The 72,089-nt window shown below is 40.7% G+C and overlaps 1 long non-coding RNA gene across 2 annotated transcripts; it reads right to left on the bottom strand.

Annotated features, from left to right (window-relative positions):
* Nucleotides 1-45,282: 45,282 nt before the first annotated feature.
* Nucleotides 45,283-49,724, bottom strand: LOC144327380 (uncharacterized). 2 transcript variants are annotated; one of them, XR_013392464.1, is made up of 3 exons: nucleotides 49,653-49,724; nucleotides 47,575-47,706; nucleotides 45,283-46,750 (listed from the first exon to the last, which is right to left on the bottom strand). It is a non-coding gene; the product is annotated as an uncharacterized LOC144327380 (long non-coding RNA). The 2 variants fall into 2 exon arrangements; XR_013392465.1 differs by lacking the exon at nucleotides 49,653-49,724 and adding an exon at nucleotides 49,164-49,344.
* Nucleotides 49,725-72,089: the final 22,365 nt, after the last annotated feature.

Here is a 72,089-nt window from a genome sequence, read left to right as displayed (position 1 = left end):
CATAAGAACAAATCTCATTGCGTGCTGAGGTCCCCCAAAACACCCTTACCCCAATAACTCACACATCACACATGAATTTTTGTTTTTGGCCACAACTTTATTAACATACAAATTGTGAGTGATTGCTTAGGCATTGGTTCTGACTATCTGCCCCCCCCCCCGCCTTGGATTCCAGCGAAAGTCAGTGTGGAGGAACAAGATCGGGGATAACTGGAGCTGCGGCACAGACCCTCAGCTTCTCCCCGCATGCTCCTAGAGGCTTACACGGCCCAATTCCAGGGGTTTGGACGAAAGGATGGTAAGCCCCTGAATTCCTTTAACGGAATTCCCGTGCAGCAGCAGCATTGGAGGGGCAGGCACAGCCAATCCATACTCCTCCACCAACCAATTTAAACCAATGCCTAACCGCCAACCTTACAAGTTGTGACGATTTGCTACGCAGTAGGCAAAACCCAAAAGGCACACACTAATCAGCCAAATGGAAAAATTCCTACCAGGCCCCCGCACCAATGCGGACGACCCCATGACAGGCATAGCAAGGTCAAAGCACAAGCCCAACAAGGGAGGGCGGGCGGGAGATCCGATGTCCACAGCGAAAGAGAAAGTAGCCTGCTGTGGACCCTGCTTAAATAACTTCTGATCCCACCCCTAAATTGGCAACATCGAATTTGCCCCAGCAACACCATCCACCAACCATGATCAGGCCCCTTAATACCAACTTGCCTATTTACCCCAGGGTGCTTTGTCTGGCCCCATCCGCAACATGTGCTCTCCTTTAGTGAGAACACGCTTTGTCAATCTGTTATTGTAGCACACCTGAATTTTCCATTTTAATATCAAAGATAATCAAAAATATGTGTTATTTTGTTAAAAAGTGGCATGTATCAATCATGAAGTAAAAAATATATGAAAGAAACAACTGTAATACATTATGGGAAAGTACCAGCAGTGGGGGTGGGGGTGGGGATTTCTTTTCACCAACACAAAGAGCTAGGCAGTGCAACTCTCTTAAACAAGTATCTATAAAAAGCTGTTGAAAGAATAAATTTCCGCTGTCCTCTGGGAGCCTGCTTTACAGTTTTTCATTGTATTGTAGTGCTGTATTAACACAATACCTAGGATAGGTCATCTTTTGGACAGGTAAATCATAAAATACATGCAATTTGCCAACAGGAGCTGAAGCAAACAGCAAGCAATAATATACTAAAAACCAATTAGAAGCAATACATCTTCCAGGGAAGAGGGAGGGGAAGAAGGGCTTCCCTCTGAGATCCTCGACAGCACTGCCTTCTCGAAATTGGCTTCCAGAAATTGGCGACAGTGACACTCTCTGCAGAGTTTTACCATGACACTTTTTTTTTAATAGCAAACCACAACAACAGCAACAAAATCAAATTTGAATTCTGCACCTAGATCGCACTTTCAAGTCAGAACCATGTGCTTTATGTGGCATTGTTTGAAGTTCCTCTGTCTCTTTTCTGATTTGCTGCTTCCCTTTATCACTCTCTGTTACATCAGATAGGCTGCCAACGGTTTTGCAGGAGAGGTGAGCAGAATGCTGACAATCTGCATTTGTAGTTATGTAGAAAGTGGCTGGAACTGCTGACTTTTAAAAATAGCAACAGCTAATTCCCCTGTGAGCTGCCGGAAGCTGCTAAAGAAGATGTAGGGTTTTAAATCTTTGATGTTAGCATGGTTAAGTAATTAGGAGGCTTGGGGACTTGAACCCGCCCCCCCTGAGGTTTATCTATATTTTATATAGCACCATTTATTCCAATAATTTTAATATAATTCATAGTCCAATGTTCATGTACTAGGTATCCATTATTGCAGAATGTGGCAAAAAGGGGTGTTACCTTCCATTAGGTAGAGTGAGATGAATTATTTTAACAACAATGATAGTTATTCAGCATAATAATAATTTACTAAAGTGCGTCACGTGGTTGTTATGTACCTTAATAGGTACCTTAAGAATGGAGCTTTCATATTTAGAGGCACCAATTGCAAGATGTAATTGAAGATATCAGATGAGTTTCCCAGGTTGAGGCCAAGGGCTGAAATGAGGATTGGCTAAACTGACGGCCTGAGAAATCCTCATGAAGTGAGGGAGTGAATTAAGGCATCTGATCGGGAGGGTGGTGTATTACTGCATTGGGGAGGGAGTCTATGGACACGGGGCTATGTGTGTTATCTAAGATAACAGGGGAACTTACTCAATTCTTTTTAAAAGCTTAATTTTGCTGGTAATGCATGCAACAATTGCAGCAAAAGCTCTGCTGTCTGTTTTGACAACCCAGCCACCATATTTGAAATCTTAAATTGGCCAAGCCATCCTGTCATTTTGAGGGATTTGGACTGGGGATGGAGAATGGAATCTGCTACACACTTACAGCACATCACAGTAATCCAGTCTCGAAGTAACAGGTACACGAACTACAGTGGTACCTCTGGTTACATACTTGATTCGTTCTGGAGGTCCGTTCTTAACCTGAAACTGTTCTTAACCTGAAGCACCACTTTAGCTAATGGGGCCTCCCGCTGCTGCCGCGCCACTGGAGCACGATTTCTGTTCTCATCCTGAAGCAAAGTTCTTAACCCAAGGTACTATTTCTGGGTTAACGGGGTCTGTAACCTGAAGCGTATGTAACATGAAGCGTATGTAACCCAAGGTACCACTGTATTGGAGCCTAGCTCTCAGTTGAGGAATGGCTGATTACCCATAAAAATGAATGGGGAACAGAGAGCTGTTTCATTCAGAGCAACTTAAAATCTGAACCACAGATAAAAGGTGGCAGAACACAAAATGATTCAGAAACAGAACATACTTGCTTAAAACAAATCACATGTACAAGGTGAATCTTGGGGCCTATGCACATATCTATCATATACAGGAAGTGCAAGTCTCATTGGTTTTCTGCATTACATGTATGGTTAAAAGTGAGTCACTATCTGTGATTTAAGCATTGCTGCATGCTTTCAAAACATGCAGGAGAGATATAGTGCTAAATTTACAAATCTGACTGCATTTCTTTAGCTTTGAATAAGGGCTGTAGATGCTCTCTCACTACCGAAAGTAATTGACTCCCATTTTCTTATGTGTTGTATTTGTACTTAGTATTCATATCTGATGTTCCATAAAATGTATAGGTTGTATTCATGTTTAACACTCCACTTGTCGGGATAATGGTTTTTGTTGCTGTTTTCCTTGCCTGGTGTTTTTCTTTTTTTAGTTCTCCCTTCCACTAATATGTGGATACAGATAAATAAATATCGTTATATCCACCACCCTTCTCAGTCATATCCCTGGATCTGATAAAGCATGCTGTGACCTACATAAGCTCAGGCCGTAATAAACCAATTAATCCTTGTGTTGCAACAACATTTTTTATCTTTTGTTGCTCCAGGCTGTTATTTTCTGGAATCTTCTGGAATTTGAGGGACAAAGACAAACTCCTCAGCTGGTATCGGAGCTGAATTAACACCTGTGAAACCAAGGAAGAAATACCAATATTATACCAGCTGAGGATGTAGCCCATATGTATATCCACTTGATCACAGAGAACAGAATCAAATCCTTTGAGATTTGTTACAATGAAGGCAGGAAATGCTTCATTGCATGAAGTAAGGCAGCAGCAGCACCTAACAAGCCAGCTATTCATGCTCATTACTGCTAATTTCACGGCTGTTTCTCATAATACGAATGACCCAGTGTGCGGAGACACCACTGCTTGCTCTATATTACATTGGATAATTTATGTATTATATTCATTCCCCTTCTACTTTTGATCTGGCATATCAGAAGGTGGGAGTACTTAAAATGACATTAAACAAGACTTGCCATTGCTGATAGCTGATGGAAAAGAAAATCAAAAGGTCTCTGTTCAAGAGTAGGCATGTGCTTCTTTAGGGGTTGTTGAACATTTCAGGTGCTTGTGAAGTGTTTGGCTAGGAAATCCAGATAAAGCTGCAAGTGCTACGTACAAGTGGGACTCATTTTATAAAAGTGGACACCTAAGCAGAGCGAAGGGGACGACATCATCTGACTGTTTGGACTGCTGTAATAATGATAACCTGGTTCACTTAATATTGTCTTATAGGCATTTTGTGCATTCTTTTTCTCTGTATGACTATATTCTCTCTCTCTCTCTCTCTCTCTCTCTCTCTCTCTCTCTCTCTCTCTCTCTCTTGTGTGTGTGTGTGTGTGAGAGAGAGAGAGAGAGGGAGACATTGTGAGCATAAGAAAATAAAACTAACCCTGTTAAATCAGACCAAGGCCCAGCCCAGCATTCTGTTCTCAATGACCAACAAGATGCCTATGGCACAACATGAGTGTAACACTAAATACTCTCCTGCTGGCTAGCCCCAACAACATTCAGAGGCATACTGTGTGTGCATCTTTGGTACTATAAATAATCACAAACAAATGGCAGCGCCAAAGGGACTGGAAATCAGTTCTTTATCATAAATGAGCCCAGCACTTGTAAAAGTTCCCAGAACTAATGTAAGTCAAATTGTCTTTGATTTGATTCCAAAATATGCTACTGAGGTAGATGGAGCTCTGTTTCATTGAGTTTATGTGTGTGCACACACACAGTCTCAAAATAATGATTGAAGTGAAAATAATGATTGAAGTGATATTGTTGATTCTCCTCATTAGCTTTCAATAACATAGACCATGGCCTTCACCTGGAACAGCTGAGTTGGGCGTGGGCAAGTCTGCCTTGCAGTAGTTCCACTCTTACCTGGATATTCATGTCAAGAAGGTGATACTGAGGAATTGTTGCTTGTTATTGTCACTTCTTCACATTGAGGTTCCACAGAGATCCTTCCTGTTCCTTATGTATCTACATGAAACTGCTGAGCAGGATAATGGGTGGAGAGGGGGTTGGAGTGTATTGTCAATATGCATGTCAGAAATGTGCCTCCCCCCCCCCCCCCCCCGAGCGCAGGAGATGAGTTAGACTCAGAGATTGAACTAAGTGAACGAGGGACCGACTGCAGATGAGAACTGGCTGACAGAATCAAGAAAGGGCGACCCCCCTTCCCAGTGAAGACTCTTATTAGCTCTCAAGAAGAGGAAGAGTTGGAAGGCAGCCAGAGCATTGCTAGGCAATCAGCAGATAAGCAGAGATCTGAGTGTGTCGAGTCAAAGTGGGGAAGAAGGGGAATATCAGTATCTCAGTCCCTGTTCTAGGCATTTGGATAAAATCAGAAGGCAATTGAAGGGCAAGAGGGGAACAGTGGGAGTCTGGCATCCTTCATGCTGTGGGTGGGGCGAAACCTCAGACTGACCAACAAATGTAAATGTGAGCACGCAAGAAGTCAGTCTCTGGATGTGTCTTTTTGTAAATAAACATACATAAAATTGACGGAGAGTCATTACTTCCTATAGGGGCTTTCTTGCCTGCCAGAGAAAATTACAATGCAGTTCTCTTTCTCTCTCTTTGGAGCCAGGTGAGGATGTGGGTGCCAGACCGGTGCCTGGCTACAATTGCTTGAAACTTAACAGGTGCTCAGTTCAAGTAAATCAGTGACATTATGTAAATAAATATACATTTTAGGATATTGTTTTACTTTATCCTATTTCTTTAGAAATGCATATCTCAAATGTGTATTTGACATAAAATACACATTTAAATACATATTTAAAAATGAATTTTAATTCAGGTCTTTTAAATCAAAAGAAGTTTTTACAGAGAGAAAATTATGGAAATGCAAAGCTTTATATATTTGAATGCTATCATTTTGGTTCTTATACATTAGGATATATTTAAAAATACAGTTGAATTGGAGTGAACCGTATTTGGAAGACATTAATCAAGGTCTATTTCTCATACCTATCTATCTGTCCTAATAAGGAGAGAAAGACTATGAAGTTACATCTCATTCTGACAGATGTATTTCAGATTGCCTCATTTTAAGGAATAAGTTCATCCACTCCATATTGACCCTGAATTACTTCATGTTAGCCCAACCTTGCTCTTAATATTTCCCATTTAATTTGTTATTTTATTCAACACTGCAGCAACAGAAGAGAAATTTGACCTCTAGTACTGGCGTCTCAAGAGAAGGATTAAGTCACAATGGTGAGGTAGTGGTAGATGTTTCAGTACAGCTGCCAAGGTTGTATACGGGCCTAGATAAAAAAAAGAGAGGAAATCATGGCTACGAGCCCAGGATATTCACCAGCAAGATAAAGATAAGATTTATCATTCATTCAACCTTCTCTTTTAAATTCCCCAGTGACATTCCCTTCTACTTTCTAAAAGGGGACATTAGAAAGATAGAACTAAGATAATTTCCAATGCACTTGGGCCTAAACCAGTTTCTTAGAGGGAAAAAACTACAGTTATCAAAGTAAGAGCTCTGAGTGTGTACACATGATGGTAGAGGAAACGCAAGCAGTGAAATTTCACTGAGCTCAAGGCAAATTAGCTGTTCCACACAATCAGATATAAATGCTATTGATTAATTTAATATTTATTTTCCAGCATTAAACCAATCAGCTTAACACTAGCCTTATTCATGTATTCCGTTTACTTGTGTTACTGTCCTTGTGCAAGTGTGTATGGGGAGTAACACATTGCACTCAATTAGTTGGCAATGCAGTTCAGTCCATCAAGTCCTTTAATACAGTATAGGAACTTCTTTCACTGATCCCAGAGAGAGACTCCATTATGCTGGAAGCTTCTTCTCCCAACAAGCAGAACTGGCGATCGCTCTGCTGGCTTCACACAACACAGAGAGGCTGAGCTTCTCAGGTTTCAACTTCCTGTTGATGGCGGAACCTGCTCAGGTTTCCACCTATGAGTCACCAGGTATTGCATACCCTCTGAATTGAAAAACACCAGCCTTCTACTTTCACCTAGAGCGGAACCTCTCCCTGAATGCAAATTTATTTGCTTTGCAAATGCAAAGCTTTACATAAGATTTAACTTCAATGCATACATACATTGCATCTTATGCACATTAAAGCTTAAACTTGACTGTTGAAGTACAGTGGTACCTTGGTTTGCATACATCTTGGTTTGCAGATGTTTTGGATTACAAACACGTCAAACCCGGAAGTGTTTGCAACCATTTTTTTGGATTACAACCCCCCCTTTTATTTTCTTTTTGGATTACGGACAATTTTGGGGGGGGGGAGGCCCCATTGGCGAAAGTGCGCCTTGGGTTACAACCTGTTTTGGTTTACAAATGAACCTCTGGAACGGATTATGGTTGTAAACCAAGGTACCACTGTAGTCTAACATGTTGTAAATGTATGTTGTGTATGTGCATCCCCCAAAGTCTTCCGCCTCCTCTTCCGTTAGGCTTCTGTATTTCTTTTTACTGCTGACCCTACACATTTCCTGCTTCTGTTCTCCACTGAACCTTTTCTCAGCCTGCCTACTTTGTCTTTGAAGAGACTGCTTGTCAAGATCCAATGCTGCTTGTTCTATTCTCTCTGACACATGCTATGTACACATTACTGGCTTGAAACACAGCGATGCTGTTTCCCCCTACTGCTTTTCAAGTCACATTCATACATTGTTGTACATACCAGAGAAAGGGCAGGGTGTCTTCACGCAATGCCCATTATGTGATTTGCTTCCACACACCAAACTCCAATTCATCTGCGTGTGTGCAACAGCTGCCTGGACTGTCTACACCTCATCTTAACTGCAGCTTTTGTTTTCTAATCAGGTGGAAGCTGGTTTGAGGGAAAGTGTAGCAGATGCTACAGGATACCTATGGATTGTGGCTAATGTTATGTAATGGTGAGAACACTGTGGAAATATAATAAGTGGTCATCATGTGTACTCGGTCTCAGAGTGTTCCTTAGATTTCCAAGACATCACATCAGTTCAGAGGCTTCATTGCTGTCACGACCTCTGTTGTTTCAAATAAGGGCTCCACTTTCCTCTTCATATAAAAAGGTCCATCAATACTATTTTTGTCAATGCATAGTTTGGTCCTTTTCACAACAACAACAAAAATTAAACAAATTGGAAATGGTTTTGCCTGCAGAAGTGTGTAGTGTAAATCATGGCAACTGTTTTATCAGAGCTGCAAAGCTCTCTCTCTATATATATAGCTTCCCTTTCAATAAGAATTGAGACTCTACATCCCAAGAAAAGTTCCTCATGATTCATTTGATTCATTTGTCATTCTTCATGGTGCAAAACTCAACTTCTGATGGCAGCATCACCAAAGAACAGGCAGTGGGGAAAACGTGTGACAGCATGCTCAAAGAAGCAGGATTAAAATGAGAGTTCTGCCTGATGTCTGGTATCATTCTCCCAGTAAGGGTCCTGTTCATGCCGAGCAGGATGTAGAACTGACTGCCACTGTCAGGTCTTACCATGTTTTTAATCCTTGTACGGTACTTAGATACTACAGTGATAAGTAGCATACAAGTGCCATACAGATGAATGATTGATAGATGCCAGAATTTGAGCCAAAGGATTCACACTGTATAAAAGAATAATACTCCCTTTTGAAATGTCAGTCCTGCAAATGTATCATTAGAGGTAAGGGGAGTGCCTGTCACCAATAGCGTCTGTATATAATAGTATGTGTGTGATTTATAGAACATCCTTGTTCAACGATGGAAGATCTTTTCAGTTTGGTCTCATTCCTGCAAACTGATGAAGACTTCAAAGAATCTTAAGATCCTTTATCCATCTTTACATCATTGGCCGCTCCCCGTGTTGGCAAGGATCACTTGTTAACAACAAGAAAGTGAGCCTTTCTTCTCATCGACCCAGTCTTGTGGAATACTCTTCCAACAGAGATTCAGCGTGCACCATCTCTTTTAACTTTAAAATGTCTGCTGAAAACTTACCTATTCCACCAGGCCTATGTAGGCAATTAAGAGTAAATCTTGCCACAATGGTTGGTCTCCGTTTTCAAGGGTTTTTTTGTTTTGTTTGTTTTTACTGTATGGTAAAAACATATTTTTATTGTAAGTCACTTTGATTTTTTGTGTGAAATAGCTGTCTATAATTTTTTAATGAATAAATAGATGCACAGTTAAATGTAATCCTCCACAGTCCTTATAGTATTTAAATAGCCTCTGCAATAATAAAAGGAGGGTGCCAGCAATTATTATTATGAGGCACAACTTATTCGGAATTAGAGCTTTTAGAATTTCTGCTCTACAGAATATATAGCACTGTTGGGATTTTCCACTTGATGCACCTCTTTCAATCCTCAGTTCAAATGGGGGCAGACATCTTGAATATGTGAGTGCTGCAGGAATTGGTTTCCAAGAAGCAGTGGGATTGGTAAAGCTCCCTGGACTTGATCTCATTTCTGCAGGGAGTTCTTGATGTAAGTTTTGATTACGGGTAGTAAAACACGAAATAAAGACTCCCATGCCTAGTGCAATGTACCTAAGAGATGGGAGACGTAAGTTACCATTGTGGGAGGTAAGGATATAGAGAAAAGATAAGCAGTGCTCCTGCTTGCCATTAAATAAGAGGCATTCCCCCCTCAGGAAACAGCAAAGTTTTGCATTTTTGCTCCAATGAAAACGAATTATATAAATAGTAAAGAGAACCATCTGTTTCCCCCCATCATTTTCCATGCTTCATTCGTGAAGTGGTTGTGTGTTGTTGTTGTTTTTACTGAAAATGCCAAAACTTATAAATAAAATATTTTCTGTTAAACAGAACATCCTTTCACACCTTATTTATATTCAGAATGCTTTCAGAACTGCCCTTTTTATGTACACATGAAAAGTTTTGAGCATATTGTTTGTATTCCAAAATAATCAAATCTATGGTCATTATCTGTAGGGTAATGAATAGAGAAGAATGGATTACCATGTTCTTAATCAATTGAGGGACCCAGATGATATCATTAACCGCAGGAGCCAAGCTCTAGCAGTTCTGTAATAACATCTGAACCTCGGTATATTGATCTGCAATGTGACAATCTATCTGTTGTTTTGTTCTTTATGATTTATCGCAAGTGTGTGTGTGGTGGGGGTGGGAGGAAGAAGGGTTATTTTTAGGGAAGTTGCAAAGATCAAAATGTGCTTTAAACAACACAAAGCTTCTGAATGCTGCACCACTAATAAAACTTGACTGGAACAGAGTAGCGGAGTTACTCTGTGCGGATGTTAGTATATTGACTTCCCTTCAGTATGATGTAGGGGTGTCATTTTAGATCATTGATTATCAGGTTATAGTTTTATAAATTCTGCTGGCTTGATGGATCTTGTTGATTATATGGAGAACACAGAAAGCAATATGTTCAGGGAATCCAGACTAAGCCAGGTTCCAAAGCAATTTTTCCCTGAGTGCTCAGAGAAAGGGGTGGGTAGGAGGGGTGGGTGGGTGGGTGGAGGAGACAACCGTCTAGAAAGTACTCATCCAGTCCATTGAGAGGTGAGTTGTGAGAAGGCACATGTGGAAATCTCAGGCCTCTCTGCCTGGCCCTTGACATTCTCTCCAAGAACCTCACACCTCCTCTGTCACACCCATCACAGCCCTTGCATTGCACTCTCCTTGTTTGGCTAGGATGTGTTTCTGGCTTGCCTGGATGGAGGGCACAAAAAGAGAATGAGGAAATTAACATTTGTTGCCCCACCCACTATTGGTTCTAGCCCCACCACCACTGATATGTCCCCCTTTCTGAAGGTTGTTTAGAAGGGAATGTGGCTCTCTGACTGAAAAGGATCCCTCACTCTTGCCCTGCAGTTTTCCAGCACTGCCAAAATGCTGGTGATCATATGCACATTGCCCAGAGGGAGGGATAGAGCCTATATTGCACTGAATGGTACTTCTTTCTGAGTCAACATCCTTGGGATTTTGCTGCTAAGGCTGCACTTCTGCCTCTCCTGTAGCAATGAGCATTGCAGAATATATTAGGTAGTGTATAGAACCACAATTATAATGGCACTTCCGGCTGATTATGAAAGAGCAATGCTTCAGTAGTTCCAATGTTTCCTCATGTGGAAATACCCAAAAGAAAGGTAGACCACAACCGTGATATATAATCAGAGGCATGTAGCAATAATCTGAAAAATCTTATCTGAAATCTGTAAGTTTCATTGCTCATTCATTATCCAAGTGCCAACTTCGATGAAGGACCATAGCTCAGCCATAGAACATAAGCTCAATCCTTGGAAGGCCTGGGAATGTCTCCCATCTGAAATCTTGGAGAGCTGCTACCAGACAGAGTAGACAACACTTGCAGCAGTGGCTTTAAATGAGAAGGTAGTTATTAAATTGCAAGGGAAATACCCAACTATAAGAACAGTTTAGGACTGAAAAAACGTCATGCTGAAAATAGATGGTACCTTTAAAATTTAGACCTGTGTTCAAACTGAACATACTTTTTGCCCGTCAAGCAGAATAGCCATGTTGGCTTACTCTGCTGGTGATACTCTAACACTATGAGAAGGTAAGTGCAAAAAATGCATGACAATTGTTAGAATTCACAACATGAGACCTGCAAAGAGCACACCAGTGGAGAATCCAGAGTTGTAACATTCATTAACACAAATTACCTCCTGATATATCACAAGTCCCTGTAGCAGCATGCTATATAATAATTGTATAGAATGTATTGCCAGAAATTCTGCAGTCATCCCACAGTGTTCCTCCAGCTGCACAGTGGGGAATCCACAATTTTGTGTGACAGCAATTTAGCATGTCCTATTAGCAGAGAAGATTCTTCAGAGTACCTTAAACAGTTGGGTATAACAATGTTCCGTATTAACCATTCTACAAAATCAGTTCCCTTTCCTACTTCTGCCTCCAAGATGTCCAGGACATTCAGACCGCAGAAACAGAGCAACATGGAACCCATTTAAGTTCCGACCAACTTTTCTGCCATCACGGTCAATGATCATTTTAGGGTTTGTGATTTCCATGTTCTTAGAGAATTTGGTTGATTTAGTTTAACAATTTTATATACATTATTATTTTACTGCCTCTGGAATACTTGGCTGCAGATGCATAAGAGAGAAATAATAATAATAATAATAATAATAATAATAATAATAATAATAATAATAATAATAATTTATACCCCGCCCACCTGGCTGGGTTTCCTCAGCCACTCTGGGTGGTTTCCAACAAAATATTAAAATACAATAGTCCTTCAGATAGTAAAAGCTTCCCTAAACAGGGCTGCCTTCAGATGTCTTCTAAAAGTCTGGTACTTGTTTTTTCCATTGACATCTGGAGGGAGGGCATTTCACAGGGTGGGCACCAGTACCGAGAACTCTACCTGGTTCCCTGTAACTTCAGTTCTCACAGTGAAGGAACTGCCAGAAGGCCCTCAACGCTGGACCTCAGTGTTCGGGCAGAACAATGGAGGTGGAGATGCTCCTTTAGGTATACTGGCCCAAGGCCATTTAGGGCTTTCAAGGTCAGCACCAACACATTGAATAACTAGAGCATGCACCACTCTGGCGAGACAGTCTACAGGCAGATAGGTCTCAGCATGCATACCAGATGGAGCTGGTAAACAGCTGCCCTGGACACACAATTGACCTGCACCTCCATGGACAGCTGCAAGTCCAAAATGACTCCCAGGCTGCGCACCTGGTCCTTCAGGGGCACAGTTACCCCATTCAGGACCAAGGAGTCCTCCACACCTGCCCGCCTTCTGTCCCCCCAAAGCAGTACTTAAGTCTTATCAGGATTCAACCTCAATCTATTAGCCGCCATCCATCCTCCAACCACCTCCAGACACTCACACAGGACCTTCACCGCCTTCACTGGTTCTGATTTGAAAGAGATGTAGAGCTGGTATCATCCGCATACTGATGAACAGCCAGCCCAAACCCCTGATGATCTCTCCCAGCAGCTTCATGTAGATGTTGAAAAGCATGGGGGAGAGGACGGAACCCTGAGGCACCCCACGTGAGAGCCCAGGGGTCTGAACACTTATCCCCAACACCACTTTCTGAACACGGCCCAGGAGGAAGGAGCGGAACCACTGTATAACAGTGCCCCTAGCTCCCAGCCCCTCTAGACGGTCCAGATGGATGTTATGGTTGATGGTATCAGAAGCCGCTGAGAGATCCAGCAGAACTAGGAAACAGCTCTCACCTTTTCCCCTTTTTCATTGACCAGCCTGAATCCCGACTGGAAGGGATCCAAATGGTCTGCATCTTCCAGGTGTGCCTGAAGTTGTCCAGCAACCACCCACTCAATCACCTTTCCCAAGAATTGAAGATTTGAGACTGGCCAGGTCTAAAGAATTTTTTAAAGAAGCGGTTTGATAACCACCTCACAGAGAGCAGCATTCACCACCCTGCAGAGCACATCACCCAGCCCTTCCCGGCTAGCTTTTATGAACCAGGATTGGCAAGCATCAAGCATCAAGCAGCCTGTCCACATCCTTGGAGGTAACAGATTGGAATTGATCCCACACAACTTGACAGGAATCTAGCACTCTCCCACCCCAGCCCTGCTCCTACGGTGGAGTCTACCTCTTTCCGAATCTGAGCGACTTTATCTGCGAAAAAACCTTTGCAAAATCATTGCAGGAGATCATGTGGCCCATACCGGGCCCCGATGGAGCAGGTGGTTCCGTTAAATTGCAAACCACCTGAAAGAGTCTCTTGCTGCTTTTTTCTGCAGATGCAATAGAGGTGGTGAAGAAGGTCTTCTTTGCCGTCACTATCACCACTTGGTAGGCTCTAACCCATGTCCGGTGTAATCTTTCCCAGGTACTCCTACAGTGTACAGTTTTAGTGCTATGGAGTATTATGCCTCAAAGGAAGTGAAACGCTGGTTCAGACCATAGCCAACAGTTAAAAATTATGCAATGAGACAAGACATTGTTGTCATGGGAAGAGAGAACCTTGAGAAGAAAATCTGCTGGAAAGTTCAGCTAAGTTTTACATAACCCTGAATGGTGGGCTAGATTTTATACATGGAAAGTGGTTGATTGACAGCACAATTTTATATATGTCTACTTAGAGAGTTTGACAGACCCATTAAAGTCCAGCCCACCCCAGTCCTGCAGGGGATGGAACTAAATCCATGCCGTCTCATTTTCAGAAATGCAAAGTTGGTTTGTAAAGGACTTTTGAGGTTTCCCGAGGGTCCACATGCACTTCCTATTGCAAATGCACCTGTATTTATTTATTTCTTGTATTTTTTACAGTCTTTCAAATTATATAAAGACAGAATAAGATAAGAGAGATTATCAGTTTCTATCAAAGTAATGCAGTATTCTCCCATGTCCGCATGCCCCACTAATTCTGAAAATGAAAAATAAAAAAAAATCCAATATTTTAAGATAGAGTTCTATGAACAGTAAACTTGAATGTTCAGAAGAAATCCATTTTGATTACAATACCAGTAAAGAAAGTTATGTGACTATGAGACATGAGAGCAGAGTTTTCCCTCTGAGGCATTTTTCAGCAAATAAAAGGTAAGCAGGAAGGAAGATGTGCTACAATTAATTTCCACTATGTTAGGATTTGACCACATGCCCTGTGAAGCCAACGGTATGCTGACTTTATTGCGTACAAGTCCACATATCTGGAAATCCAATACAGAAGAAGAAGGAACTGCTTACTGGGTGAACAACAACAGCAGCTATAACAAGAAGAAAAACTATTTTTGGAATCCAACTTCGTGCTAAATTAACTTTCTATCAGCCCAAGTATTTCTGCTAGTGCAATGGAGTGTTCTCCACCTCTCAACACGCTGCCCCCCAAAAAACAGTTCTAGGGGGTTCCCCCAAACCTTCTGGAGCAGATTTGTGGAAGGTGTGGGGCAGAAGGAGGAAGGAAGTCTTGCTGATCAAGTCCTTCCTCTGTTGAAATGGTTAGTTGAATAGAGCGGAACCCTGGTTCTCAAACCTAATCCATTCTGGGAGTCCGTTTGACTCCCGAAACCATTCAAAAACCAAGGCACAGCTTCTGATTGGCTGCAGGAGCTTCCTGCACTCAAGCGGAAGCCACACTGGATGTTCGGCTTCCGAAAAACATTCAAAAACCAGAACACTTACTTCCAGGTTTTTGGTGTTCAGGAGCCAAAGTGTACGAGTACCAAGGAGTTCGAGAACTATATTATTGCCACTCATAGACCATCCAGCAACCAAAGTCAGTACTAAACAGCCTAGTAGCCATGTTCTGTACCAGCTGTGGTTTCCAAGTTGACTTCAAAGGCAGCTGTAGTTAGAGCATGGTACTGTAATTCTATTTGGGTGCTTCCAGAGTATGGGTTATCCACAATGGCTGTAGACAGTAACTTGGTGCATGGGAATAGCCAGGATTTATGTTAGGGGGCCCGGCCTTATGTTAGGGGGGCAGAACCTCAGTCAGTTAAGTATTTTTTTATTTTATTGATTGGGGGGCAACTGCTCCCCTGCCCCCCTTGGCTATGCCCATGACTTGGTGACATGTGGATCTAGAAGTACCCCAAAGCTGGACAATGGGGGAGTGCAACCACATGTAAAAGTAGTCTGTGTGCCTATTTCCTATACCTAAAATGACCTTCAAGAATTAACAGGCTCCCCTTCCCCCTTTCTCTCTTCTGCAAAACGTCACCTGCCACAGCAACAAAGGCCATCTCAGGACCAAACCACTCCTGAAACCAGGAGTGAGTTTAGATCATGTATATCCCAAGAATGTTTGAAACTATCTGGATGTTTGAAAGTCCCCAATATGCCAATAAGCAGGGAAGAAGAATCCTACAAACCAGTGCCTATATCCTTGAGATACAAGCCTTCTGCGTAGGTTTTCCCTATCAGCCTGCCATCATTAGTGGCCTTCCAGATAAGCTGCAGAAGCACAAAAAGATAAACTAGCAATTCTTGGTTTGGAGTCAGTTTAAAGATCCAATTCATTTGCATTGTGATCGCACAACAGCCTGGCCATTTTAAGCTTTTCATGATATTGTCACTCTTGAATTACCCTGCACCACTGGAGATAATGGTGACAAATGATGAGATGGATCATAGAATGAGGTGTTAACCAGCCATCTGAGTGAGCCAACATGAATCACCCAACCTAGTAGTCTGGCACAAACTACTGATCGTTTTCATGTATCTGAGCTTCTGGAATTCATGTCCCCTAAAAACTCATGAAACAGTTCTTATTTGTTATGAACATGATATCTGTTAATGAATTTTCTTTTCCTAATATTAGTTGGACAGATATTACAATTTTTCACACATACATTATTGATGACCATGTAATGCAATTATTGGTCATAAAATCCATCACTTTTGCAGATTGAAGATGAGTGTTTTTATTTTTATTTTCTGGACATTGGACTTAGATTTGTTTCCAGATGTTTGCAGGCAACCTTGAGTTGACTGACCGCATGCACACACAGTCTCTTCAAATTTAATTTTAAAAATTCAATTATTTCCCAGTAGTTCCTCATTTGTGGACTAAGCTTTTAAAAAGAAACCACCCCAGATATTGGCAATAGTGCTACACTGCAGATCAAAGTTTCATTCTCAGCCCAAAGGAGACAGACTAACAGTCTGAAGATTATCACAGCAAACTGAACAAATAAATATGAGAGCCTATGAAAATGATTAACCAGTCCATTCATGTCTCTGGAGTTACTGACTTTGATCCATCACAGATGCATGGAATAGCGGATTGTTTATGAGAATCTATTCCTTTCAGGAAGAATACCTGATTGTGTATCATGAATTTATATGATAGGTGTTTTCCTTTGAGATCTGTTGGGAGTAGAATAACAGAATGTAGGCTGGATGAGAAATCAGATATTCAGCAAAGGGCCATCTTATTGCTCACTGAAGCATGATGCTGTATGTGAGCTAGTCTGGATCAGGGCTAATCTCTTCAGGGACTGGATACAGGTGGTGGTGGATATCACCATTATACTCATCTGCATGCATGGGAGGGAAACTATTTACAAATTGCCTTTAGGGTTGCCAGGTTTTTGCAAGCTAGAGACCACCCATTTATCTTTAAACAGGTGTGCGTTTACCCACCCAATTCCCTCTAAATCTTGTCACCCACAACTGGTTGGGTTGGCTCTTCTGGAATGCTGCTTATTACAGCTGGTGGGAGAGAAATTTGGCTAATTGGATTGGGTTGCCATACTAATGCAGCAAGAGATTGAAAGGGAAATGAAGAATCTTGCTTTGTAAATGGGCTAAATGGCCCACATGAATCAGGGCAAAATTCTGCAAAGTTCCACTACACTATTAAGTCATAAGATTTGAAGCGTAGTCAGGACCTATTGCTATCAGTCACATGTGCCACATTTAACCATATTATTTGTACATTTAAATGCGTAGCTTTCAGAAATAATATTTATTGATTAGCATAATTTTTATTTTTCCTGTGATTTATGCTATAGAATATTTTGAAAAATTGCACGCTAGGCTTTTCCACTTCAGTTTAAAAGAAGGGTGCGGGAGAGAACTTATGCTGAATCCCTCTAATTTGCTTTCATTTGCTACTCAACTCATTCAAAACCAATTCTACTTGTAGCTAAATCTTTTAGCACTCAACTGATGGGAAAACAATGCCATTTAGGAAAAAAGAAAAGCCCAAGAAGGACGAGGATTTCTCCAAGCATTTGAACTAATGAATAGCTCAAACAGTAAGCTCTAAGAACACTGCAGTACCTCTTATGTGTTCCATAGTTGTTTTTATCCTGGGTAATGCCGGGGATTTTCATACCGATAAAAAATAATAATGAAAAAAGAGAACTCATTCACCAACAACTACACTTGACATTAATGCTGAAAGAAATTTGTGAAAACAAATCCTTTTCATGGGAGTACTGATTAGCTGATTGAGGGAAAGACAATCAGGGTGGTTTCTCTGCTTCCCTCAATTTCCCAGATAGGACAACCATCTCCTGTAAAAAAATACATGGCAGCACATTTAATATGAATGCAACAAAGGAAGCAGTTAACTAGAACAGTCAGTGTTATAGAACAGTGAGATAACAGTCATCACAACAAAGGATATTTGAATAACAGAAGAAATGGGAAATTCAATACCCCCTTTAAAAAATAATAATAGTGATGGGCTTCAGGTATTTGTGGAAATTAATCCCCCCCACATGCACGCATTAGCTGTATTGACATTGTAAACAACATTCCCTTTGAAATTTCACGCATGCACACATGGGCAGAAGGAAGTCATTCGTGGTCTGCAGCAGATCAATTATGACCAAAACCCAGATTTCTCCTCTTCCTGAACCTGAGTTGAATTCCACCCCCACACTGTGGTGGGTAAGAAATGGTGAAGAGATCTAACAGATGAGAAACTCATAATAATTGTTCTTTATGGATGCACATTATCAAGAGTTCAAGGGCACTTTCAGCCAGGCAAAAACAGTTAAGGAAGGGCTACTGAGGGGTGTGGCTGAGGAGGAGGTGTGGCCTGGAGAGAGTCCAGGGGTGGATCTACACTGACCTGCTTTACCTTATTAGAACAATAATAGATACATCGTTCTAATACATCACAGGGCCTACTTGTAAAATAAAGCGTTTCTTACCTTTCTTTTTTTCGTCACAACTACTTCTGGTTGCTGGTTGCTCTGGAGTGCCCTCTGGTTTCACAGTTTAATAACACATTGTGAACATTAAAAGTAGAACATTGTGTGTGCATAGGGTTATCAAAACCATTCACCAACCCTTCTTTGACATTAAAAGCTGTGAGTGCCCCAGGAGTGAGACGGAGAGCCCTGGAGGGCCATATTTGACCCCCAGGCCTGAAGTCCCCCAACCCCTGATGTACAGAATTGCAGTGTAAACATTTCTAGCTCCTGGCTGCACCCTATATGTAAGGCAGTATTATGCCACTTTAAGCGGTCATGGCTTCCCCCAAAGAATCCAGGGAACTGTAGTTTGTTAAGGGTGTTAAGGCTTTTAAGGAACTCCCTATTCCCTTCACAGAGTTCCAGTTCCAGAGTTCTCTGGGAAAAGGAAGTAGACATTAAACCACTCTGGGAACTGTAGCTCTGTGAAGGGAATAGGGGTCTCCTATTAGCACCCTTAACAAACTACACTTCCCAGGATTCTTTGGGTGAATGCATGATGTCTTAAAGTGGTATGCTTCGTCTTGGTGACAGTTGATTTCCTTGAGCCTCCTGTTTTTGTTTCCCTTCATTTGCTTGAGCCCCACCTTGAAATTTGGTACCAAGCATGGAAGGATGGCATATCTCCTTATCATTCCTGGCACTCTGGCAAGAGGCCGTTTTTCAGATAAGGGGCTTCATTTTGTCGCAGTGCTATCGCTTTGCCTTCGTTTCATAGACTTCTGCTAATCCTTGCTGTCTATTTATCTGCCTGCTTCTTCTGACAGACCTAATGAATGTCATATCCTGTAGCCTGTTGGCTGGGAGAAATATTTTAAAAACAAGGGTGAGATTGACTGGGGTCAGTAAAATAAATAGCTTATCTGAACTCGACATCTCCTTTTACCTCATACGTTCGCCTTGTCAAAGATATCAGTAATGTTCCATTTTCTGAGTCACCATTTAGAATGGCTAAGGATTTAAATGTCATACTTCATTACTATTTGATGTGATAAGGGTTTCATAGTAAAGACCATCAGCCTCGATAACTGTTTATGCAATTCTTTCCTAGAAATGTATTAATTTTGTTCCTTAAAATTCTTTTCTATCACAAGGCCTTTTCTTCTCAGGCATATACAGCTTACCTGCATTAAAGTTCATCTAGAAACAGATTTTTTATTTGGTATTTTTGTTATACAACTCACATTTGAATTCTATTTAAATCCCAGTAGGCTCAATAACCTTTTTTTCCATTACAGGGGTAAGAATTATAAGATGTGCAGCTCGATACTATGAGCTTCTAAGCCAGTATAAGGGAGCTTGCTATGTAGGTGTGATCCAACAAAAATTGTCCCCTTTTGATTTTACACAAGACTTTCAATGGGAGTGTCAAACCCCCACATCAACACTTGCATCCAACAGTTCTTAACGGTGCATGGATTTTGCATGTGAAATTATAAGTGACATATTCTATTGTTCTGTATTCTCTGTTGTTCAAAGATTTATCTCCCATAGTTCAGTACAATTGCACAAATAAAAAATTAAACCAGTAACAACAACAATTTATTTGTACCCTGCTCATTTGACTGGGTTGCCCCAGCCACTCTGGGAGGCTTCCAGCATATATAAAAACATAGTAAAACATTAAACCTTAAAAAGCTTCCCTATACAGGGCTGCCTATACAGTGTTCATCTTAAGCTATAACCAGACCTAAATTTCAGGTTGATGAGTTTCTGTGTGTGTGTGTGTGTGTGTGTGTGTGTGTGTGTAAATTTTTGATAATGTAGAATCCTCTGTGCAACAGATATGTAAATTGAACAATTTCTAAACTAAGTCCAAGTCTTACATTTATGATTACAGCCAAGGCAACATTCTCATTTAACCTTTTGGCAATACTGTAATTTGCTACCTTATCATTGCCTGCCTTTCATTATCTATTTCCCTAATTTCTTTGATTTCTCATTAATATATAAAGACATTTTACAATCAAGTAAATTCCAGTTCATGTTAAATTGTCCATCCTATTAGGCGCCTTTTGTAGATAGGAGATCAGAGATAGTCAATCTCCTACTGAGGCCCTTGCCGGAATTCTCTGCTTTGTTTTTTTGATGGCTTATCAGCAGCATTATTAGCCTTATGCAATGGCCCGTTCCTGCACTGCTATTTCTATTAAAATTTCATAATTAGGTGTGTGTAATTAAGTTTTTCATTATGTTCTCTAAATTCCCCCTGTCCCAATAAAAATGACAGACAAATGCCTTGAGACGTCTTAATGCCTTAATTGTTTCCCCAGAGTTAGATTACAGTTAAGGCCTGATCTAGAGAACTGCACTATGCACCATTTCTCTGAGCTACTTCTCCTACCCCCTCCCCCATTAAAAAAGACCCACTTTATTGAGAAAGTTAAATCTTCAGAGGAAAATACAAATACCTCGGATCTGCATAAAACCATTGGAGTGAAATTCTGCTTTTTCATGATTACAGGAACTTTGCTAACCTCTTTGGAAACAGAAGTTGGTATCTTCCCGATATTCTGCTTATGGGAAACTGAGCAAGAACAATAACAACAGAAAAAAAAACAGACTAGGCCCTGTCATATATCATTCACATGATGGGAGCCTCGTGCAACGACCACTCCTGCCCTTCTTCATCCCGTGTATCTGGTGCCCTAACTGCATGGAACATGTCAAGTGAGGCCATTGGCCCATCTGTCTCAGTATTGTCTAGACCAGGCATAGCCAAACTTGGTCCTCCAGCTGTTTTGGGACTACAACTCCCATCATCCCTGACCACTGGTCCTGTTAGTTAGGGATGATGGAAGTTGTAGTCCCAAAACAGCTGGAGGGTCAAGTTTGGCCATGCCTGGTATAGACTGACTGGCAGCAGCTTTTCATGGTTTCAGATAAGAGGGATTCCCAGCTTTATCTGATGACGTAAGGGACTCGACCAGGGACCCTTTGCATGCAAAGCAGAGCACCAATTTACAATCAGCCCCCTATGCACGACTTGCTTCTGCTTCCTTGCAGATTATCATGCTAATCTGTGGACATCTGTGGGCAAGGCCAGACAGCACGCTCAATGCCAATGAAGAATCCAGGAGTGCATCTCCATAGCAGCTACATGATGCCCCCTTTGTGAGGCTAACACCTGAAAGGGGCTAATATTGTAACTGATTAGCGGGGTGAGAATATGCAATGGTTCAGGAACATATAGCTTCTTCTACTGTCATCTTCCCAGACATATCTTAATTTGGAAGACAAGGATGGAATGCTTCTCACAGCACTGAAAAAGAGGGATAGTTGGGGGACAGAGGACAAACAAAAGTGGGAATAAAGAATCATTAAAGGAATGGGTTCAGCTGTTTGGGAGTGGAGGAAGAAGCAGAAGTGGATTGGGGAAAGAGAGCTTGTACAGCAGGAGGGACAAATTGGATGTGAGAGAATAGCTGGAGACCTCCCTTCACTCCCAACCATTCTCCACCAAGCACATTTACAGGGTCACTCTACAGTTGTTGTTGTATATAGGCAAAATTACTAGTTGCCAACATTCCTTTGTCTCCCCCCGCCCACTATAGCATGAAATTAGGTGTCCCATGTATCTGATATCTCTTTTAAACTGGGTTGCCTCTTTTGCATATGCACAGCTAATACACTGGTGAGCCATGGATCAGGTTGATCCTGTGCTGGCATGCCACTGCCATGGCATATGAAACCTACTTGATGCAGACAAGGGAACCGGAGCCCCCTTTGAGCATTGCTCAAAATATGTAGAAAGCAACAATGGGATTCACCATTTGGCTGTAGCCCCGCCAACCACATGTTAGCATGAACCTCTGAAGTTGGGAATCCTTCACACACAGATATTTATGCATGTAGGATTTGCATGCAGGTGCTGGGGGGTGTTTGGATGATTAGCAGATTTCCTGCCCACCCCAAAATCAGGAGCTGGGCCTCTTAGTTCTCATTGTGGTGACAAATTTATGTCTGACTGCACCACTAGACTGAGTACTCCTGTAAACAAAACCTTCATTTTACATATAAAACTAGATTTCTAGCAATGACTGCCCAGAAAAATCACTGCCAGTGGGCTGGATGTGGGAAAGGGGAAGATCAAGCTGGCTCCAAGTCATGCTCTAGGAAAAGGCACCACTGGCTAGGTACAGACACCACAGCAAAACCGGCTGCCATGCAACCTTGCATAATTTATATTTACCACCACCACATAAACACTTTATGGCGTTCAGGAGTGCTGAGGGGCCAGGAAAGGCAATTAGAGAAAGGAACAGCAGAAACATTATGGGATCTAATAGGAGAGGGCAATAGGGAAAGTCTGGAGAGGGTTAAGAAAAAGTCAGAAGGTTGGATGGAGAATGGGGGCAGGATTGAGGGAGGCAAAAGAGAAGGGGAATCGCAGGGCTGAAGTACAGTGGTGCCTCGCAAGACGAAATTAATTCGTTCCGCGAGTTTTGTCATCTTGCGATTTTTTCGTCTTGCGAAGCACGGTGTCGGGAAAGTTTTGGAAAAGCTTCAAAAATCACCCAAGTCTTTAAAAACCTCAAAAAAGGCTACCACACCGCGTGCTATGAGTTGCTCCTCGAAGTCAAGTCGCAACTGTATTAACGGTGTTAAGAAAAAGGAAACAAACTTGCAAGACGTTTCCGTCTTGTGAAGCAATCCCATAGGGAAAATTGTCTTGCGAAGCAGCTCAAAAAACAAAAAACCCTTTCGTCTAGCGAGTTTTTTTGTCTTGCAAGGCATTCGTCTTGCGAGGTACCACTGTAGGTACAAGCAAAATCGACCTGCCTTGCAACATATTTTACAGATTATTGCAAGAATCTCTCCTTTTGCATCCCCCCCCAAAGGTTCCTTACACAGAGGGAAAGTGTTCATTCAGCCCGTAATGGGACGTCCTAGTTGGATGCTGCCTATTGCCTTTATTCTGCATTGCTTTATGGCAAAACCTCACGAAGCCAATTCAGAGTGAGGTAAGGAAGCACTGTCCTCATTCTGATGGCATGAAAACTATGTGACCCTCGACTGGTTACACTTTCAGACATTTCGTGAAGAATTCAGATTAAAACATAATGTTGCTGGCAAGTAGCTAGTGAGAGCGACAGTGAACAGATGTTAACAAAGGTAAATATTGGGAGGCTTTTAGAGAACACTCAGGGCCTCCATGAATCTCCCTTTTATGCCAAACAATGCTCCCCAAGGAAATAAGCTAACAAGCTTTCCTTTGCAAAGTGGAAGAATAGAAAACATAAGCACCCCCTACTCATCTGCAATCTGAAGTGGTACAGTCTGAGAAGGACAATACCACACACTTCATTCGCACATGTAGATTAGCTTTTAGCTGCAGCTGCATTTGCTTTTGGAAGTGCAGATAAAGCAGAATAGGATCCGGCTGCCTGTTCCATCAGTAAATTAAATCTGTTCTTGCTACTCCTGATCTAGCATCTTAATACAATAAAGACTATCTATGCCAAAACAAAATAAAGTGAATGAGAGGAAAACTAGCCCGAACACCTTCAGTCTGCTTGACACATCAGTTTTGCTTTCTGCCCTGGGGCTCTTGGAATACTTTGATGTCACTTTTCAGAGTAGGTTCTTTGTGCTGGTCTTGGGTTATAAATTTTAGTGTCCTTGGGGGTGGGGGCTTTTTTTGGAGTGGGGGTTGCTGATGTTTTTCTTCTTGTCTCCAAGATATATCTACCTCTTTTTAAAATATTTCTTTTTTTCCAATCTGAGAAACCTGAAAGATGCTAAAGGAGAAATAATTTCCGCTATATTTGCCCTATACAACTCTCTCTCTCTGCCTCCCCTACTACCATTTATGTGTAGTGCATCGGATATCGGATATTCATTCTATTCCACTTGGCTTTTTAAAAAAATCTCTGGTGGCTTTCTGTCCTTTCTCTTCCAACATTCCAAAATATAAAATATGTGTTTTTATCTTTTAAGAACTAAGGCTGGGGCCTGTTTCACTGGGACTAATTATGAGAAGGGATATTTAGGACTGAGGGGGGCCTTTCCTTCAAGTTGCATTGAGGAGAAAAAACTTTTAAATATAGAACTAATAGTACAATCTTAAATCTATTTACGGTACTCAGAAGTAAGCCCAACTGAGTTCAGTAGGAATTGCTTCCAGATAAGTGGATATTAGGACGCGGGTGGCGCTGTGGGTAAAACCTCAGTGACTAGGACTTGCCGATCGCATGGTCGGCGGTTTGAATCCCCGCGGCGGGGTGCGCTCCCGTTGCTCGGTCCCAGTGCCTGCCAACATAGCAGTTCGAAAGCACCCCTGGGTGCAAGTAGATAAATAGGGACCGCTTACTAGCGGAAAGGTAAACGGCGTTTCCGTGTGCTGCGCTGGCTCGCCAGATGCAGCTTGTCACGCTGGCCACGTGACCCGGAAGTGTCTCCGGACAGCGCTGGCTCCCGGCCTCTAGAGTGAGATGAGCGCACAACCCTAGAGTCTGTCAAGACTGGCCCGTACCGGCAGGGGTACCTTTACCTTTACCTTTAAGTGGATATTGCCTAAGCTCTGTTTTGCACCCAGAAGTTTCCAGGTTCAGCCCCCAGCTTCTGCAAATAGGGCAGGCAAAGACCCCTGTCTGAAATCCTGGAGAGCTGCTGATCAGTATAGACAACACTCCACTCAATAGCCCATTGGTCTGACTCAGTATGTCAGCATCCTAAGATTTCAGCAAAAACAGACTCTGAAGATGCTCATGGGTGATAATTACAAAGTAGTGGCATCTTAAAGAAGAGGCAACAGGTTAGGGTGGCCAGCAAGTATATCCTTGCTCTCCCCCTAGCATTATTTTTTAATAGTGGGGTGGACTGAAAACCTGAAACAGTACTTTCAATCCTGTTTCAATCCCAGGGCTGCTGCAGCAGTAGGCTTCCTCATTATCACATTCTTCGCTAAATAAATAAAATGTGTTTATTTAAGGGGTCACATGTGGTTTAGTGTAATAGAGGAATTTTAAAACACACACACACAAAAACGAGCCCTAGGAAAACTAGCAACTGCTTGGTAGACTCGATTATGAAAATGTACTTTTACCATTATCTTTCGGTTGCTGGTGTTGTAACACCCCAGACTGGACATTGTAGTCCCATTCATTACGCAGTTTACTTCAAGTTCAGTTCATTTCACAAGTACTAAAGTAGTTTGCCTCTTAAGTTCTTGGGTATAGTTTGGGAAAGACGTAAAACTCGTAAGAGGGAGAATGCATAAATCACTGTCCCTATATGATATACCCATACCCCGTGTTTCTCAAAAACAATTGGATATAAGGAATTCCTTTTTTTAAAAAAAAAAATGCACATAATTAATGTTTGAGTGTATGTATGGAGGATGGGTTGACCTATCGTATTCATATTGGCATCTAAGGAAAACATAACAAAAACGCTTTCATCATTCCTGTCTCATGATTCAAACTTAGTCCATATGAAGCTCTATGCTGAAGTGGGGAAGAAATGGTATTACTTGGTTATGTAACTGAGCAATGAATCAATAAGGTGGTATTTGGAGCCCCTTTCTTATTAATTTGCATGATCACATTTGCTTTGATTATGTAATTACTTTCTGAAGACAATTTTTGCCACATGCAAATATGCATTAAAAAAAACCATTCCCATAGACTTCTTATCTGTCTATGCATGTGATATACACTCAACTATTTCATAGCTTTTGTTGACAATCATGATTCTTCCTCCCACATAACTTCTGCCCTATTACAAGTGCGGAAAACAGGAAAGGAAACGATTACCTGGCGACAAACTCAAGTACGTATAACTATGAGGAGAGCAGTTCCATTGAAATCTTTGACAATAATTAGCCTACTTCTTAAACTCTGGCAATTATCTCTTTCCCTTACCCTTCTGAGTAAGTGCACACCTCTTGTCTCAGACATGATAGCTGCTCAAAATACTTCAAAATGGCCATCTAACTAATTTGCTTTAGAACATTTCATTGTTACTTACTCTTCAAAATATGGTGTTAATTTCCAATTTGTGTGGCATTCTCTTTTTTGCTTTCTCCTTCATTATCTACAAGGAAGAGCTGAACAGTCTTCAGATGACATTGCAGTACAAAGGCTTTATTATTTCATGTAGGATCTTCTCAGAAACTTCACATGATCATGTTTCAGCAGTTTCTCTTTGTAATAATTAAACTTAAGGGTTCTCAAACATTCCCTTTACCTGGTGGACTAGATACTGAACTTACCGAAGACATGGGGCCTCATAGATGGTCCTCCTTTTTCGTTCCTCTAGGTAGTCTAGATTGATTGAGCTGACCCATATTCCTTAGAATATGTTTTAAGATACTAATTACTCTTAACATTGCAATTAATGGAATGTGTGCAAGTTCACAGCTTTCTGGTACAGCTTGTTGTCTTCTATGGGCTTTTAGGAAAAAGGATGGAAGAACTTAATTCTTCATACCACTTGCATTGAGAATATGTCTTCTCCTATTATATCTGATGCACGTTTGTTTCTTAAAGTGGGATCAAATGGCTCTTTGACATTGTTACAAAAATTAATTATGCAAAGGAACCCAGAGCATGAGATGGGAACATTTTTTATGTGAAAGAGATAAATAAAAAGCTACAGGCCACTTTCTGTCATACTGGATAATTAAGTTTTACACAAATTATCCAACATTTAATGTCTTGTCAAAATAGGATTCCAGTATTTTACTTTCAAGGCACTTGCCAAAATAAACTCTGGCTCTAAAGAAACTTTAGACCAGGATTCTGTTACAGTGAATAACACCTGCATCATCATCATAAATAAATAAATGCCAACAGTTAAGCTCATCTGTAATATTTACCAATTTTAGATGGACTAGCTAATACTTCCACCTTGGCTTTCTTGCTTGCTTGAACTGTTATCCACCTGCCCCTGTTAAAACTTTTTCAGGTGTTTAATATTTTTCCTGTTGTTTGTTAAGCATACTATTTGGCCCCAACCCAAATATGCAGTTGGCAACATCCATGGTTGCCTGTGTGACCCTCTTCAAAAATCAGTAAACAGATGCTTGGCAGGAAGGTACTAAATAGAGTCCTCACCCCCCACTGTTGATAGGCAGGATATTGATTTGCGTTAGAGTGGATAACAGCAAGATCAGGGAGATAACAGGGATAGGTGGATAACAGCAAGATCAGGGAGAGAACCACTACATGCAGAAACCACTTGCACACATTGCTCCTCATCCAGCTGTGGAAATCTAGCCAGAATGGGCTTGCACATTATAAACAAAAACATAGTCATTTCTGTATGACACCTTTTTGTTTGCTCATAGAAAATTCAAGGAAGTTCAAAGTTCCATCACAACAAAAGAGGTAATAATGCACTGGCTGAGTTAGTTAGACCTACCTTTTCATCCACAACTCACCTAAATAAATCTATATGCAGATATCTTGCATAGTTTGTTGTCTGCCATTCTCTGGCACCTCTTGTTTGAATGAAAGATACAAATTGTGTGTGGCAAATTAAGGTAACCCTGATGTTGATCAACAACACCATTTAGATCATCTATGATTCAGAACTCCTACTAAGAAACCCTGAAGAAGCAAATACGGTGCATTTTATTTCCAAATCCACATTCCTTCTTCTTTTCCAATAGTCCAACTGATCTAAACTTGGTCATTCTTTTGTAATGTAAGTTCAGATCCAGGGGCACTGACTCCCCCCCCCCCCCATATTGAGGAGGCCCGGTGTCACGTGACACTGGTTTCCAGTTAGCATAAATACGTGAGGCATCCCTTCAGTTGCCCTGGCTCTGTAGCTACTCAGCGATGACTTACCATTTTCTTCCAAGGAATGTTGTGAAAAGCAAGATTGAAGCAGGTACAAGAAAAACAGTAAAATTAAACTGACTGCTTATATGTAATTTACAGTTTGCGGATATAGGAGTGCTTAAATTTCAGAAGGCAAGTGTCAACTTTCCTAAATGCCTCAGCTGTTCACCATGAAACAGGCTGAAATGGTTTGGACTAATTTGGGGCAGTGGAGAATAAATAAACCAAGAATAAATAATGAAGCATTTTGCAAATACCTATTGAGTCACTGGACCAAACACCAAAAAGAGATAATGGAGAAATTAATTTTAGTATTGACATATTAATGCACACTTGTCACTCCTAATTGTTAACATTTGATGGCAAGTATGAATGGGGCTCTGATAACAGTTAGCAAATTGTTGTGTTTATAGAAGATGGGGCGATCAGAAACAACAGATGGTGCTATCATCTTCACATTCCACTCGTATAGGCATTTTTAGGAGAAAAAAAGAGAGTTTTATCTATGTTATCTGTCTCTAGATGTGCCTGTCACAACTCCTCAATGAATGCTAAGTGCATCACTTTTTATTTTCATGTAAGCCCCCGCAAACTTAAAGTCCTACCATGTGCTCTGGTTATAGCATTGTTTGATACTATCCACTTGAAATATTGTCATGAGGATGGGCTATAAATATCAAGTATAAATGTGATACTTTGGTTGGATGCAATGAGCACACTACAGCTGAGTGTAGATATTCTCAGCTGGATAGAGATTCATCTGAACAAATGGATCTTGCATGCATGCAGTGGCGGAGCTTCATGCTCTGACATCGGAGGGGTGGAGAGCAGGCGGGGTGGGGCTGCCACACATCCCAGGGGCGTGGTGCACATTCTGGGGGCATGGCGCATCGCCTGCAGGGGCGTGTCGCACCGCCCACAGGGGCAGGGCATGTTGGGGTACTGCCAGGGAGTCAGAGGCATCAGGTAGCCTCATCAGGTAGGCCTCCACCTTTGCTTTCCTGGACGATCTCCAGACTCCCATCGGAACAGCATCAGGCAATTAGCCAGCCAGAAACAAAAGCTATATACAAACCGGAAACATCCTGTGAGCAGGAAGTACCCAGGCTTGTGACACACAACAGCCTGCTCCCTTTTTAAGGTAGAACGGAAATATCCTAACAGGGCGCAAGTTCTGGGGGTGGGGTGCACTGCGTGTGCGGGCAGGGTGCCCGCCACGGGGGGGGGGGCAGCCGCGATGGCACCCTGGGGATCGTGCTGCCGGGGGCAGTGTGCTCTCCCTGTACTCCTCTTCCTCCACCAGTGCATGCATGATTCCTCTTTGTCATTCAGGAGTTGTGAGTGTAGAGCACTTTCTGTCTTGCAGATAGCTAAAGAGTGGAGACACCACACCCTCTGGTATGGACAAAATGTACCACAACCTGGAGGTATATTGATCCAAACACCTCAGTACCATAACGCAACATGTAACACAGTACAAAACGAACATTGAAAACTTGGACAGAAGTTCTAGCATTATAACCAGGAAAACTAATGCAACAATCCCCACACCTGAATGCAGTCTCCTCTCTCCCCTGCCTCCCAGCAAAATGATCAAAATGGAGTATACATTTATTTATTTATATCAATACCAAATGGAGATTTTTTCATTCTTCTGGCTTCTTTTAAATCTGTCTCTGCTATTATGGGAGGATTTAAGTGGACAGTACATACATTCTCTGGGTCTCCCTGAATACACTGGCTCTCTAACACTAACTGTACCTGAAAGATGTGTGGCAAGACTGAGAAACATCTGGGCAATCATATTTTTATGTACCAGATTGCTTCTGAAATGAGAACATATTCCTAATGTTTCCAGGGGAAAAGCTTCACCATGTTTTTTCTTCACTCTTTTCTTTACTCTTTAAGAATTTCTGTAGGCACATTTTTACTTTTACAACTGAAGTTCATGTCATTTTTCAAAGAGGAATGCTTGTTGATTGGTTTGTCAATGCAAATAAAGAGTAGGCTTAGCAGAATTGTGTTGACATCACATGACCTTGCATTGTACCAGACACAAAGATTGTCACCAGTATTATTCTTGTTGCATATCAAATATTTCCTCTAAAGCCATTGGTTTATGGAAAATAGGCTCACTGTGTAGTCTGAGAATTCTCATAAAGGAGAGATTTAGAAGCTACATTTCAAATACAACATTTCTTTGCCTACTTCAGAATTATTGCTGTAAATTAGAATGGCCATGTCCCATTAGAGCAGAATGTAAATAAATAAATTAGATTTTCTTTTTTTTCCATATTGCAGCATTTGTTTCTTCTCTAAGAATTTCCTTGGATAGGAGCCACATCAGCTTTCAGTAGTTTAATTTTCTGAGGATTTTGCCTCTTTTTCTGAAAAGGGCTGTATTTATTCATATAACATGACATGTCACAATATTATAATGATTATCCTGTTGCTTTATCCATGGTCCATAATACCATCTGGTTCAAAGCTAGCCTTCTCATTGCATGTGCACCATCTGGAACACCATCCATCTACATTCTAATTATTGTACAGATGAGATTTTTGTTTCTACAGAAACACCATATTGGCTGTATCCTTCACTGATTGCTTAATTTGGGGAAAAAATACAATGCAAATAGCATACAGCAGAAGCAAATTCTTGGCATCTTTAATTATTTTTAGATGTTGCATTTGTCATCGCCCCCTTTCCCCAAAGCCATTTCATACAAAAGTACAGTATCAAAAAGCTGCAAAGAAATAATCATCAAACATTTTTACAATGTCTTGTCTATTACACTATTATTCCCGTATAGCCTCTGGGAGAAAAGCTGCTTTTGTTCATACCTGATCTTCTGGAATAAAACCAAACCAAACAAAACCTAAAGATTTAGCAGTAGAATAAAACACCATGTCCCACATTTAGACCTTTTAAATGTATCAACAAGTATGTGGATTGTTTAGATACTGTTAGATCTTTTTGGAGGAAGCAGAATTGGTGAACCAGTAGCCCTGAAAATATTGTTGGACTCCATCTTCCATCAGCCCCAGTCCCCATGTCAGTGGTCGGGGATGATGGGAGATGTAGTCCAATGTCATCTTGAAGTTCACAGGTTCCTCACTCCTGCTCTAGGTTTTGTAACTGATTGGATGGTAAGGGAAAGGATCAGCTGGTTTGGGGCAACCCATCATTACCAGGGAAGGGAAGTATAGTTTCCTCACCATTCTCCAATTTCAGTTGCTATTTTTTAGCATTCATTTATTGAACACATATGCATACTCAGCACTGGGAAAGCATAGACAAGTGTGGATATTTGGATATGTATGAATCTACTTATGCTATCTTTGAACAGGTCATACAAGTCTACATATGTATTCGAGCCATACAACTTGCCCCTGTCATTACATTCTGGACCTTCTTCAGTGGTGAGGATCCTGGTTGGCTGCCTCACGCCAATGACAGTGACAAATATGGCTGTAGCGGCATAGTGGTGAGGGGGATACGAGAAGAGTAGCTACATTATCTGGTAGGCTGACCGAACTGACTCAGCTTGCTCCCCTGCACTTGCCACCCACTAGTCAAGCCCTTCCAGTGTGGAAGATGGACTGAAATGGCTACCCGGACAGTATTGTATTCTTGCAATGAACTAGCACAGGTATAGCAGCAGCACTGGAGCCTGGTCTCCAGCAGAATATGTTGGGAAGAAATGGGAAGAACCCTGAAGTGACAGAACAGACTGTCATACTATAGACAGCAGGTGACTGCTCTTGGCATAACAAGCTTCTCAAGACCAGCTGGGCCATATTGTAACTTTTTAGACCCATTTTTATGCAGATTCCCCCCACCTCCCTGTAGCAGTCTCAAAACATCATGCCTTGCCTATAGTCTGAAACAGTATAATCATCTACCTTCAGAGTCTACCATTTCATTCTGCCTTATGAGTATTTTCAATCCATACAAGCAGAATGTCTTTTTCTAATAAAATGGGTATCAGTCTACAGTCATTACTACAGAAAATCTGTCTTAACACTTGTGTTTTAATAGAATGTGCATAATTATATACTTGCAACAGTCCATACTTCAATCTACACATACAATTTTGGATATAAATTTCTTTTCTTTTTTATTAATTCTAATAACAGCCCAAGTTTAGCATCTTGGGCATTCTTTTTGAGAAGTGATTGAAGATATGAATAAAATAGTTTTTCTAAGGTCCTTAAATTAATAAAGGAGATAATGATTAATTAGGCATGCTGTTCAATTTGTGTTTTTCTTAGTAATCTAAAATTCAGGTAGAATGAGTGCTAGGATAAAAGGTTAATAAATAAAACATTATTAAAGTTTATAAAACTCTCTCTTTAAATCAGAAGCTTCAGCAAGCTGCAGTGCCCCCAGTGTAATGCGGCTTTTTTGTAAATTGCTCCCCTTTGGCAAAAAATCAATAAAATACAAAATTCTCTAATTAGCTGGAAACTCAGACTAAGTGCCCTTTCTTTTCAAATTTCAAATCATTAGAAAGGTGGGGGAAAGCCTGGAGAAATGAACTCAGCAGAAAAAAGCAATATGTAGATCATAAGATTTTTTAAAAATATAAAAAACTATTAATTAATTGACTGCCTCTTGGAATCAGTAATCTTCCCTAGCACAAAGATTGTTCATCAAAGCACTCTGCTATGGTCAGCCTTCCTGAGAAAGATTTCTCTGAGGATTGGGTTGCCGGTTTGCTTCAGAGGATGCTCAAAGCATATACTTCTGTTGAATATGCCCACATTATTCTTGCTTCAGTGGTGGCTGTTCATCCACAAACCAGCAAGCAGCATCTGGATTAAAGATTACTGCCATCCTGTTGCTCCACAAAGCCTTGTTGCTGGCTGGATCAACTTAAGGCAGTCAGGCTCATCTGAGTGCTTTGAACAGACAATCCTACCTTTAGATGTCCATCTGCTCAGGCACATGAAGGTCAACACAATGGGTGAATGCCTGGAACTAATTCAAGGAACCTCGATTATTCTGTTAAACGTGTTAGATGTTCATCAAATAACCCAGAACTGTATGTGATAATAGATTGGTTCCTACTGCAGCACACAACTTAAGCCCTACTTCATGTCTACCTCCCTTTCCCCAACCTACATGCTTGCATTCGGCACTGTGTTGTGCCTATATGATTCTGCAGTGGTGGACTTTGGGCTTTCAGTTTTCAGCAGCATCCTGTGTGATGCTAAAATTTGGTGCTCCCACCTCTCATGCTCTCTTCTACAGCATTGTTGTGGTGCCCCCTGCAGTGCGGGGCCCAAAATGGTTATGCTACCCTAAAACTGCCTCTGGACCTTGGAACATCATAGATGGCCAGAGACTGAGGTTTCCTACACGGGCGATGGAGGTATTGTAGATTGGTTGTGGATTTGGCAGAACCCAAAGGCATTTGGCTCTTGATATTTTAAGTGAAGTTATTATACCTGTGCTAGCTCTTTGCAAGGATTTGCTAGGCTTGACTGGTGTTCCTCCTCAAGGTTTGATGGAGCCTATGGCCTTGCTGATTCCACAGTGGGCTGAAGAAAGCTAGGTAAACTGTGGTTAGAGCTGGAAGGATCTGTCAATTTTAGTTTTCTCAGTTTCTCATACTGCCAGTTTAAAATTCAGTTCTGCATATTGTATTTCTGTAGCAATTCACATTTTAAAAAATCCTCATGAAAATGATTCAGCATTTTAGTGCAAATTGCTCCTAATAAATACATTTTTGTGCACATCATAGCAAACAATTTCTCCTGGTATGATGCATTTTTGTATCTTATTTTTAGTACTACATCAATTTTTATGCATGTCATCCCCTAATGTGTACATTTTTATAAACATTGTTTGGTTGGAGAACTGCATCGCAAAATTCAGAGTAGTACAATTTTTGAAGGATGCTTGCGTTTCAGTTCCCATATTGTTTCATAAATTGCAAAACTGAAAAATGTGGCTTTAAATGCAAAGTGAATAAAATTTCACCTCTTTCCCTAATTGCGATTAAAACAGGATCAACCCATTACTAATAGAGTTGGCTTTACATTTTAAAAGAAACTAATTCTAGTATAGCATAAAAACTGAGAATTTATATTTGTAGCAGGGGAGGGGGAATACAACTTTTCCACAAATCTTGTGTTTTATGGTCAGAATGTACAACTTGGAGCTGAAATTCTGTTGTGTAACATAGTTATGGAGTAGAGGATCTATATGTTAATTGTTCAAGAATATCTTCTTTTGATGGTTGTTGTAAGCTGATGTATTTGTTTTGCATCTCACCGTAGGGTTTTGGCACAGCTGGAGTAAACAGAAGTCAGTATCCAATGTGGAGCTTGAGGCCACAATATTCCTAGTTCATTTTGTAAACAGTTTAGCACATAATGCCTTAAATTAGCTAGTTGTCTTTTTCTCCACATTTTTCCTCTCAGATTTCGTTTTGAAGGCATAATTTTTATTTTATGTTAACACTCTCTATTTCTCAGTAACATAACAAGATATTCCAATACTGTGCAGAAAGTTATTTTACACCACTTGGAATGTACCTTCATTGGGGGGGGGGGGAGAGTAACAGTTCCTGTGTATATAGGCAAATGCTGACAATGATACATTTCTTTAAAAAGGCCAGTGTTGTGTACTGATTTGAGTGTCAGACTAGGACCTGGGAGACCAGGATTCAAATTCCCAACTCAGCCATGAAGCTCACAGGGTGACCCTGGGACAGGCAGACCTCTTAGTGTAACCTACCTCACACAGTTGTTGTGGCACTTTAATAAGGAAGGGGAAGACCATGTGCATTACCTTGGGCTCCTTGGATTTAAAAAGTGGGATACAAATGCAATAAACTAAATACATGTACTCAAGAATGTTTCTCATAAAAAAAACTACTGGCTGACAATGGCTTCATGAACTGGCCTATCTCTTTGTCTGTTCTTTACTGTATAATATGGGAGACAGCCCCCCCCCCACCAGGCAGGGAGGCAATAGTGTATTGAAGCCTCACCTCTCAGCTTCTATCGGATTCATAATCTAATGATGGATTGATGCCATAGCAAAGTAACAGCTCAGCAAAGATTCCCTATTCTGCCTTTTGTTATTACTTTAGGAATTCTCCATTCATGTCTGTATATTAGTTGTTCCCATCTAGAAAAAGGGTATCAGTGTGGTTTGGCCTCAGCAGCTGCCTGGTCTAAAGAAGGATTTTGAAACACTTTGAACATGGAAATTGCTATCTATATGGTAAGTAATGGCAAGAGCCACCACAACACCACTCTCGCCCCTGAAATCCAATATATTTGCCATTATTTTAAAGTGCCCTTTTTACACACAACAACAGCAAGAACAAGTTTATTGTCAGTGTGCCATGCAGTATATATTTTAAAAGTTTCCAGAGAATTATGTTATAGTTTAAAGGAAGGAGCAAATAGGGCAGCTGGCAAGCAGCGCATATCTTGTGTGCTGCAATTCTCAATGAGATGATAGTTATTCACCGCCAGCTGTTCGCAGTGCAGCAGTGACTGTGGACCAATTGACCAGGGATTATTGCTTCTTCCCTACTTAAGGTGAAGTGTTTTCATATTCTATCACTATCGCTGATGAAGGGCCATGTGGGGAACAGTGGCAAGTGTTGCATAATAAAAAACCTTCCCAACTAGCACTGCCTTTTTAATTGACCTATATGCTGAACCAGTCTTGAAACCGGTCAGGAATATGACTCTGGCTGTTCCAGTGGTGATGCTCTTTTAAGCATACCAACCTTTCAAATTAAGTTGACATGCAGAAGTTGGATGCTTTTTAGCTTGGCTGGCAGAAAGGGCTACGGAAGGTGACAGATGAGGAGAAATGTAGTTCCTGCATCCCATGTCACACATGCTATGAGTGCTGCAGGCTATTGATGAGCTGCACTCTCTCACCCCACCCTATAACTTTGTATATATTCTTACATCAATTATAACCTGGATTTAAGTTGATTTAGCACCATTGATTTAAACAGGTGTTAATTATTTCCAAAACGGCATGTTAGGTTTAATATTGTCATCTGACCTCCATTAACCAGCAGGAACAGTTTCATGGATTCAGACTTATCCTGTGCAAACGTGAAATAGTTGGACTATAGGCCATGAGGTTTCCTTGCAAATCAGTATGACCAACCCAGAGTAGAAACAGACCTTCAGAATTGAGGCATGCTCATGTGGATTCTGGTGGAGTTTGGGACATTTTGGCAGGAACTGGGGTATGTAAGACAAGGAAGAGAAGTTAGCAGCTGATGAATGAGGCTGGGAAGCAGCAGAGACCTAAATTGCTGAGGAAGGCAAACTATTGTGTGATGGGAACAGAGGATGCTGATTTATACCAAGTCAGATTATCATGCTGAGTATTGTCTGCACTGACTGGCAACAGTTGTCGAGGGTTTCAGATGGTGGGCATTCCCTGTCCTACCTACAGATGCCAGTATCCCATGTCACACACGCTACAAGGATATTGGAATGAACCAGTATCCTTTTTCTTGCAAATCAGATGCTGTACCACTGAACTGTGGCCCTTCCCCGTGTCAAATTCATGGCAATGTGTTGGCACAGGTCCTTTATAGGTTCTGAAATTTTGGGCGATTCAACCAGTCAATTGTGTTGCCACTGAATCTGCAGCATGTGCATGCAGCAAACAGTTGCTATTTTAAAATGGTGGATTGTTTCAATCTTGTGTACCCTTGTTGCTTCCACCTCTGCCCAAGCTGTGCTCAGCTTTGCATGCAATGCAAATGCTGGATGGGTACAAGACACTAGACAGATTGCACAAGTCAGATGTATTGAAGAGATTACTGTATGCTCACTGAAATTGTGGGCAGAAGATTTCCAACACCAGATCCTGAAAAACAAAGTCCCCTTTGCACACAGGGGATATTCAGTATCCATATCAGACAATGGGAAAGGCTTGTTTTGCTTTTGCAATTTTCAGGCATGGCCTTTAGCAGGCTTTGGATAATGTTTTCAAGTTCTTATCTTCAACCAAGAGGGCTATATAAAATGCATATACAATGAAACCTGGGTGCATCATCTCTGTTTACCATTCTAGATTTCACAGTGCACACATAGAAAGACACTTATATAGAGAGCTATATCTCTAGCTGCAGTTTTATAATCTGAATCTAATTACATAGTTTTCAAAATTAATTTATGCTGTTGTTTATAACAAATATAAGGCTAGCAATCAAACATTATATTATTTCTAATAAAAGCATTATTTTATAATAGGAAGTTTGGATGGATTGTTGTGAGTTACCATCAGGGCCAATTATGCAATTCTGGCCCTAGGCAGAGTAAAGATGCTCTGGTGAGGGTGAGGACTTGGAGGGGGCAGGCATGTGAGCTATGTAGCCCAACATGCACTCTCTAAGCTAGTCTGTAGCCCTCAGGCATGGATGCTCAATGGCAAAGCGTATGATTTGCATGTAGAAGGTCCTTGGTTCAATATCCAGCTTCTCCAGGTAGGGCTGGTAAAGACCCTTTCTTGAAACCCCAGAGATCCAGCTGCCTATAAGTGTAGACATTGCTAAACTTGGTCAACCAGTGGTCTGAATTAGTTTAAGGCAGCTTCCTTTGTCCTTTGGCCAGCATTGAAGTAAGATTTAATTCTCAGTCTGCTGGTATGTGGTGAAGGGAGAGCACCAACTTATCATTTGCCTCAGGCAGCAAACTGTCTTGGACAAGCTTTAGTCACCATATTGTTGCTATTAAGAGTGTCCTAAATCTCAAGCACGAAAACCAATGCCATTGCAATAGATCTGGAACTTATACACCACAATAATCTTTTCCAGAGCTGGTTGCTCATTCACAATAACAGAAGCTGAGCAAGAAGAATCTCAGCATAGCAATCTATCAGTAGGAAAAATTACTAAGCAATAATCACAAAAAGACATTCCAAAGATGAATTCAAACCAATAAAGCTTCATCCCAACTGTATTAAATGCAAAAAGAAAATCTGATTAGAATAGTATTAAAGTAGCAGTTAAGAGTCACTACACATCAGGATATGAGCAAGTTGAATTTTCACTTGCCGTACTAATTCATATGTATTAAACATTCTTTATAGTTTTCTGGGCATTCTGTAATAACAAGAATTTATTAAAGGCACATTTAACTTAAAAAATGGGATCCATCTGAAATTTATCCATGCTATCAGCGCCTGTTCTCATCTCCTGTTCCAACAATTCTCTGTACGCCACAGCATTATATAAGCAAAACATTATTTGAAATTTATTTCTAATAAAGGCAGAATTCTACTCTCAAACATTAATTGAAATTCGAGTGCCGTGGGACACCATAACTGTATATTTGACTTGGGTCATTTTAAAGATAAAGTATGCATTTCCTTTTTGTAATTGCACTTCAGAATCTGTATGTCAGGTATTGATATCTGAGTACCAGAAATCAGGTCTATGCTCACTGGATTGGATCAAGAGTGGACATCCTGAAATCCACTGGCTCTCTGCAGACCTTATCCTACATTCAAGGAGCCCCTGACCTAATTTCAAAGGCCCTCTGCAACCTATCAGTTGAGTCCTCTGGCAAGAGGAATTTATTCCTTTCCTTGCAGCCTACTGGATGGGAGGTGGGAAGAGAGGCGGAAGAGAAAGAAAGGGAAAAGGAGTGGCAGAAAGAGATAATGTGGTTCGGTGGTTTTGGTCAGCATGTGACCCCACCCCCTCCAGTGGAATATGGATCTTGACAGACAAAAGTTCACCTCAATCTAAAGGAGTCATTCTGTTAGACAAAATCAACCTTTGGATCTAAGCATAGATCTATTCCTTCTTCTATTCGTCACAGGTAGCACTGTTTCCGATCCACTGGAGCTTGCCACCTGCTGTGACAAAACTGAATAGTTTATGCAAATTATGTTGTCATTGCATTCTTCTACCCCATTCATTTCAATGCAAAGGAAATATGGTTGTGAACAATATTTTATATCATTATGATACAGCACTATATAAATATTTTTGTAAACAAACAAAAAGATAAACAAAATGCAAATGAGGGGAAATGTAATCAAGTAACTGAAAGCAAAACAGTGAATACTGATCATATTAACTGGATTGATTTTTGCTCCACACATGGGAAGAATAAGCCAACACCAGCAGTTTTCGCTCCTGTTCCACTTTTTATTGGAATTCTTTACCATTGCTAGATCTAACTCATATCATCAAATATCCTAGTAGGCGTAGGAAGCAGTTTCCCACCTCATTACATACATACATTTCCTTCTCAAAGTTCCTTGAAACCTGGGGGGATCCTGCACTGGCATTTTGACTGATGATAGTACGACATAGACAGGACCTTTTCAGTAGTCTTGGGCACTTTCCCCTAAAATAATCATGTCCTCTCCCACCTTTCCTACTTTTTAAATGGACAATAAACATTTATGCTAGTTCCTGTACAAAAGAGCTTTGAGTTGAGTTTTACACAGCTGCTTTGTATAGCTTTTGTAATTACCGTATTTTTTGCTCTATAAGACTCACTTTTTCCCTCCTAAAAAGTAAGGGGAAATGTGTGTGCATCTTATGGAGCGCATGCAGGCTGCGCAGCTAACCCAGAAGCCAGAAGAGCAAGAGGGATTGCTGCTTTCACTGTGGAGCAATCCCTCTTGCTGTTCTGGCTTCTGAGATTCAGAATATTTTTTTTCTTGTTTTCCTCCTCCAAAAACAAGGTGCGTCTTGTGGTCTGGTGCGTCTTATAGAGCGAAAAATACGGTAGATTGTCTTATTTGTCTTTCAGAAAAGTTTTCTTATTTTGAACTATCTTTTCTAAAGCATCTAAATACGCTTTTGGGAACTGGGGAAAATGCTGAGAATTTTAGCTGTGTATTAAAAGAAGAGAAAATGTATGTACTGTGTACATTTGGGGAACAACTTCCCTGCCACAACTTATTAAGTTACTGTGAATATGTGAGGAAATAGGGGTGGGGCATTGAATCATCACTTCTGGCAGGACTGCTCTGTGAAGTGGGGCATTCCACTATCATCACATAATTTCTGTTTGTTTATTTAAATGGCAGTCAGTATTCCATGTCTATTGAACATTCCCAGGCCTCCATGGGGCTGTTGAGTTTCTTTGTTACCTTAAGTGTTTTGTTTTTTTAAAAAATTTTAATCACTTTTGCAAACATCAAGATTCCCATCACCACCCAACATGCTAATACCTCCATCTGGTTTTGTCTCCATTTGGGCTGTCACCTGTCATCTCTTAACATAATACATTTACTGCTTGTGAAGTGTATGTGTGTGTGTGTGTGTGTGTGTGTGTGTGTGTGTTTTGGAACTCAAACCTGACCTTTGACTTGTACTCAGTTTCTTGGGGAGTGGCAATGATGTAGCAAGACAGCCACTTTGTGGTGGGGCCCATGCCAGGTTTCCAAATGTGCCCCTGGGAGCTGAAAGTCTGGGGACCCCTGTGGTACGCAAACAACCCAGTGCTTTTCTTAGCCACTTACCCTCATGGTACAATAGGGTATTGACATACCTGCATGTAAATGGGAAAAAGTGAACCTTATGAGCTAACAGTGAGATCCTGTTCCTATTTACTCATAGATATATCCACTCAGATGAGTCCCATTGAATTCAGTGCGGCTTAGTCTACACTAAATGTGCATAGGATTGCAGCCTATTTGGATACAGGATTATTAATATGAAGGTAAGCACATTGCATTGGTCACAAAAATCGTTGGGATTGAATGTGTAACAGTTAAGTCCAAACTCATATTGAACCATGGTAAGTGATTGCGCGGAAGTACCTGACTTGAACTGCAGCCTGCATTACAGCCATTGTACAGGATATCTGGGATTTATTCATTTTTTAAAATGTCAATATGTTTATACATTATTTATTAAACTTATTAGTTGCTTGTCACTTGAAGGTCCCCAAGCAACTTACAGTAACATTCACACACACATACACAATACCGTAAGGAGGGAACATATAATACATTAACTTATATTAATTATAAGTGGATTGCTTATGATAAAACAAAAACAACACACCTGCCAGAACAAACAATATTAACTATACTCAAATAATAAACAAAGAATACTTCTACCCAATAATTAGTAATAATAACTATTTTCTCCCTTTAGCCTCCCCACCCCATCACAAAGTCTGGTGCCAGGCCAGGGCAGCTTTCACAAATCAGTAGTGGGCGGGTCCTGCATCTTTTTCAAGAGATGGTCCAGCATCTCTCTTCTTCCTTCATGGGGGAGCAGAAGCAAGGCAAAGCAAGAAGAAGGGAGCAAAAGTTTTGCCTGCTTTGCAGTTGGTCTGGCTATGGCTCCTCTTCTACAGCTGATGGTATGCGTGGATGATGAGTCGTATTATAGCATTATTTCATTAAACAGGGATAACTATAGGCCATCACCTTGAAAACCCTGAGCAGAAATTCAGGCCTCTCTCATTCTGCCAGAAATTCATAAAACTAATAAAAGCTAAGACACCTTTTATACAATGAAAAAGGAACAATAAAAATCACAGCCAAATCATAAACCCCAAGTGTCCCTATGTGCCACCCTTGAAGAAAATCTGTAAAAGCCAATCATTTAAATATTAAATCAGTTATAGCTAACAGTCCCTTTGTCTCCCAATACTGGCACCATTTTGAATCTTTTCTTGTCTCCTGCTGGCAAAAACTGCTAGCAGTTATGTAGCACTAACGTACATTGATGTTTGCCTCATTGATCATTTTTGTTCTGGGAAAACAAAGGAGTAATCAATCCTCCATATCACCTCTTTCACAGGGTCAAAATCACAGATAACAGGGGGTACTGTAAATATTCTCCATTGTTCAAATCCCACCTCCACCCTGACAATGTGCAGAATCTTTCCCCAAGGTTCTTCCAATGGCATCCCAGTTCTTTGGACAATGATGCAGTCCAAAATGTCCATCAACCTAGATGGCTTTTAAAAAGGATTAGACAAAGTCATGGAAGAGAGGGCTATCAAAAGCTCCTAGCCATGTTGCTATGCTCTGCCTTCATAGTCAAAGGCAGTAGTACATCTGAATCCCAGATGCTGGAAACCACAGGAAGGGAGAGTGCTCTTGTGCTCAAATCCTGCTTTACGGATTTCTACAGGCACCTGGTTGGCTACTGTGAGAACAGGATGCTGGACTAGATGGGCCATTGGCTTGATCCAGCAGGTTCTCCTTATGTTCTTACAAAGCCCAGAGCTTCCCTAGCCCAGCAGAGAGAAAGTAGCCAGGGAAGGAAGGGCTCCACCAGAAGACCTATTTATTGAGCATTCTTCCTTATTCCCTTGCACGGATTTTACAGACAAAGGTCTGGTCTTTACTGAGCATTCATTCTGATTTGTTCACTGGGTGTTTGCACATCTTCCCATTCATCATTTATTCATCTATCCAACACTTTATAGTTCACTTCCCAGTCACTTTCCCAGGAAAGGACTTGGTTGGCACACCAATCTAAGCCAATAATAGGCACTCCTTGCTGCAGTGGTTACCTGAGCCTTCAGTGACAAAGATGGATATAGATTCACCCCCAAACTACATACATGTTCATTCAGAGGGAGTGGAACCCTGTCCAGAACCAGCAAATTCCCCAACTCCCGGACCTGGAACTGCACACCCAAAGAGATTCCATCTTACCAGGATTCAGTCTCAATTTGCTAGCCCTCATGCAGAAAGAGAAAGCAAGCCCTGAATTGGCCTGGTTGTGGTTTCATGGGTTACTCTTGTACTTCTTCCCTGCTTCAGCTGTTTCTTCTCTCAGAGCTCCTGCTCTCTTTTACTCCCTTCCACCTCATTTCATCTTTCCCAATGGGAATAAGTGGGAAGGGCCCGGAAGCCCATGCCTGAGCTCCTACAGTGCTGCCTTATCCCCAGCTGTGTTTGCAATCAGACTGGAAACCTGCAGGAGAACAGTTTTCTGTCAGGCTCCTGAGACACCCATGAGAACAATCAAATGAAATCTTTGAAATCACAACTACTTTTTTTTTTTTTTGGCAAAGCTATGAAAACAACTTGTATCAGTACAGATGCTGCAATCTGAAAAAAGAGGAGGAGGATATAAATCCATCTGACGATGAGCATTTAGCTGTGGCAGTGACAGGGACAAATAAAAGCAACAAATCAGAGCTAGATTTATTCAATCACATAGTCCACTACCCTTTGTGTTAATGAGCTATTTACAGCAGGGGCAGGAATGTAGAAGGAGGACTGGCACTGAGAATCCCTACATGGTGAGGATGGTAATAATAGTTCCCTGCCACCAGCCGTGCACTTAGATGGTTCAATTAAACAAATGCAGGTCAAGTTATTGCTGGGCATTTTACATGTAAGACCAGAATTTGAGCACTGACATGTTAACTTCTGCAAGGTGGAATTCTGTGTGGCAGGAACAGCATTCCATGTGATTCACTTGTAGTTGTGTGAAGGCTCTCCTTGCCACTCTAGATAGGTCCTGCCAACAGCACAGAGGGCTCCTGTGTTGTTAGGTCAAGCCACATGGAAAGTGAATTCCAGCCGTGTGGAGTGCTGCCACATGGAACAGGTTGGGGCAGCCTCTTCGTACTACTGATAATAGGAATGGCAGAATGAAAGAGTCATGTTCTTTGCTGTCCTTGTGGAGCTCATTAGGTACTTGTCCAAAGCTGTGAAATATGCTGTTACACGCCACTCCAATTTCTGAGCAGTGAGAGATGCCAGGGTACCCAGTGAGTTCAGTTTCCTTGGAATGAGGGTGAGCAGAGACTGTGGTGTCGTAAGGATTTATGGTTTTATTCTCACATATATGTATGCTGAGCAAAGGGTGGGGGGCTGATAGCTCTGCCTTTTGTTCTTTTACCAAGCAGCTAGGTCATGCGAAAGACTGGGCTGGATGAATCTCAAGCCGGAATTAAGATTGCCGGAAGAAATATCAACAACCTCAGATATGCAGATGACACAACCTTGATGGCAGAAAGTGAGGAGGAATTAAAGAACCGTTTAATGAGGGTGAAAGAGGAGAGCGCAAAATATGGTCTGAAGCTCAACATCAAAAAAACAAAGATCATGGCCACTGGGCCCATCACCACCTGGCAAATAGAAGGGGAAGAAATGGAGGCAGTGAGAGATTTTACTTTCTTGGGCTCCATGATCACTGCAGATGGTGGCAGGAGTCACTAAATTAAAAGATGCCTGCTTCTTGGGAGAAAAGCAATGACAAACCTAGACAGCATCTTAAAAAGCAGAGACATCACTTTGCCAACAAAGGTCCGTATAGTTAAAACTATGATTTTCCCAGTAGTGATGTATGGAAGTGAAAGCTGGACCATAAAGAAGGCTGATCGCCGAAGAATTGATGCTTCTGAATTATGGTGCTGGAGGAGACTCTTGAGAGTCCCAGGGACTGCAAGAAGATCGAACCTATCCATTCTGAAGGAAATCAGCCCTGAGTGCTCACTGGAAAGACAGATCATGAAGCTGAGGCTCCAATACTTTGGCCACCTCATGAGAAGAGAAGACTCCATGGAAAAGATCCTGATGTTGGGAAAGATGGAGGGCACAAGGAGAAGGGGATGACAGAGGACGAGAAGGTTGGGCAGTGTTCTCAAAACTACGAACATGAGTTTGACCAAACTGCGGGAGGCAGTGGAAGACAGGAGTGCCTGGCGTGCTCTGGTCCATGGGGTCATGAAGAGTCGGACACGACTAAACGACTAAACAACAACAACAGGTCGTGAGGGACAGCAACTTACTTGGTTCTGCTAATCATGGTGTTTAACCAGTCAGCCAAACCATTACCTAGACAAAAGGACTGGTTTTGCAATATTGCTGTCATAGATACTATCCCCACAGATACAGGATCTTGAGAATTGCACGGGGCTCAGGGCATCATCCAGGATCACAGCAACCCCCCCCCCCCAAAAAAAAAACCCTCTCACAATTCTGTGGCATTTGCAATTCTGTCCTCTGGCTCCGAGCACTGGCTGTGGAAAACACATGGACAATGAAACAATAGAAGCTGCAATATGTCAGGTCCAACTTTTTGTCTGTCTAGACCAGCACTTTTTCATCTCCTAGCAGCAGTAGTTCTCCAGGATCACAAGCAGAAGTCTTTCACATCACCCCCGTTTAACTGGGGGTGCCATGGCATGAACCTGGGACCTCCTGCTTACAAGCTATGTGCCCCATCACTGAGCTATTAGCCCTCCCCTGGTCTGTTATATCTACAAGTCGTATTGTACTAGCTTCAGATTGCCAAATGTATATATAGCAGTGATGCTCTTAGAGATGTTAGATTCCAACTAAAGTTGAGCATCAGGTCTATTTGTTACCGTGTGCCTCAGTAAACCCCAGCAAATGATCGTTTAAATCCTAACCACAAGTGAATATAAATTTAAACCTCTTTTTCTTGACAGTCATCCTGAGGGGAGGGGGGAACCACTGAATCAATGGCAAACCTGTTCAAAGACAAAGTCATATGTCATAACAGTTGCATTCATATCATACAATAGCAACGTAATGCTTTTCTACAGGGAGCATCCTTGTGTAATTGTTTAGTGTAAGAACAAGTGGAAAAAAGGAATGAGGGAAACAAGAGGGTGCATTCTGGAGAAAACTAACAGTGCTACTCTCTTCACAGATTTCGGGAGACTTGAAGAGTTCTATTGAATGGGTAAAGCTCATTGTGTGCACTAAATGTATGCACTAAAAGAGAAGAAGGGGAAAAACATTTTATGCTCACCTTGACTATGCATTAAATCTCAGTTTAGGCCTTGACTTTAGTATTCTAAAGACATGAATGCACATTACAGTAAGCTTCCTAATACAGAGACAGCAGGGAAGGCTGAACAGCTTCAAATCTTTATTATTACAATCAATAACCAGCATTGGACTAAGCATCCCATTTTGGGTTTGGTGGCTCCCAGTCATAGCCTGTTCCATACCATTACATCCCATTGTGTGCAATTGTGTGCTTTTGCATCCTGTTCCCATCTGTTCTGGCCTATTGCATGCACTTTCTATGCATTCAGTGCACACTGTTTACATAGCACACACTTTCAATGTATTCATTAATAAAAGACAATTTTGTTGGGGATAAGAAAACTGGCATGCTGCCTTTCAGTAAAGGGCAGGGTTGAGACTAGAAGACGGACTTGGAAAATACACTTTGTGGTTCCCCACACCTAAGCTTCCTCTTGCTCCCTCACTCTATTCTCCCTCCTTTCATGCACAAGGATGCCATGAAGGTAGTTCCAGTTGTGTAGTGTAGAATCCAAAGCCATTCTCATGAGTTTGAAATAATGAAGAGCCATTTTTCTTTACCAGTGGGATTCCCACGTATTTCCTTTTTTCTTTTGAAGCAATGGTAGTGATGTATGAATGAAACAGAATGGCTGGTAGGACTGAGTGACTCCAGGCAGCTCCCACTTCCAAGCTTTATATATATGAAGCATACTCATGATTATTCTGTAGATAAAAGTCTTGATATATAGAGGTAAAAAATAGATAGAAGGGAAGGTCATTCTTGAAAATTCATGAACAAGCATACATTCATATCTGTGTTACCTTCCATTAAAATGAGAGAGGAGGAGATTTTTAGCCACTAAACTCAAACACTGCAGGCTACACTATATAGGTGTTCACTATCTCTCATTCTACGCATGCATGCACCTACTAATTTTGAGATTTCATAGTGGTCATGACTCATCGTCTCTCCCACACACCTTGATACAGCTTTAACTGAGGTGGCATATGCAAATTGGAGCTGTTAGCTCCAATGTTTGGGTCATGTAATAGTACAGTTATTATCACATTATAAGCAAAACATTTTTTTCCCCACTCAGCAAATGTAATGCCTCTCAAATTTTCCTTTTCTCCTTCTGTCTGTGATATCCTGTTGGCTCCAATAAGTTTGTTAGCAAGAGCCGGTGACCTAATTTGGATTGAAATGCAATAAAAGGCCTAAGAAGAAAAAGCGTTTCCAATATGGTAGAGAGATATCTGCAAAACAAAACTCGGCCAGTGCACAAAGCAGTCAGTGGGATGCTGTAAATAGTGCGTTGCAGCTCTTTTGTTGATACTCTGAAAATAATTATGATTGTGAGCTGTCAAAAAGATTCAGTACAACAATTATCGCCATCACCAGCTGACATGCCACCTAGGAAAACCTTTTCAAACACCAAGCTTTCTGCAACACTAATGAGCTACTAAAGGAGGGGAAAAATAAAACTCCCACGAGTCACAGGCCCAGCATCATAGCCGAACATGACTATAGCTTAAATCTTTACATATGGCTGATGATTACCATGTTCAACAAATATCAGCTTGGCGTCTCCCCGCACTTTAATCTCTTCAGTAATGCCATTCTTTTTCATGTCAATTGTTTTCCTTTTCCAGATGTAGTGCATGGAAAGCTCAGACTCCACAGGGTTGTTTCCTATTGGATGACAGAGCACAGTGTTCCTTTACAAATGTAAAGGTTGAACAAGTGTCAGGGAAGTGCATCATGCATGACCATCCATATCCATTCACTCCACCAGCACCACATACACAGTTGCACATGCGCAGTTGCACTGCTGTTTCAACTGTTAAGTGGATAAGACAATACTGATACAGCCTTCATTTGTCACATAATTTCATCTGCTAGGTGAGGGGGAAGGAAATGCAGTTTCATTCATAAATCTCTGGAGCAGGGTGCAGAACTTTCCCCTTCCCACCTTGTGAGTTCAACAGTCTGGTACAGTGATACCTCGGGTTAAGTACTTAATTCGTTCTGGAGGTCTGTCCTTAACCTGAAACTGTTCTTAACCTGAAGCAGCACTTTAGCTAATGGGGCCTCTTGCTGCTGCTGCACCGCTGGAGCACAATTTCTGTTCTCATCCTGAAGCAAAGTTCTTAACCTGAAGCACTATTTCTGGGTTAGCCCAGTCTGTAACCTGAAGCGTATGTAACCTGAAGCATATGTAACCCGAGATACCACTGTAAATACAATGTGACATGGGGGCAAAGTCATTAATTAGGTATCAACACATAGGATTTGCAAGATGAAAACAACAACAACAACAACAACAACAACAACAACAACAACAACAACAACAGAAAATTATATTCACTGGGTGGATTTCCATTCTGGAAATGAAATGAATCAGTGAGCATTGGCAATTTCTGTTCCTCTTTGCATTTTTCTCAGAATTCTCTGGCACTCTGATTTGTGTGTGTGTGTGTGTGTGTGTGTACAATTTATATACCACTAGATTGTAAAAAAACAACCCGAAAAACCCCTGGAGGTTCTAATGTTTGTTAAGGGTCTTACCAAAAAATGTACCCAATTGTATCCACCTGCAGTTAAATGTTTCTTATGCTGTTGTTGTCACACAAAGCAGAAAGATTGGCTTCTCCTATTGGCATCAATGAAATATTGTAACTGATGGGGCCAATCCACCCCTTTCAAGTACTTAACCCGAGGTACCACTGTATTTTGCATTGAAACAAATGGTGTTAGACATAACAATAACACAATTCCTTCTTCTTCTTTTTTGCCATAGCACACAGCAAGAAGAATAACATAGTCTTGACCAGAAGCTGAACTGTAGTGGGCCAGAAACAGTGCTGCATATGATGCGGTGGAGAGGGCTTCTTACATCCCTACACCCAAGTAACCACAAAAAGAGGCATCACATGGACACATGGCACAGCTTGCAAAGTTTATGGAGAATATGAAGGTGAGAAAACTAAAATAATTAAAAATGCAAATGTTAAGAATTCCACAGAAATGTACAACATGGTCACAGTTAAAGCTTGTGCCAGCTTCAGGCTTCATAGCAAAACAAGTGCCTAGGGACTATCCTGTATGTTGACAGCTGAGAGTTCCCCTGATGATTTCAGAAACATTACCACAAAGTTCTTATCTGTGTTTCTTGCTCAGGGAAAGGATTTTCCCCCTTCAAATGTTGTGGTTACTATGGGAGAGTGCCACAATCTTTGTCGTACTGTGTGCGCAGCAATGTAGCCATTTGTCAGAATGTCACACGCGCTGTAGGATCTCATTGAGGTGTCATGCCCTCAAACCCATTCCTCCTGCCAACAGAGAGGCACAATAAAACATGGCTAAGCACTGTGAAGAAAATAAATCGCTTTGTTTGTCAGGATTGTTGGGAGATGTCTCTTCACTCCGAGCAGCGCTCCCTCCATGTTATCTAAACACAGTTCATCACATGCACAGATAGCAACTGTGAAACACAGGTTGCTGAATCATTATTTACAAAGCTCCCAGCACAAACTTCTAGTAGTAGCAAGGAAGAAAACCCTGGAGGGTTGTTTCCTCATTTCTAGTCACTCAAATGAAAGTTGGTTTTCCATATAAAAGTACTGGAGGTTTCTTACCTGCTTGCTAAGAATCATTGACAAGTATCATTTCCTTTTGGGAGAAGCAGCTATTGGCTTTGAACTTTGAACTCACTGAGCCTGAACTGAATTTAAACATTAGATTGCATGAAACTGTGTGGTGCAAAGCACAGAGGCTTGGCTTTGAAGCTGGACTCGGATGACCTGCATTAAAATCCTGAGTAACTCACTGGATTGCCTTGTGCAAGCTACTTAACATACACCACAGGATTATATGGGCTGCTGTTAGGATAATCTGAGATAAAGATATATATTATAGCACATTCTAATGAATTATGATGCAGTGAGGGTGGGGGGGTGGAAGCATGGAATCTAACTGTCTGATACTTTTTGTGATTCTTTGTGGCAGCAATAAGCCTGATATCTGATTAAAGAGACAAACCCAAGAGACTTCGACACAGCTGCTACAATCCAAATCCACCCCCTCTACTACTACTACTACTCCTACTACTAGTACTACTACTACTAATTTTATTATTTATACTCCACCTGTCTGGCTGGGTTTCCCCAGTCACTCTGGGCAGCTTACAGCATATATAAAACATAGTAAAATATCAAACATTAAACATTACTATTGCAGAAGATGCCATTGTCACTGATGTACTTGTACCTTATAGAAGGGCAGGTTGTGTCAGGAAGACAAGAAGACCAAAAGCCCCCTGAGAGAGTTTGCATGATTGTTATGTATTAGGACAGGAATATCGAACTCCCAAGAGACTGCGATCTGCTCCCACTACAAAGTTGTTGAGCTTTTTGGGAGATCAGTCAGGATCATGAGATCGACCAGGAACGCCCCGCGATCGACCAGTAGATCGCGATTGACCGGTTGGACATCCCTATATTAGGATAGGAAAACAAATTCCTGTGAGGGTGACCCAGAATACTCCCTCATGTGAAGACAAAACAGCTCAGGTGGTCTATTCCCTGCAGCTCTGTGTCCATCTTATGCTTTATCTGTGTGATGGAGTTTGCCTGACCCTCACCCCAGTTTGTTTTGATGTCTTGAATTTGGGGCCAGCTCAAGACACTTTGCTGCCTGAAGCAAATGGCAAAATAGTTCCTTCCTTCATTCTATTTACAGAAGCTGACTATACTGGTAGTTGAATCTTGTTTTAACGCTGCCAATGGGACAATGCCCTCCAATTTATTTCCATTGAGTTGCAATAAATACGGGTTCTCCTTGACGTTTTGCAGATTTGGCAACCCCCCCTCCCCCCGATGCCATTTGTACAATGAAAATCAGGGTATGTCAGTAATTTTCCTGATGTATGGCAAGCCTACCTCCAGTGCACCTGAGGACATCAGGCTATTTCAGGATGCCTGCTTGTGACATATTTTGCTACAATCCCCAGCAGGAAGAAATGGGCAGGGAGCTGAGGAGAAGAAAGAACCAGGAGCCCTCCAGCATCTGCTGTCTGAGGCAAATGCCTTACACTATCTAATGGTAGGGCTGGACCTCTTTGAAGTGAAGTTGATAGCAGCATTATAAGCAGGCTTCTCGCCAGATGCAATCATTTTTGAAACACACATTGACTCTTGAATAGAATATTTTGTAATGCTATATTTCAAAATTAATATATTTCAGTAGCTTTCAGCCTTTTAAATTTATGAATCAGGAACATGGAATTCGAAAAAAACATGTTTTTGAATTAACAAAATGCTAATCTTTTGATTTCCAGAGGACTAGCCGTGTCAGTCTTTTATGGCAAAAACAAGTTTTGCAGTACCATTAAGACTAACAAATTCATTATGGCATACGCTGCTGTCCCCTTCATCAAGTTCATGAAGCATTATACTGAATTATAGATTGTACAAAGTGAGGTCAGAGGGAAATGAAATGCAGAAAAGTACAGACAATGATAATTACATACTTAACAGTGGTAATTCACAAAACAGTTGGTGAATTAAATTTTTGGTATTTCATATAATGGAATCGACAGATGCTGAAACTTCTGTTCAGAATTTTAAACTTTGTGGGTCTTTCCCCCCATCCCATAGAATTTGAACACCTCTGTGAGGTATTTGCAATGAATGTGAAACATGCTCCCCAAGCTACCTTTAGCCCTATTTTGTTCTCCATAGAGGAAGAGATGAGATATACTGAAGTTACAAACATTCAAGTGCAAAGAATGCACAATATAGAAATGAAGCAGGGAGGGATTGCTTTACATTTACTGCCAAGGCTGCTTTTACAAGGCAACTCATATCAGACTGGCAGTGCATGTGTTGCATGGTAGAGTGCTTGTTTACCACCACAGTTGGAAGCAGTATACCTCTGAATACCAGTTGCTGGGAATCATAGTTGGTAAGAGTGCGATGGACTCTGTTTGCAGGCTTCCCATGGGCATCCAATTCACCACTGTGAGAACAGATATAGATTACATGAGCTGTTGACCTGATCTGGTATCCCTTTTTGTTTTAATGGTATTTGGATCGAGAGGTGCCTAAGGAAAGCATCAAGCCTAAGGTTTAGAAGAGGTGATTTTTGTTTTTTTGTTTTTTTTTGGTTTTTTTTATAATAATATTTTATTAGGATTTTTTCAGAAAATTAACAACCAACAAAAGTCAACAAAATCACAAAAAACAGACAACAAACATCAAAAGTCCAAACAGAAAAACAGAAAAAAGAAAAATGCAAAAGAGAAAATTTAGCATAAAAAAAGAACACTATTTCATATTGGTAACTTTCAAAACCTTATTCTCTTTACTTCCACCCGCCTTCCCTTCTTGTATTCTACTTTAAAAATTAGTTCAGCAAGATCATTCATTATTTATTTTAAACCTTTATCCCTCCCTTTATAATCTTATTTATCTTAATCGCTGAAAACCCCTTCATTTCGTTTTCAGAGCCCTCAGCATTCATAAATTTTACAGTATTTTTGTAGATAGACTTTAAACTTCTTCCAGTCCTCTTCCACCTGCTCCTCTTCTTGATCTCGGATTCTGCCGGTCATTTCTGCCAGTTCCATATAGTCTATTACTTGCATCTGCCATTCTTCCAAGGTGGGTAGATCTTGCGTCTTCCAATGCTTTGCAATAAGTATTCTTGCTGCTGCTGTAGCATACATGAAAAAGGTTCTATCCTTCTTTGGCACCAATTGGCCGACTATGCCCAGGAGAAAGGCCTCTGGTTTCTTCAGAAAAGTATACTTAAATACCTTTTTCAGTTCATTATAGATCATTTCCCAGAACGCCTTAATCCTTGGGCACGTCCACCAAAGGTGAAAGAATGTTCCTTCAGTTTCTTTACATTTCCAACACTTGTTATCAGGCAAATGATAAATTTTTGCAAGCTTGACTGGTGTCATGTACCACCTATAAATCATTTTCATAATATTTTCTCTTAAGGCATTACATGCCATGAATTTCATACCGGTGGTCCACAACCGTTCCCAGTCAGCAAACATAATATTATGACCAATGTCTTGTGCCCATTTTATCATAGCCGATTTAACCGTTTCATCCTCAGTATTCCATTTCAACAGCAAATCATACATTCTCGACAGTATCTTAGCATTGGGTTCTAACAGTTCTGTTTCCAACTTTGATTTTTCCACCTGGAAGCCATTTTTCCTGTCCAAATTATAGGCCTCTCAAAATGTCTGTGTTCTCAAGAAGTAGCCATTCCTTCAACCAGCAGAAGGCTGCTGCTTCATAATATAACTTAAAGTCCGGCAGGGCAAACCCCCTAGAAGAGGTGATTTTTGCTCTTAGGAGATAAGCCATTTTAATTCGTCTGAATATGTTCCTCATGCAGGTGAGTCTATGAGAAACAGCTTTGTAAAACACAGAGACATCTTTACATGCAGAATTAAAAAACCTTCACTGTGGGTGCTTACGGGACTCAATTTCCTTCCAGTGTCCCTTCCACTGTTTGAGGAAATAAGGCAGAATTATTCCTGCAGCCACGTACCTCTGAAAATAATTGACACTAGCATCTCAGTTAGATTGCATTTCCCTACAAAACGGAGTGATTTCAGCCAGGTGTTGCCACTTTCTTAAATGCTGTTTAATTAGTGCTATCATTTATTGTTTTAATTGATAGCTGCATGCAGTTGTTATGGTGCTTTATTGATTGTATACTTCCGTGATTATGCATGGCGTCTGAGAAGCCATTTGAGCACCCGCTGCTTTTAAGACCTTGACGATTTTCCTGGAGAAGCCAATAAAGGAATACATACCCTAACCCTGCCACAACAATAACTTGCAGAGGCAAGTGTGTTGCAGACTTCCACATAAAAGATTCTGGCCATTTCAGTTCATTGATTTAGCCGTGTGCCCTGCATTTCAATGTCCTGCACAGCTCATGTTATTTTATTTTTCTTTAAGAGTTCCTCTTTTCTTTTCTTTGCTTGTTGGGGGAGAGAACAGTCAAAAGAACTGAAATCCTATCCCTCTTTCCTTTAGGTATTTAGAATTAGAAATTTGCTACTATTGTGGCTGCAGTTTCCCATCTTAGACAAATGCTGCAAATCGAACTTCAAGCTTTCCAGAGCAGACAGATTTGCCACAAGAGCCCCCCCCCCCCAAAAAAAAACACTCTCTCAAGACCTCTTATTGAGCTATTGTGCTTGAACTCAACAGGCATCCTGAAGGCTTTTTAACTACAGTTTCTTTTCAATCATTTATCCCCCGCCCCGCAATCAGACCACGTTTGACAAAGCAAAGGTCACTATTCCATTGCAAGGGCCTTTGTTAGATATTTGATTTAAATCACTTGTATTGCATAAGAAATAAAGCAACTCGTTGAAGTATCTAATCAGGGGATATTTATCAAGCAGAATAGCTGTTTACTAATAAGAAAAGCAGAATGAGGAAGGAAAGCTTGATATTCCCGACTTTCTCTCAGATCAGGATTATAGGTAATTTCCCAACCCTTATGTGCCAACTCACTCAGTCAAATGGCAAATGATTCCAGACAGACAGACAGTTTTGCTGTGCAAGTATGGCTAGATTTTGCATTTATTGCCACTCTTTCAAATGGATCTAGTGCCTTGTACCTCTATAATGAGGACAAGGTGGGTGTGAGTAACTGCCAAGAACATTAATTTGTGAATGTCTAGCCAAAAAGAGATTCCTGAGCAGAGTGGGCTTATAATGATGACTGAGACAGGAATTAATTTTCTTTTTCTACATCATATAATCTAGTCCTGCTGTCCCCCATGTCATGCTCTCAATAAATTTTGGAGTACAATTTGCAGCATGCCTGGTCACTGACCATGCTGGTTGGAGCTAATAGAAGTTGGAGTTCAAAACAACTGTTTTGAGCAAGGCAACATGGACCTTTATTGTGACATACAAAATGCAGAAACATGTCCTATTTGCAGGAGAAAATAAAATATTTGTTCATTTCTCAAGATTTACATATTGCGTGATTGTAATGAAACCTCAAAGCTGTTTACAAAAAGAAGAAAAGAATAAACACAGGGGATATTGAGGCAGAACTTGGCAGCCAGGTTGCTACCCAGAGCAAGATGGTTTGAGCACAAAGCACAAGTACGCTGACTACCGGTTAGTTCCTGATCCCAATTCAACGTGCTGGTTTTGATCTATAAAGCCTTTTGCTGCTCAGGGCTCAATACCTGAAATACTGCCTCTCCACATATGAACCAATCCAGACTCTGTGATTGTCATCTTAGGCCCTTCTCTCGGGGGCCATCTGTGGTAGGTTCAGAGGGTCGCAACACAATAACGGACCTTTTCAATGATGGCCCCCTGCTTGCCTCATCTTTAGGCACTATTATCTATCTTTCGACACCAGGCAAAAACATTTATTTTCTCCCAGGCATTTGGCTTTTAATTATCTGTGGCCTCCTTCAGTGGGTGGGCTGGTTTAGTCCTATCTTTAAACAAATATGAAAACATTTAATATTTTTATCTCTCTTTTGTTTTATGCTGGTTTTAATGTAGGTGTTATTTATTTATTTATTTTTGTAAGAGATTTTGAGTTATTTTTGTAATGAAAATGAGAATATTATGTTTAATAAGTAAGAATAAGAATAAGAATAATATGGAAAAGATCCTCCTGGTGACTTTGTGGTCAGGTATGTGGTCAGGCTCATGCAGGAGGATGAAGAGCTATTCTGGTTGTTCTAAACTATTCAGGGCTTTAAATATCTTCAATATGTGGTCCAAGTAAGTCATAGTTTGGCTTACCACATTGTACAAAGCAGGTCATTGCATTTTACAATATAAAACATTACATTTGTGATTGTTACTCAGACAAAAGCTAAAAGTTGCTGGGTAAGTTGGTGGAAACTGGGAATTCCTATGCACAATCAATCAAAGGTCTAAAGGATAAGGGAATAGACCATCCACACAGCTATATTCAAGTGTATATTTTGCTAGCTGGGAAAGTTATTAGCACAAGAAAATCAAGGAAATTGCACTTCCTAAGAGGGAAAAGAAGCGATCAGGTGGTATCTGATAAAAGAAAGAACAGAAAATTGGAAAATTATTAATAAGGATGTACTGTGTTCCTGTTTATTATTTTGAAGATTTAATTTTACAGTAGCATAGGGTCAGATTTCACTTCTAGGAAGCTTAGTGCAGGCAGGATGGAGGGGAAATGCAGTCTGCAACCAGAAAGGGCTGGTCTTCCAGGTGCTCCAACTAATAAGCAAATATGACCTGCAAACTTTGACAAGGATCAGTTAAATCTCATCTGACCTTCTCTGGCCTGCTGGCAAAAGGTAGCTCTTCAGATGGTTTGCCTTTTTGATCCTTCTGTTAGATCTGGGTGGGCGATAGCATGCAGGTTGACTCCTCACTTGACATCCCTCAGGTCACTAGATCAAGATCCAGCACAGGCTCAAGTCCTCATGTCTAGGTTTGCTATGTAGGCCTGGGGAAATCTTATGTCTTGTATACTGTCAAAAGAACAACAAATAACATACAAAATACTGTTTCGGTTTTGTAGATAAAGGCTAGTGGGAATTTCTTGCTATATCTGAATCATTATTACAGAAAGTAAAGCAGCACGGCAGTGAATGCACAGAACTAATGGTATTTGTCATAGGCTGAGATTATTACTTTTAAAAAATCATATATAATTTAAAGCTTGCTGTGCTAAAATTCACAGAGTTGATGCAAAGGAATTTCAATTTAAAGAAAAACTCTTTTCTCTTAAATAGTAAAGGGGAAGTCTATCATCTCCCCCTCCCCTGATCTCTGTGTTGTTATTCGTTGCCTTTTCAATATAGGGGGTTTTTTTGGGGGGGAGAGAAATATGGACCATATTTTACTCATTTTTTTTTTATATAAAGAAGATGCTTGTCCACATTTTTACAAGCTCTATAAATATAAATTAAGATATAGAAAGAGCTACTGGAGAACAACAGTGTCCTATACACATGCTGTTGCTCATGGGACTATTTTCTGCTCAAAAGATGGTCAGTGCTGCCAAAGAGCAGAAAATTGTACTCTGAGAACTCATGTAGAAGATTTAACTACTATCTGTACCTGTAGCTCTCAAAGCAGCTCATTGTATTTCAGAGTCACTCTCTCTTTCCTATGTGACATACTTAGGACCAAATTGCTGTTGTTTAGTCGTTTAGTCGTGTCCGACTCTTCGTGACCCCATGGACCAGAGCACGCCAGGCACTTCTGTCCTCCACTGCCTTCCGCAGTTGATCAAACTCATGCTGGTAGCTTCAAGAACACCATCCAACCATCTCATCCTCTGTCGTCCCCTTCTCCTTGTGCCCTCCATCTTTCCCAACATCAGGGTCTTTTCCAGGGAGTCTTCTCTTCTTATGAGGTGGCCAAAGTATTGGAGCCTCAGCTTCACGATCTGTCCTTCCAGTGAGCACTCAGGGCTGATTTCCTTAAGAATGGATACGTTTGATCTTCTTGCAGTCCATGGGACTCTCAAGAGTCTCCTCCAGCACCATAATTCAGAAGCATCAATTCTTCAGCGATCAGCCTTCTTTATGGTCCAGCTCTCACTTCCATACATCACTACTGGGAAAACCATAGCTTTTACTATACGGACCTTTGTTGGCAAGGTGATGTCTCTACTTTTTAAGATGCTGTCTAGGTTTGTCATTGCTTTTCTCCCAAGAAGCAGGCGTCTTTTAATTTCGTGACTCCTGCCATCATCTGCAGTGATCATGGAGCCCAAGAAAGTAAAATCTCTTACTGCCTCCATTTCTTCCCCTTCTATTTGCCAGGAGGTGATAGGACCAGTGGCCATGATCTTCGTTTTTTTGATGTTGAGCTTCAGACCATATTTTACGCTCTCCTCTATCACCCTCAATAAAAGGTTCTTTAATTCCTCCTCACTTTCTGCCATCAAGGTTGTGTCATCTGCATATCTGAGGTTGTTGATATTTCTTCCGGCAATCTTAATTCCGGCTTCGGATTCATCCAGCCCAGCCTTTCGCATGATGAATTCTGCATATAAGTTAAATAAGCAGGGAGACAATATACAGCCAGACCAAATTAGATCTGTTTAAAAAAGGCCCTATAGTGAAGAATATAACAAATGGCTATAACTTCATTTTCATTTGCACAGAAGTAGATGAAATTTGCAGGCACAGGAAAGTCACCAGAGGGGTTTAAGCCTGCTAAAAGGTATGCATATATGCCCAGGGATTTTCATGCAGGACACCTTTAAATTTTGGTTTCTTAAACTAAGGAAGTGTTTATAACTCTTTTTCATATCCTGCCAGAATTGGATATAATTTGCATGAGTGGTCACCTCTTCTGAGGGGTTGGAGCCTGCCAGACTTCAGAACTATAGCTGCACAATGGCAAACTTTATCATTTGGTGCTGGTATAACATGAATCATAGAGAGTAGAGTGGTGGAAGGGAAAAAAGAGAGAGTATTGATCCCCAGAAAATACTACAGAAAATATCATCTCTCCAGCAAGGCCCCTGTTACCCTGTTAACTTCAGTCATTCAGTAAATACTCCTTACTGCATGCTATTGCTCTGATGCTTTTGCTCACATTAACCAGCAGTCTATTTGTGAATAATTGTATTAAAAATATTGTGAATAAAGTCATCTGGACACACAAATAGTCACAGCGGCATAAGACACCATCTTATTTTTGGTAGTAGAAGTTGTTGTAATAGCATATACAGTGTTGCATATCTTTTCTTTTCATAGGCATCATTCCTTAGGAGAGATTAATATTTTCTCTTCAGTGATAAAAGCCAAATGCTTGTAACAAAGCTCAGCTTCCAAAATGTCAGATATAATGGAAAGGGAGGCAAATGCAGGAAAGAGTGAGAGTAGATGTCACGCTGCCTTCCACATGAGTTATGCACACTCTGCTCTGATCCTTTGGCTCATTGACCCAGCCTAGGTGACCACCACAGCATCAGTCTTCTCTCTGGTGCTTTCTTGCACAGTGACAATGCGTCAAGGATTACATAGTATCAGTGCTGGCTGCCAGCCTGAGAAATATGGCTTGAATTCTGCATTGCTTCAAGGCTGGTGAGGGAGTAGGAGACCCAGCACTGAAAACCCACTTGGTAGACAAAACGGAACAAAGAATCATTTGCTGACTGATACTGAAAGCCCTTTGCATGGGAGAAACCCATTATGTGCAGAAAGAACACAAGCAGATAAGCCATAGTCTAAAGTGACCCCAGAAGAAATTTCCTTGTCATTGACAAGAACAGCTGTTACTGGCCTGAACTTAAAATGTTGTGGATTGTGCCAAAGACAGCAGTCAAGCAAGGATAAGCCAGTAAATTAAATGCATGCCCATTTATACCATCTGCCACCAAAGTGTCAATTAAAAATATATATAACAGTGGCACAGCTGAAACACAACATGGATAGAAATACTATGTCAGGATGTGTCATATTGCAAAACTTGATGTGCAATGACATGAAGAAATCTGGGGCTGATTCACTATTTTTTAAATATACATATACATTGAAAAGGGAGCCAGACACATACAATATTCATACTCTTGGGGGGTATTCAAATTGGATACACAGCATGTGCATCTATATTTTTTGCAGCTATCAAACATTTTGTAGTCTTACCAAGATTAAACTTTCTATAACAATGGAAAGCTTACTGTGAAGGGAAAGAGGCTGATGGTTAGTTGTGTTAGTTGAGTGGAGAAGAGGTGTGTTGCAAAGCTCTGCCCTTTCCATAGGGGTTACCTTTTGGGGTTTAGAGCCCTCTTTCTCCTTCCTCTCCTCTCCTCTCCTCTCCCCCAACCTTCTAGGGTAGATTTTTGCTTTTGAAGTTCTCATCTGAATTTGTCTTCAGATTTAGGGGTTCTGAATTACTTTAGAGTGTTCCAGAGGCACTAATAAGTAACAATCTATCATCCTTCTGTGTGTTTTTTTACAAACTTCATTCAGACAACTGCTCATGTATGGTGACTCCAGGGAAGAGAAGAAGAAGAAGAAGAAGAAGAAGAAGAAGAAGAAGAAGAGGAGGAGGAGGAGGAGGAGGAGGAGGTGGTGGTGGTGGTGTTTGGATTTGATATCCCGCTTTATCGCTACCCTAAGGAGTCTCAAAGTAGCTAACATTCTCCTTTCCCTTCCTCCCCCACAACAATCACTGTGTGAGGTGAGTGAGGCTGAGAGACTTCAAAGAAGTGTGACTAGCCCAAGGTCACTCAGCAGCTGCATGTGGAGGAGCGGAGATGCGAACCCGGTTCACCAGATTACAAGACTACTGCTCTTAACCACTACACCACACTGGTGAGGTGAGTGAGGTGCTTTGTTTTGCAAGTGGAAGTTTGTTGCCTGAAAAGAATGACAGCATTGGATGCAGTGTGATTAGAAATGTGATATTAGGGAATATAGTGATTAAAACTGTGACTGTGTCCTGTTCCTGAAATAATACTTCCTTCCTTCTGCCCAAGACTTTGGTCAGATACCACTCAGGAAACAGCTTGCTTGACAGCAGTTGGCAACGTGCAAGGAACAGGGGAAATGTAGCAATAGCATTTGCTACACGCTGACCTCTATGTGTTGTAGCACAAACTGTGCACCTGTGTTTATTGTGGGTGCATGGCAGCAAGCTTATGTATAATCTTATCAAAGCAGATTCCTCCCAAATGTTCTGCTATACCTGCATGCTTAATAAAATTTAGTGAAACTATTATAATATTATCATATCCCCAATTGTGGTAGTTGGATTTCTTGGGAGCAAAACATCTTCACTTCTATCACAACCTGAACAGGAATTAATCTCTCGCACGCATGCACACACACACACACACACACACACACACAATTTGCATATGGAGGGAACTTCCATTGGTCCCAATGGAACCTTTATTAACAATACAGTGGTACCTCGGGTTAAGAACTTAATTCGTTCTGGAGGTCTGTCCTTAACCTGAAACTGTTCTTAACCTGAAGCACCACTTTAGCAAATGGGGCCTCCTCCTGCTGCTGTGCTGCCGCTGCAAAATTTCTGTTCTCATCATGAAGCAAAGTTCTTAACCCGAGGTACTATTTCTGGGTTAGCGGATTCTGTAACCTGAAGCGTATGTAACCTGAAGCACCTGTAACCCGAGGTACCACTTTACAGACTACTCAAGCTACTGCTTGAGAGATGATTTCATAGGATTGCAGAAGGGATCCCAAGGGTCTGGAACTGCAGCAGAGAGAAAGCATGACCACTTCCCCACTTGCCACAGTATTTATCCTGATCCAGAGTGGTTGTTACTGTCATTATTTAAAAGACTCCATAGTCTACATGTGGCTAGTGTTTAGCATCATATGTAGTTGTGCCCTTTTGGTAGCATTGTGGGTTATGAAAACTAATGACTGAAAAAATTGCCCTGATGTACAGTATATATGCTAATAGGGTGATTCCTTGTGGCATTATCACCATTTCATTCAAGCTCTAACTGGGTGAAGAAATCACATAGAACAAGTGAGTCAGAAGCAAGGTAGCCACGTAGCAGTGCCCTCCAGAGTGATATGACTACTTGCTCCATGATTCATCAATTCCACGTATTTTCTTTCTCAAAAGCAGGCATCCCCAAACTCAGCCCTCCAGATGTTTTAGGACTACAATTCCCATCACCTCTGACTACTGGTCCTGTTAGCTAGGGATGATGGGAGTTGTAGTCCCAAAACATCTGGAGGGCCAAGTTTGGGGATGCCTGCTCTAAAGGTTACTGGAGGTGCATCAGGTTGTGTCAATGGGAAGCAATCAACTAAGTGATAAAACGTTTGTGACTCAAATGCAAGAGAATTCCTTCTTCTTAAGAATCCTCAATAGCTTATGTTTAAAGAACTTCACCCATTTTATTGTACAAATTCCATTGATAGTGACTGGAGTACCATCAGGTCTTTTCTTTAAATGACTGCTTACATGCACCTATGAATTAGTACTGGCAAGTAAAAAAAACCCATTGCAGATACCATTGTAGCATGCAGCTAAATGAGCACCACCAAAAATAGTACAAGAATGCAAGTCATTAAATTATTACTCCCAGTCTCATGATGATTATGGTTAATAGGGCAATCAAATCCTGCTGTATTGTTCTTTAACTACATGGCTGTTTAGTAGGAGGCATACATTTTCATTAAATAAAGACTTATGGTAAGAAGAAGAATGTAATCAACATTAATGACCTGGAGTCTAATTGAAAATGCTGCCTTAGTCACCATCCCACCCAGCTATTAAAAAAAGACAACCATTTTCTTTAAAAAATCTCAAATGTTTGTAGACTTATCATTTCCACTTCTCCCACATTTCACACACCTCTCTTATACTGATTAAGTTAATCCAACTTTAAAAGTATAAATTTGTGCTGAAAAATGAGCTTGAGGATTTACTCTTCTTGGGATTCATTCGTGTATGTATACTTGTAGAGGACTACATTTTTCATCACTTACTGACTGGCAAATGAATGAATACTTCCCATTCAAAGTGTATATGAAGTGAGATGAAAATTTGACCAAGTATCATGATTTATATTGGCTCCTTCATGCATGCAAATAATCACTTGATGTTTCAGTCATTAAGCGACCAGCATGCATTAAAAACCACCATTTTGTGAACTGCACTCCACCACTAGCTGAACTGCAGTTGGGGGGAAATGAGTGAAAGGACATTCTCTGTACCAGCAGCACCTAACTTGTGGAACTCCTTGCCCTAAGGCAATTTATATTGTCTCTTAATTGCTGGTTTTTTGCTACCAGTTAAATACTATTCTTTCTCTGATACCATTTCATTTGCCTCTGATTATTTTTTCTTCTATATTGATTTTGTCATGATTCTACTGATGGGGAAATCCTGAAACACAGAAGCAAGCAACCCATTGGCTACATGCTTTGAGGACACTATAGCCCATTCCAGCCTTTGTTAATGTGAAGGGGGCTAATGGGGAAAGGGCCATGTTGGGGCATAATTGCTTTACCTGTCAGGGCTTCCACAAATAATTCAGAACTCTAAATTGTTCTAAATTATTATCCAGGCTCTAAATTATGCACTGAGCCTGTACATGTAGAATAGACTTGCAACTTTAGAAGCTGTATCCCCACCTGATAATGATGGAAGAATCCATATGAGTTGGTGCTAAATGTTTAACCTTGCAGATCATTTTGCCATGACTGCCCCTTTTCATGCAAGGAACACCTTGCATGTTCCTTGCATGAAACCATGCACTATGGTTGTATACTCAAACCCATTGCTATATATTTTTTGACCACTAAATTGGCCTTGTATTTTACAAATTGCCTAGTCACTAAGGCACAGATAACTTCACTCCTCCTCCGCTGGCTTCAGTACTAGCCATGGAGAAAAGATAATCTCTATCCTGGTAGAAATCAATGCTTTAAATAGTCAGCTAAAAAGACTAGCAGCCTCTTAGACAATTAGATCGCTCGATCAATCGCTCGATAGATGGCAGGCTAGTAACTTTTTCTGGGTTACTTGGAATGTTGTAAGAAATTTTTGGTGAAGATATCTGGTTTCATGGAGCATCACAAAACATATTGGAACACAAGGCAGAAAATATGAATGGTGTTGCACTATGGAGTAAAAAAATAAATACCAGTCATATAAATAACAAACAATTTGCAGCTCTTTAATGCTACCACGAAATCTCCTAAAATCAGGCCAAGTTTGGAATTAATGTGAACCATCAGTTAGCTATTTTTCTTTGCTAGTTACTACCAATCTCGTGAATTGAACCTTCAGTGTTCTGCAGAGTTAAGATTTAAAAAGAATGTTGTGCTAAAGAACTAATTTTGTTTTCCTTTAAACTTGAAATATGGCACTTATTTCTGGGAGTCAAGGTAGCAGATCTCCCCCTCTGCCTGGTTTATAACTTGCAATTTAATTATACGTCAGTACTTTTGTTAAACAGGTTTTGTTTTCTAGGGTGAAGAGACACAGCAGGGAGGGCAGCGGAATGGAGGGACAAATTGCCAGACTTTGGCTTCTCAGCTTAGTAGGCGGGGAGCAACCTTCAGCTTTAAATATTTCTTCCAGGCATAATATCAACAGCTTGAAAGATCAAATACTTGCAAGTATTTCTAGTTTAGGGACTTTAGTTAGACGACAGGGATTGAAATGCCTTCACATTTCCATTAAAAAAACCACAAAATCTTAGAAGTAATATCATTCCAACAATCAATTGTAGACATTTATTGTTTAGATAGAGGGAATTTCTTATTTTTTGGAAACATCTGTAAGAGGCTTTTCTTCCCTCTTATCTGCAAGGAGGCATATGGTTCTGAATTAATACATGTGCTTCATTGGCTATGCATTCTTTAATATATAATGAAATACATTTTTTGGTGTCAAGGAAAGTATTAAATAGAACCTGTAACATAATTTACTGACTTTTGTAAAATGTGGATAGACAGGGGGAGTAATTACTTCCATAATTCTCTTTCCTTCATGTAAGTTACTTCCCCCATCCTTTTAATCAGAATGGTAGCAGCTTCTGCTTTGCTCAGTTTAAGGCTGAAATCTCATACACCCTCATTTAGGAGTAAGTGCCACTGGATTCAGTAGGACTTACTTCTAAGTAAACATGCATAAATTTAGCTGCATGTTTGTAGTACACAGTTTTCAAGGAATCATCATAAAGAATCTTTAATAGATTTGAAGGGGGGAAAAACAATTTATGTATTATCTTACTGCAGACCCAAAGTGATCCCAAACCAGTGATTCAAGACAAGAGGCTGCCATGATCTGCTAAAACAGGTATAGTCAATGTGTTGCTTTCTGGATATAACTGGACTACAATTCCCATCATTCCTGCCCACACTGACCTTGCTGGCAGGACTGATGAGATTTGCAGTCCAGCAACAACTGGAGAGGTCCACATTGGCTACCCTTCTGTGAAAAAGTAATGGTATGTCCATACATGCATACACCTTCAGTGCTGCACTTGCAAACCTTTCCACATTTTGTGTTCCCCAAAACTGGGACTCATTGAACAGAAAAGTAAATGGAGAAAAAGAATACACAAGAAGTAAATAGGGCAAGAGTAGTCTTGTTAGCCAGACCAATCTGGCTTAGCTTGCTTATCACTTGTTTTTTATGCACAAGGGGCAAAAAACAGACAAAGCATATCTTAACCACATCTCTATAGCAAATTTGTGTGGCATGGCCTCAAGTATTAGAGAGTCAAATAAGTGGGGGAAAGATGTGTTCCAAAGCCATAGCTGAATCTTCATTGATTTCAGAGAGAGTGATGGAACCTGGAGGAAGAAATGATGTAGGATCCCAGACATTGTTACTACATCAACTGACTATGAACAAAAATTGGACAAGCATATATTACAAAGACTGTTGCTATATTTATTCTTCAGACTGCAAGGATAAAATAAAGTGATATTTTATTTCATCTTATTAAAAATAGGTTATGTATATGGCCATCTTGGATAGCTGAATAGCTTGAACTGCCTTGACTGTATTTGTAATAAAAACGAAAGTAGTCAAGGATAGTTCATCAAAATGCGCTGCATTTTATTTTAGTTTCCTTTTTTATGCTGAAAGTGAGGTGGAGATGGTGGCTAGTCAACAGTGATCATTAATTCAGTCATTGTTGCATCGATGCTAAGAGCATCAGACTTTCTGTGATCCAAATCCCCATAGTCCTTGCACCTCAGTTGGCTTAACATTCTAACTTACACATCAGTATTTGATCTCTATAGTCAGAGGCAATGAATACCAGTTACTGGGAAACTCAAGTGGAAAGACTGCTGTTTCACTCAAGACTAGGCTTCCCATAGGTATCTGTTTGGCCACTGTGACAACCTAATGCTGAACTAGTGAGCTTTTGGTCCACTTGCTGAACTAGGTGACTTTTCTTAGTTCATAGAATCATAGAGTTGGAAGGGACCACGAGGAACATCTAATCTAACCCCCTACAATGCAGAAATATGCAGCCATCCCTTACAGGGACTGAACTTGCAACCTTGGGATTATCAGCACCACACACTAACCAACTCAACTGTACAAACTTCATGTCTTCCTTGTTCCGTGCACGTGTCTTTGCTCATGTCAATATAGAATCTTGGCCTAAGCAGAGCAGTTTAAATTCTGTGACCCATTGCTTCTTCCAGGTTGGTAAACATAGTTTCAGATTCTGCCCCTATTTTAAAGGATAGTTTTATTGTAAAAACATAGGACAGTTTTCTTGGGCAACATAATTTCCTCTTCTCTTCTGCCCTCACCATGTGCACCCCACACTCTCCCCAAGTCTGAGGGACCAGGGGGGGGGAGCCCTGAAACAGATTTAGGGGAAGAATGGGAATAATAGAGGGGCAGAAAATTCCATTGCATAAGTAGAAATTATTTTACTGATAGAAGGTTATCCCTAGAGCTATGTTGAATAAAACCCATAGAATGTAAAACCCATAGCTATGTTGGATAAAACCCCATATTACTGATAAATGAGATTTATGATAGTTATGCCATGAAAAAGAAAAAAAGAAATGTGTTTCAAGCAGCTGCCAACAAAGCAAAAACAACAACAAAAAAACACCAGATAAAAATATTTACCCATTAACCCACATTTTCTTCCTGGGCAAGGCCTATGGAAACAAAACTGAGTAAGCTGATTGTGTGTTCTTAAAATGCTCGTGTTTCATGTCAGAGCTTTTAACAATTCTTACTTAAGGAGGAAAATATGCAAACATTCATTTTGTGCTGATCAGTTTACAATCATAAGCAGATATTCCACTCTTTCTTGGAAGCTGCCAATTTCCATTTCCCTTATCAGCCACCGTGAATAACACACCTGTTCACTAACTGATTTCATGGCAGTCCCTTGTGTTACTTATTGGATCGAGTCAGAGTTTTTGTCATTGAAATTCAATCTTTCTTTCTTTTTTCTTTTTTCTTTTTAAAAAGGAAAAGTGAAAATTTACATGTTGCTTTCAAATTTTCCTTACTGAAAACTTTCTAAGCCTATGATCCTAAGCACATTTGCTTCTTTCCAACTTTCTTTGAAATCAAAGGGATTTACTTTCAAGTGAAATTCTTTAGGATTGTACATAAATATAATGCATTCTGAGAAACCATCAAAAGGATTTTTTAAAAATGAAGCTATTGAATCAAGCATATGTTGTATTTCAAAACAGGAATTATTTTTATTTTTGTACTGGCCCATTGGATTCAGAAAAGGCCATTTTTAAAAGACCAGCAATTATAAAGAAAAATAATTTATTTTGCCCAAGCAAACTAGCAAATAATATGATGCATCTGTCTCCGGGAGTATTATAGTGGCTAGACTAGGACTCGGGAGATCTGAGCTCAAATACCCTCTCAACTATGAAATACACTGGGTGAATCAGAGCCAGACACCATCAGTCACCCTACCTACATTACAGGGTTGTTGTGAGGATAAAATGAAAGAAGAAAAAACCATGTGAAAAATAAATTATCTATTTACAATATTTATAAACTGCTTTTCGGGTGGACCTCACGAAGTGGTTTACATAAGATTTAAATAAATGTAAATAGTCATAGAATGTTAGGCCTTCTGTTTTTCTATAATTAAGGTGTTTCATCTTCAATAAAGAAACCTCACTGGATAAGTCTCACTATACATTACAGAGGAACAGAGAATGGTCAACATGGTATCACTGTGATGAGTTGCCCCTTTGCTTTCACAATGTTTAGAGAGACCCGTCCAAATCTCATTTACGGCTTTTCAAAGTTGTGGTATTCTACCCTTCCTCCAGATTAGTTTGCAGGACAAACTCTTTCCCACTAACATCATTAGCTTCTGCTGGTGAATTGGAGAATCGAAAAGTGTGAGATTTATAGGACATCAATAAGTTTCACAGAAGATTGCTATTTATAGTGGCAGGTCTGTGTCTAATCATGTATTGTTCCACACTTACATACATACCGGATAGTTTAGGGGTAGGCTGCATAGCACAGTACCTAGAGGACATTTCTTTCCTCACCATAAAACTGCACTCCTCTATTCAAGAATTCAAAGGTGATAGTCCTGGCCCTTAGGATTGATTAACTAGGAGAAACATCTAAACAAATAAATTCACATTATCACCAAGGAGAATATTTCTTTTACATATCAAACATGAGGAGGCTTAGATGCATTGGCTATTCCCACCTGGAGATCCTAGAGATGCCTCTATACCTAGAAAAGACAAAAAAAGAAAAAGAAAACCTATGTTCTTCACTTTGAAGAGGGACACTACAAAAAATATTTTAAAATAGGTTCCTGACATGCCAGCTTTAAAGCAATCTCTTTGGTGCTACATTCTCTGCTTATCTCATTATTTATCTTTTTCATTGTCTTAATTTTGTTGATTTCTGGAGCCAGCCCTGCCACCAATACTATCAAAATGAGGACTTGCAGAAAACAGAATGAGGTTTCATGCTTCTATGGGAGGTTTTAAAGCATGGAGTTGAAAGAGAGGGTGGCGGGGAGGGAATGAGTATCCACAATGTAAGATAACTTTCATTGCAGTTAAAAACAGTTTAGGCTCTAAATACAAGATGCATTTTATTGTTCATGTAGCTGTTGCAACAGATTGTGAATCAGAAAAAAAAAAGTATGATTGGACACTTTTTAAGCAAAATCCTGGTTCAATTATTCCTTAGTTAAGGGGATGTTATGCCACTAAAACCAAATTGTTGTGTTATAAAATAGCGTGAACTGGCTGGAGAGATCAAAACAGAGCACTAGAAAGGACATAAAAGAGCTGGGCAGATAAAAGTAAACTGTAAATGATTTCTTTTTTAAGAGAGGGGGACAGAAGATAAGATTTATCAAGTGGAAAGGCAGTCATTTTGGTTTAATGGCATTTTGACATTAATTATGAACGGCAGGTCATCTGTTAGGCAGACGATGTACTTTCTTTGAGACTGAAAGCATGCTACTTTTCATCTTGTACATGGATCAGCAAGTGGAAGATTATGCCATTAAATGCGGGTGGAGGTGGGTAAGAATGAAAGTAGGACTGGTAGAGACAAAACTTTCATGGGGAAATTCGCCACATGGAGAAACAACTAACGATATCATAACTAATTTATAGTGCTGTGGAAGGACGTGTGGATCCAGAATTGGCCTCCACAGTCACTTACGGACTCATTGTTAAAACCGTGTTTATGGAAGACAAGCTTACTCGGCTACGAGTGATCGCCAAAGAAGAAGATAGTGCTTCACAGGGGCGGACCTTGGTAATATGCCACCCTGCGTAAGGCCATTTGATGCCCTCCCCTTAGCACTTGCTGCTCCAGCTTAAACCAGGCTTTGGGAAGGAGGTGCAAGACTCTGGCTTCTAGAGTCCTCCTCCCTCCTCCCCAAAGCCCAATAAGTGCTTACTCGGCTTTGGGAAGGAAGCAGGAGGGTTTTAGGACTCTGTCAGACCCCTCACACCTCTTTCCCAAAGCCAGGCAAGCACTGGATTTGAGAAGGAACCCTTCTCAGCTGTATGCCTGGCGCTTGCCCTGCCCTAAATGCGCCTCTGTGCTTTGAAAAATATTTTGGAGTGCTAGCTGGGAGGAAAGTTTGAGAACTGTCAGGGTCAATATCACATGACATGAACACATGAAGGAATCTATACCTTAGACCAAATCAGGCAGTTGGTACATCTGGGTCAGTTCTGTCTACAGTGACTGGCAGTAGTTCTGGAGGGTATCAGGCAGGGATCTTTCCCAGCCCTACCTAGGACTCAGTCTACTGAGGCTTACCTCTTTGTTGTTTTCACTTTTGCTCCTTTGTATTCGTATTTTCTTCTCTTCCATTGCTTGGCCTTTTGATCTTTGTAAAATAATAATAAAATCCTCATGAAAATTCATCAAACAATTGTTTTTGTATGTGGTTTTGACTAATATACAAATTTCGGCAAGCGATTTCCCCATATATAATGGGTTTTTCTTCATTATTTTCATGAATAAATGATTGTTTTGAAATAAACACTTTCCTGTAATATATGCATGTTTGTATACTTTGTTTGGCTGGAGAACTGCACGCGAATGTTGAAGAGTGGCTGTATACTGGCTTAAAAAGTATGAATTGGGTAGTATCTCTTGAAAATGCAAACAAAATCAAATTTATACCCCTTACTTCCATGCATCCAATGAAATAGGTCCTGGTCTGCAAAAACTTGTTTCACCATAAACGTGTTTCTCTTTGAGATGCCACTCCCCCCCCCCAAACAAAGTGAGCAAACTGTCTGAGAGATGTACAGGGTGAGTCTTTTCAAAGAGGCCCCATGGAACATGTGTACAGTGGTATCTCAGGTTAAGTACTTAATTCGTTCCAGAGGTCTGTACTTAACCTGAAACTGTTCTTAACCTGAAGCACCACTTTAGCTAGTGGGGCCTCCTGCTGCCACCGCGCTGCTAGAGCACGATTTCTGTTCTCATCCTGAAGCAAAGTTCTTAACCTGGAGCACTATTTCTGGCTCAGTGGAGTGTGTAACCTGAAGCGTATGTAACCTGAAGCGTATGTAACCCGAGGTACCACTGTACTCTGTATCCACGGGGTCTCTTTTAAAGGACTCACCCTGTATGAAATGGTAAGTCACAGCTCAAATCCCTGAAACTGGCATTAGGTGGATGTGAAAAGAAAAAGGCTTCTTATCACCACATTTTGAAACCCATAGTTGGATTTATTCAGACTTCTCCCTTGCTCTCTCTTACACTTCTTGAGAGCACATTTTATATATGTACATAATTTGAATTCTGTCAGTATTTAATTGCATTTTAATGATTTATTTTTCTATGTTTTTAGCAGTTCTTGTTTCATCTGTAAGCTGCCTTGAGCCCCATCGGTGAAAAAGGCAAGGCCTAAATAAATATATAACAACAACAACAACAACAACAACAACTACAACTACTACTACTACTACTACTACTACTACTACTACTACTACTTTTCATTTTTTAACCCTCTGCATGTTCCACATAGGTCTGCAGTGGGGGGAGTCTGCTGTAGTTGCGTAGGCTCCTCTATGTCATTTGAACCCCACATTTTTCAGGGGTCCTAGCCACGTGAAGGAGCAACCTATGCAAGTAGGTGGGGTCTTGCTCCCTCTCCACACCTTAGCTTTCTGGGCATGTAGAGCTAAGAACTGAATAGGGCTTTGGTAGTCTGAACATGTGCTAAGTGCAAAGGAGTGTTGTTGCACCTTCAGACATTTAAGTTGAGCAGGGGAAATAATTTTATGACACTGTATGCAATTCTGATTGTCTTCTTCAGGGCACTAGTCAAATGCCTATTATAGTTATGGTGGTTAATTCAACAGTATTTTCTGCCAAGCATCTTTTCCATCACTGGATACAGAAAGGGCCATTTTCTAAAGGCTAGCAAATATTAGAAAAAAATAAATGATTTTGCCCAAACCAAAACAACCACCAACTAGCCAATATAATGATTGCCCCTAGCATTACCTTTATATCAAATGACAAGTACTGAATTTTAGGACATCTATATTGTGTATGTATGCAGGCACACACCAGGAGGTGGGTTAGCTTCATGCCCATCTGTACTCCTTACTTTTATTAAAGTTCCTGTAGAAAATGGTCCCCTCAGCTTCTTTATATTCTTTGAGGTAAACCTTTGTGTATATTGAGAAAATAGGTCATTTGGATTCCTACCAGGCATGACAGTTTTGGAATAATCTGTCAAAAACTCACTTAACAGTTACAATTCACTTTCGAAAGCAAGGGAATAGAAAGAAACCCTGACTGTAACAACAACCAAAAAAACAGAGTGATTTTCTTTGCTTTCTCCCCTGAGCTGTGAGCAGAATACAAGTGCACATCGCAGGATGCTGCACAGAGCAGTCTATCTAGGATGAAGTTTTGAACTGACCCTTTGGAACACTGGGGATCATCTTTCCACTTAAGCTTTGCTGACAGGCAACTGTAGGAATCTCTATTCCACAATCTCCCCCACCCCAAAAGGTGTGTTAATTCCCCTTCCCTCTTTACTGCAGATTAAGCTAAAAGTGTTCTTAAATGAGTTGTAAAAATGCA

The sequence above is a fragment of the Podarcis muralis genome, chromosome 4 (assembly GCF_964188315.1).
Source record: "Podarcis muralis chromosome 4, rPodMur119.hap1.1, whole genome shotgun sequence".
NCBI lineage: Eukaryota > Metazoa > Chordata > Lepidosauria > Squamata > Lacertidae > Podarcis > Podarcis muralis.
This window is presented reverse-complemented; position numbering and strand designations above follow the sequence as displayed.